This window comes from Notolepis coatsorum, assembly GCF_963971535.1.
Source record: "Notolepis coatsorum genome assembly, chromosome: 6".
Taxonomy (NCBI): domain Eukaryota; kingdom Metazoa; phylum Chordata; class Actinopteri; order Aulopiformes; family Paralepididae; genus Notolepis; species Notolepis coatsorum.
In genome coordinates this window covers 136,662,612-136,723,559 of record NC_140170.1, presented here as the reverse complement: position 1 = coordinate 136,723,559, position 60,948 = coordinate 136,662,612, and the positions used below count along the sequence as shown (strand labels likewise).

At 43.6% G+C, this 60,948-nt stretch overlaps 2 protein-coding genes across 2 annotated transcripts; one reads left to right on the top strand and one right to left on the bottom strand.

Moving 5' to 3' along the window:
* Positions 1 to 4,323: 4,323 nt before the first annotated feature.
* On the top strand, positions 4,324 to 10,869 carry LOC311231001 (RNA-binding protein 15-like). Its single transcript, XM_084317467.1, has one exon. The coding sequence runs from the start codon at positions 4,453 to 4,455 to the stop codon at positions 7,027 to 7,029; it is 2,577 nt and encodes an 858-aa protein (XP_084173593.1). The 5' UTR covers positions 4,324 to 4,452; the 3' UTR covers positions 7,030 to 10,869.
* Positions 10,870 to 44,130: 33,261 nt separating this feature from the next.
* LOC311229672 (amphoterin-induced protein 1-like) lies at positions 44,131 to 45,642 on the bottom strand (the record flags this gene model as incomplete). The annotated part of the gene is made up of 1 exon (XM_084315747.1): positions 44,131 to 45,642. The coding sequence occupies one exon, from the start codon at positions 45,640 to 45,642 to the stop codon at positions 44,131 to 44,133; it is 1,512 nt and encodes a 503-aa protein (XP_084171873.1).
* Between the last annotated feature and the right edge of the window lie 15,306 nt (positions 45,643 to 60,948).

Here is a 60,948-nt window from a genome sequence, read left to right as displayed (position 1 = left end):
GCCATGGATCAGCTTCTTACCGTCTTCTGTCCATGGTCTGTCAACATGGTTTAGACGTGGAGTTCATTGCTGGGTTAAGTACTTCTATTCTATTCACATAATATGCTTACTACATATATCTATTCTATTCACATATATGCTTACCACTTGTATCTATTGCTATGTCCGCCCATCACAATCACGCGAACTGTCTAACGCCTGTCCTGTCTCCCTGTCTCCCAGTGAGTGGCTGTCTCGGAGTGATGATCGGAGTGTTGGACGTCCCCTGATGATGACCGGGAGGATGCGACCCTCTCTGCGCCGCCCCTTTGCCTTAAATAAATCCGCTATCAGCTCTATCTTTAATCTTTCAAAACGTTCAGTTCCTATCGCATGCACTGTGTTTCACCACACATATGAGTGCATGCTTACCAACTGTTCGCCTGTTTTACTGCAACACTACTATCACCGACATCTGGCACAGCGGAACAACAACACAATCATCAAATTTTCTGACAACACAGTAGTGGTGGGCTTGATCTCTGCAAACGACGAGAGGGCCTACCTGGAAGAGGTAGAGGTTCTGGCGGGATGGTGCCAGGAGAACAGCCTCTCCCTGAACGTCAGCAAAACAAAAGAGATGATTGTGGACTTTAGGAGGTCAGGGATCAGGGACTACAGCCCCCTCAGCATCGACGGGGCACCGGTCGAGAGAGTGAACAGTTTTAAGTACCTCGGAGTCCACATATCCGAGGACTTGACATGGACCACACACATTGACAGTGTAGTGAAGAAAGCACGACACCGCCTCTACTTCCTTAGGCGCCTAAGGAGGTTCAACGTGAGTCAGAAGATCCTTACGAACTTCTACTCATGCACAATAGAAAGCATCCTGACAGGCAATATCACCTCCTGGTTCGAGAATAGCACTGCACAAGACTGTAGCAGACTACAGAGAGTGGCCCGTTCAGCCGAAGGCACAATTGGAGGTGGGCTTCCCACTCTCCAAGACATTTACAACAAGCGTTGCATGGGGAAGGCTAAGAGAATAATCAAAGACTCCAGCCACCCAAACAACTGCCTCTTTGAACTGCTGCGGTCAGGCAAGCGATACCGGAGTCTCATGGCAAGCACAGAGAGAGAGAGTAACAGTAAGAAGCATTTTGTATGAAAGTATTCTGTACTTCTGTATGACAACTATTAAAGAAACTTGAGACTCAGAAGAAGCTTCTATCCCCAGGCCATCAGGATGCTAAATGAACAATAACACTATGAACAATAACACTATGTAACACAAACCATCAAATACACTCACAGGACACACATCCACTCACTCACTCACTCACTCACTCACTCACCACTCACTCACTCACTCACTCACTCACTCACTCACTCACTCACTCACTCACTCACTCACTCACTCACTCACTCACTCACTCACTCACTCACTCACTCACTCACTCACTCACTCACTCACTCACTCACTCACTCACTCACTCACTCACTCACTCACTCACTCACTCACTCACTCACTCACTCACTCACTCACTCACTCACTCACTCACTCACTCACACACACACACACACACACACACACACACACACACACACACACACACACACACACACACACACACACACACACACACACACACACACACACACACACACACACACACACACACACACACACACACACACACACACACACACACACACACACACACACACACACACACACACACACACACACACACACACACACACACACACACACACACACACACACACACACACACACACACACACACACACACACACACACACACACACACACACACACACACACACACACACACACACACACACACACACACACACACACACACACACACACACACACACACACACACACACACACACACACACACACACACACACACACACACACACACACACACACACACACACACACACACAACTCACTGCAGCACCCACTTTACCCACTTTAGACACTCAACACACTTTATATTTATTGGTAAATTTGGTATATTTATTTCATACTTATCTATTTTTATCTAGCACAATCTCTGGAGCAAAACAGAAAGAAGCGTTTTATATAAAAGTATTCTGTATTTTTGTATGACAACTAATAAAGAAACTTGAAACTTGATCTAAGAAGGGAGATCCCTTCTTGAATGGCCCTTCTAAGGTTTCTTGAATTTTTTCCTATTGCTAGGTTTTAGTGAGTTTTTCCTTTACCTTCACGTGGGGTATGGACTGGGAGTGTTGCATTTATTTTAATTTTTTTTTGACTTTATGGTGTTTTTGTTTTGTTCTTGACTTATTGTGATGTTTCTTCTTGACTTGTTTAAAGAAGACGTGTCCGGCCCATGGGGACATTAACGTGTGTCGTCGGGCCTTACAAATAAATTTGATTTGATTTGATTAGTCCGACTATTTATATTAAGGATATTGTCTCTTCTTTGAGGGGTTGTCAGGTTCATCTCTGTGTGGATGACACTATTGTCTATTGTGTTGCTGACTCTGTACAACTAGCTATTGAAAAATGACAACTCTCATAATAATACTTTGCAGGGTGCACTTGTTCATCTTAAACTGGTACTCAATGCGAACAAAACAAAGTTCATGATGTTCTCTAGAGCCAAAGGTACTGTGTGTGATGATTTGCATATATACACTGTGAATGGGTCTAATATTGAGAGAGTTAAAGATTATAAATATCTTGGCATCTGGCTTGATGGGAAATTTACATTTAAATGACATGCATATAACCTCGCAAGTAAACTGTGACAGGTTGGCTTTTTGTACAGAAACAAAATATATTTTCCTATGCTTAGCAGAAGGAGGGTCGTTGAAGCTATTGTCTGTTTTGGATTATGGAGATAGCTGCTGCTTCCACTCTAAAGCCTTTGGACTCTGTATATAATTTTATCACTGGTGACAGTTATAGTACCCATCATTGTATCCTGTATGATAAGGTTGGGTGGTCCTCTCTGGCAGAGAGACGTGCATTGGTATCTGTTTCTGTATAAAGCCATTATTGGACTGGAATTCTGGACCCTATCATACTAGCTCTGGTGATTGGCTTGCCTTAAGGTCCCCAGAGTTTGCACTGAATTAGGAAAATCTGCTTTTAGCTTGTGCCCCTGACACATGGAATGTTCTTCAAAGCACCTTAAAACACAATACTTTAATATCCATTGGTCAGTTTAAATATATAATGGCCAACCATTTCAAGTTTCAAGTTTCTTTAATAGTTGTCATACAGAAGTACAGAAGTACATTTCACCTCAGTCAGTAATTGTTTTGAATTGTCTAATTGATTTATTTTTATTAACATTGTTCTTGTATTATGCATTGATCCTCTCAACGTCATTGTAAATGACAGAATGCTCTCAATGATCGTTTGAGATTAAATAAAGTTCTTTCATTTTTGAGATGTGGAATGTTAATGACAGAGAGAGAGAGAGAGAGAGAGAGAGAGAGTCGTTGTTATTTAGCAGTGCAAGGATGACGGTAACATTTGCATATTTGAACGAAGTAGACTTAAGACAGCCGTTTGTGTGTACTGTAGAGAGGGTATAGGGAAATGGACTGAGTATGAACCCCTGTGGAGCAGCGGAAGTAGGAAGTATTTACTGATATAATCAAAGATAGTTTTGGTTGCACGAATGAAGAAGGGCCCCCCTGCCCTCTAGTGGTAAAAGATTACCCAGTTGCTGGTTATTGGCTCTGAAAATGTTTAGAATAACTACCTCAGTCTGCAGAGATTGCCTGGCATGAAATAGGCATGAAGGAATAAAGGCCAAAGGCACAGTTGGCCTTTTTGTTGGCATCTACAATGATATGAGCATTTGTGTAATTTGAAACACTATATATTGTTCAAATTCACTGTTGTACACTCTAAGCACTGTGGAAAGTAGTAGGCTATGTGGACTATACCAATATTTTATTTTAAATCAAAATTAAATATGATAATAAATCACAATTTATATTATTGGTGAGAAATAATGTGATGTAACAAAACAAAATGTACTCTTCTTTTATTTATTCATACTCAAACATTCACTACTGTTTATGAAAAAATACAGGTCATAATATGCTGTTTATGGCCTGTTGTGTGCAAAGTAATGCAAGAATTGTACTTTATCCCTAGAGCCACACCCTTTTGGTGAATCAGTCCAGAGACCTTTCAACCTTTTCATGAGACTTCCGAGATGCATGAGTGGCATCCGTTAGAGCCAATCGTCTTTGAGGACTCACAGCCGGAAACTCTGCGCAGTGCGTACACACTACAGTACGGCACTCCAACATGGCGATTGTGTCGCTTGTCTAGAAGACAAGAGTAAAACCACACATAGCTAGATTAGTTGAAAAAAAGTACACCTTCAACGCTGTGAGTTTATTCGCATAGCTCTGTTTTTAAGACGGCAATATTTGCCTTTGGAAATGAAGGGTAAAGAGCGATCACCGGTGAAAAAACGCTCGCGGGCACCGGACGATACTCGAGACCGAGGAGGAAGCCAGTCGAGCCACCAGACCAAGAAGACGGGAGCCCTGTCGGCGATAGGCAGCAACAACGGGAATAGTTCTGTTAAAAGCGGCTCTTCGTCGAGGAGAGGTTTGTTGAGTGAAAAAAGAGACCGGGACCTAGTAGAAGGCCATAATATATCCAGTCGGACAGGGACGAACTATGACTATGGAGGTACCGCAGCTGGCTCGAGTAACAAAACGCACAGTAGTAGTAACCTCGCTGTAGACGCGACCACGGCCGCCACTCGGTCCAACTCACGCGGGGAGCCACGACGGTCGCCGCCGGGCGCTGACAGTGAGTACAAGACTCTTAAGATAAGCGAGCTGGGCTCTCAGCTGAACGACGAAGAAGTAGAAGATGGATTGTTTCACGAGTTCAAGAAATTCGGCGACGTGAGTGTCAAAATAAGTCGGGCGAACGACGGGCGAGTGGCGTTCGTGAATTTCAGAAGGCCCGACGACGCCAAAGCGGCCAAGCACGCACGCGGAAAGTTGGTGCTCTACGACCGACCTCTTAAAATCGAGGCGGTCTACGTGAACCGGCGACGGAGCCGGTCCCCCCCCCTCCCCAACTTTGCTGCAGGACACAAACATTTGCACCCTCAGAGACCCATATCACCCACCGACATAGGTTACAGAGACTACCGGTTACAACAACTAGCATTGGGTCGACTTCCCCCGCCCCCTCCACCACCCCACCTAAGAGACTTGGAAAGAGACAGAGAATTTCCCATATATGATGCCAGGAACCGAGTCCCATTCATACCAGAATGTGCTGTTTTCCGTGAAGAGGACCTCATGTCCCCTCAAGATGACCAGAGGGCGAACAGGACGTTGTTCCTTGGCAACCTTGACATCTCTGTGACAGAAAGTGATCTGAGGAGGGCGTTTGACAGGTTTGGGGTGATTACAGAGGTGGCTATAAAGCGCGCTGTGCGCGGGCAGAACTGCACGTATGGATTTCTAAAGTTTGAGAATCTTGACATGGCTCACCGTGCTAAAGTATCCATGTCGGGCAAAGTGGTGTGCCGTAACCCCATTAAAATCGGCTATGGCAGAGCCACACCCACAACCAGGCTGTGGGTGGGGGGCCTTGGACCCTGGGTCCCCCTCGCCGGCCTGGCCAGGGAGTTTGATCGCTTTGGGACCATCAGGACTATAGACTACAGGAAAGGAGATGCCTGGGCCTACATTCAGTATGAGAGCCTGGACGCTGCCCAGGCCGCATGTACTAACATGCGTGGCTTCCCTCTCGGTGGGCCTGAGAGGAGACTCAGGGTGGACTTTGCAGACACGGAGCACCGCTACCAGCAGCAGTACCTGCAGCCTCTCCCCCTGCCACACTTTGACTTGGTCCCGGAGCCTTTTGGACACCACCCGACTCCAGAGTCCCTGAGGGTGAGGGAGAGGTCTCCTCCGCTCCCTCTTCGCTTTAGAGAGAGGGAGCTTTACACGGCCGCAGAGTGGCCCAGCCTGGGTGTCCACGACAGGGTGAGAGGGGCTGGCTTTGAGCCCCTCGATCATCTGGAGAGGCGTCCCCGCGAGTCCTGGTCGATGGAACGAGAACGGGACCTGCAGAGCCGAGATCAGGGGCGCAAAAGAAGACCGTTGGACGACGGCCGACGCCTGGACCGCTCGCCTGACAGCAGCGAGTATGTTCGCCGCCGTCACGGCAACTCACTGGAGCACAGTCCTGGAGGTAGCAGCCGGGACGGGGGGCGCTACAGTGATTCGGAACGCCCACTGCGCTCTAACAGACCCTCTCCCGCTAGAGAGCACCACAACAGCCTGGACGGTGGGCCTGTGGAGAAGCGGAGGAGGACACTCAGCCCCACTGAGCCGGGCTCCGGTTTCGAGAGAGATCGCAAACGCAAAGCCAGCGACCCCAGTAGGAGCCCCGTGAGGAGGGAGGACCACGCAGAACACCCCTCCTCTTCCTCATCCAGGTCCGGCCTGCAGTCTAAGCAGGGAGCGGGGGGACAGAAGCTGTCCCAGGCCTGGCAGGGCGTTCTCCTGCTGAAGAACAGCAGCTTCCCCACATCGATGCATCTCCTGGAAGGGGACCTGGCCGTGGCTACCGGCCTGCTGGTGGACGGCAAGTCCGGAGGGCAGGTATCCCAGCTGAAGATCAGTCAGAGGCTGCGTCTGGACCAGCCCAAGCTGGATGAGGTGTCTCGTCGCATCAAGGCTGCCGGCCCCGGCGGCCACGCTGTCCTCCTGGCCGTGCCAGGAAAATCCGAGGACGGGCTCCAGGACGTCGGCAGCTCCACAGAGAGGCCTCTGAAGAACCTGGTCTCCTACCTGAAGCAGAAGGAGGCGGCCGGTGTCATCAGTCTCCCTGTGGGAGGCAGCCGTGACAAGGACCAAGCAGGAGTCCTTCATGCTTTCCCCCCATGTGATTTCTCCCAGCAGTTTTTGGATGCCTCCTCCAAAGCCTTTGCCAAGTCAGAGGAGGACTACCTAGTGATGGTCGTAGTCAGAGGACCATCATAAAAAAGAAGAAGAAGAAATGCTAATTATGAAATTGCTGTATTCACACATGCACATTGTGTTTTTGACTTTTAGTTGTAAAAACAGGGAGCTGTGTAGGTGTGGTTAAGCTTTCAGTGTCTGTCTTGCTATAAATAGAACATACTATGAGGAAATTACAAGGGTCTGATTTAAAGTTTATTAATAGCATGGTAGCCCACATTTCAGCATATTGAAGCTGTAGATATAAAAGAAAGTCCATATTTTTTGAGTTGACGCACTCAATTAAATGAATGCAGTTTACATAACTCTCTGTAAATGATCTGAGGCGTACTGTACTTAAAGAAATTACACATTTCTGTGAATTACAATGACATTGGTTGCCTTTATCAATTAAATGAAAATACAATAAATACCATTCCGTTACATCCTTTGCAAATGTAGCAAATGGCAGGGGGGTGGGGTATGAAGATATATTTGACATCCAAAAACAAGAGTACGTAGTCTACATTTTACCTGCACTCTCCTAGTTTTGGTTGGTCAGCCTCCACTGCTTTGAAATACTATGAAGCTGCTTGTACAAACAGGGCTGCAAAATAATCAAAATAATGGTATGTACAATAATTTCCCCTGATGAAAGAAATACAAATTTTTCTCACGTTTTTACCCATTTGCTTAATGATATTTTAAATCTGCACAAATATAATTTTTTGCTGACCAATTAAAAGTATAAATTCTATATTTTACTTGTTGATACAGAGTATTGGAACACCACTATATATTTTGTCAGAGGTAATTTCCTAGGCTCAGATTATATTGACCTGGCCACTTGAGAATTAATTATTAGCTACAGTACAGCATGTTCCAGTATATAAAATCGAATCCATTTCCAGAGCCATGTCTGAAGCTTACTTGACATGTATATTTCTGTATGCCTGTTTTTCACCATTATCACTAAGCATTGGCGTCACCAGTGCCAAGGCTTATTTGTGATGATAGTTAACATCACTATCAGTTTATATCATATATTGATTTGGTTCTCTATAATGTTAACACAAGATCATTGTTGTCATAGCAGTGCACCCCTTACCCAGAGTGCTATCTATCCATCCAGATAGTTTTGTTGTGATTCGCTTAGTTTTGAAGATATCTTCCATCACTCTAATACAACAGAGCTGAATGTCACTCTGCAAGTGGTGCTCAAAGCACCAACAAAATACATTTGAAAAACTAGATGCCTCTTTCCAGGAATCATGACCCGGGTACTCAAGATAATCAACAGACCTTGTTGTGAGCAGTTTCATGTATTAACTATAGAAAACATAAACACCCCCATTCATTATTATGGAGGTGTAGTTTGGTAGAAAATAGTTCCTACATGAAACTTCTCACATCAAGTTTTGGGTCATGATTTCTGAAAGATATAGCTTTTGACTTAACATTCATTTTTTATTGGTGCTTTGAGCCACAAGCCAAGTGCCATTCCGGTATTGGAGCGATGACAGATATCTCCAAAACTAAGCGAGTCACTGAAATGATCTGGATGGATAAATATTACTCCGGGTAAGGGGGAAATGTTTTTTTTTGTTTTTTGGGGGGTGAACTGCCCCTTAGGTGGAACATAGTGGTTCATTTTGGTAATTGGCAATCGCAGGTAATTTGGAAGCTATGATGAGAAGTGTATGGAGAAAAAAAAAGACATACCCAAGTACATGATTGAAGTCAATGGTTATAATGTGGTGTTCCCTCTCCAATATAAGCCTCATTTTGCTTCCTTCCTGTTCACCAGAAACCTTTCCTTTCAGGCCTAGGTGTAAAGTACTACCCTCTGATAGAAAAACACTGAATGGAAGCAAACTGCAGTTGGTTGATAGGGTGTAACCATCATGTGACCATCAAAGTGTATGTTATAGTCTGGAACTAAGAATACCTCCTTTCAGTGATTACCAACAGAAAACATTGCTTGTTCTCAAGATTCTCCAAACAGTATTTTGGCAAATAACGCAGGTTCAGTATCTTTTCAATGTGGGCCATTTCGTAACTTGTTGGTGTCATTGCCTATTGGTTCTCTATATACCATACAGGCTACATGTACTCTGTCTTGGATGGATTACTTAAAGGAACATGCCAACATTATGGGAAATGTGCTTACTGTCAGACAAGAAGATGGATACCAATTTCCTCTCTGTGCGTTCAGTATAGCACAGAGACAAAATGTATATATCTTGTCTCACTGGAGAAGATGGTAAGCACATTTCCTATAATGTTGACATGTTCCTTTTAATAAATGTAATCTGGGTTGATTACTGGTTACCCGTTTTATTTTTACTGGTGAAAAGTAACCAGTTATCACTAATTGTTGAACATTTTTAAATAATGGTTACTAAATACTAGGGTACTGCCATTTCCATGAGTTTGCCTACAGTGTTTTTGTAGTTCTGCTGAACATGTGGACATGGTGATAATTTGAAAACAGCGTTCAGTAATGCCCATATTATACTCCATACCCATGGAGTGCGACACATGCCTTCAAATGGAACTTGTGAGTTTGAGGTATCGACATGGGAAGTCGAGTTAGATGATACTTGGCGTTCAAGTGGTTAAAGTTGTGAGGACACCATTGCTAAGCAACTGGGCAATGCGTCTTGAAGCCAACAAGGTTAACGATTTGGCTAGCTAAATGCAAAGTCATAAGGACTGAGGAAAAAGATGATTGTTTGGAATATCAACATTTTCCAAAGATATATTAATTTACTAAGAAAGGCAAAAAGTCCACGGCAAAAGGAAATTCCACTTCCAATGTCAACCATATAGACTTCTCATGAACACAATCCCGTTTTGAAGGCACAATAAGCACCAAAATGTATTGAAACAAGTCAATGATGTAACTGATGTTTGAGGTTACCTAATAATCCCTCAGCATATATGACAAAAACAAACCGCAACATTATTATAATTTTCTTTTTTAAATATGTATATTTTTTATTGACTAGGTGTCCCTAACATATAATAATGTCAGACAATCTAAAAGTCCATTTGGCTACTTATCCTCTCACCCATGTGCTTAATTACTTTTCACACCTATGCACACTTTCAAAAGATCCTCATTTGATGTGTAATAGCCCTGGTAGCCATGTAGAAAAGGGATCTGATTGGACAGTGAGTTGTAAAGGGCTTTCAGTTAATTTGCTCTTTCAGAGCAGTATTTGGGAAACTGAACTAATATTATTAGTAGCCCTTTTTCCTGACTTTAACGATTTTTTAAATGAAAGTTAACCTGAAATATAATACTTTGCAATTAGATTGTGGACTTTAGTGTCCATGGCCTGTATTTATCAAGCATCTTAAAGTAAGTGCTGATCTGCGAGTGGAGTGATCCTAGATCAGTACTCCTATTCTTGCATGTTTGATAAACATGGGCCCTGGGCTGTTTCCAATGATTTTATTTTCATAATCCTGATCACATAAACTAGCGATTCCAGTTACTCCCCAACACTGCATGTACTGTGCCTGTAATCTGTAAGATATTGAAGCTCTATGTATGTGATTGACATCCCTCACAATTGAGCAGGTGAATATACAATACAAGAGTGGAAAACATCATTATACCACCATTGGACTTACATGAGAAATACCCCAGAAAGCAGCAGCCCTTCTGCAATGGCCCTTCATGCCTTTTTTCCTGAATGGACTGCTCTTGAATTGTTTTTAATGCTTTGTGATTTCAGTACTGTGTTTTTAAATGGAAAATTCTGCTTTGTGCTGTATACTCAGGATTTCTGAAGAAAAAAAATGGAAACCAACATTGCTCATGCGCCTAAGACGTAGGCCTACCTGTGCAGCTGGCGCTTAATAGATTTTGTCTCGGTTTTAATAAATTTTCTTTCGTGGGAAAAAAAACAATTGTATCTGCCTTGGAAGACAACTTTTGTGACCTTTTCTGTTTATTTCCAAGGAGTTGTTTCTAATCCTCAGACCTTTTATCGGTTTCGAAATGGAAACCCTTCTCTTCTCTGCCAGACAGGAGAGGATGACGTTTACAATCAAGGAAAAAGAGCTTCTCAATTGTGTATTTTGACACTACTGTTGATCATCTTTCATTGAAGTCCCCTTTTCGAAGATTTGCTGATGTCCCCTTTATTGATATTGAGATTTGGCATTCCTTACTAGCTTTTTATTACCTCTACTAAGGAAAATCTAGAGTTACAATGCCCCCCCTTTTAACACGGGGGGCCCATTCCTCAGTCACTTCTGGCCTTTGTGTCTGGGGTGTGGCTGAGAGCATCCCCCCCTGGAAAGGTCTCCAGTTCTGTTTCCCGGGGGAAACATCATCACACTGCTATACTGATCCAGCTGACCAGCACATCCCCCGGAAAGTTCTCCAGTTCGGTTTCCCTGGGAAACATCATCACCCTGCACTACACTGTTGCAGCTGACCACGCCAGGCTTCTTCTGTTATCACAATGGTCTTCTACAACCGACGGCCTCTCTGGAGGATCCCTCCACCCACCCTGGCTCTAACCACCTACCGATGCAGAGATTGCAGAGATTATTGCCTCAGCGTCCTCCCCAGCTTGCAAAGGAGCGGTGATGTGTTGCGTTCGTTTGTGTATTTGCCCGTTGTTTGACCTCCCTTGCGTTGGTTGGAATCGCAGAGAATTGGCGTGTTTTAGTGTGCTAGACGTTCGTATGAGCCTCATCCTATGATGAAGAGGAGTCGTGTGTCCTCAGGTTGAGACGGCGTGGTCTACCTTTATTATTTGCCATACAGTGGAAAGTAAACATTCCGGAAGAGAGAAAACATTGCATATGTCCCACGTAGGGGGACGTTTAAATGTTAATTTGATATACTTTTTAAAAGATTTTGAAATCAAAATGAAGAAGACTATCCTGCTGTCACTGATCGAGAGGCTACAGGATGCTTCCACTCAGCAGGACATCATTCCTCCTGACCTTTGACCTCTAGACAGGTGGGAGCTTCCTACACAGCTGAGCACGGTGTCCCGACTGTGCCACTTCCTGGACGACTGACACAAGGTTTCCTGAAGTCCTGTGTTAAACAGGTTTGAGCCCCCTAATTCTGCTCCTACTCAGGTAAAGTTTACAGCTGTCCTAAGTAACATGGCCTACTATGGTATGTATACAAAAAAGAAAGAAAAAACTATGAACATGCCAAGAATAACAGCACAGTCAAGGTCTTTTTTATTGATTGTTTTAGATAAGTGATAGGAATTTGTGGATTAGAAATGAATGATTCACAGTAATTATTAATATCATAGGCAGGATATGATGCATAGCTGAGAGATATCAGAAATGGAGTAGCCTAAGAGCAGGGCAAAATATCTAACACCCACAGTATATAGCTATCCCCCTTTGATTTCACCTATTAAATCTACTTCAGTCATGAAGGAGATATTTGTTCATCCTTGAGAGAATAGAGACATAGATTGTGCAAAATCGGTGCAACTTAGTGCTATAGAAGGTCTTTTATAGCTGTTTTGTACGGAGTTATTTTTATGGTCCCAAAGTTGATCCAATATTTATGAACTTGGACACTCCCTCTAAAGCCAGATACTGGGGTAGTAAGATGTTAAAGGTAGAATCTGTAACACCATCAAACTGACCTCTAGGCAAAAGAGCCTATTTCCCCTAGTGAGAACTTAAGTGGTCAATTTGATATGAAAGTACCATATATGATGTCAGTGGTGGAAGAAGTACACAGTTCCTTTACTTATGTAGGTAAAAGTAGAAATACACATAAAATAGTACTCTGATAAAAGTAAATGTCCTCCATTCAAGATTCTATTTAAGTAAAAGTTGAGAAGTATTTTATATTGAATGTACTCAAGTATCAAAAGTAAAAATATGTATTCTACATGTGTATTACAGTGCTTGGGAGCATTCAATTCTCAAACCATTGACCTCTAAAGGATATGTTAAAGTGCTTTGTGGTTGAGTTATGCTGCTCTGATTATGTATTATTGGCAGGCTTCACATTTTAAAGTACATACTCTTCATCAATGTCTGCCATGTTCTCTATATATACAATATAGTTTTTTCTTCAAAGTAAGTATCTGATGGGTTCCAATAAATGTAGTGTAGTGGATTCAAGTTCAAAGTTCCCTAAAATAAAGATACTCAAGTGAAGTACAAGTTAAGTACAAAAGTGCCTGAGTAAAAATACTTAGTTACTTTCCACTACTGATGGAACGTATTATATTTGTATGGGATATGTAACGTAAGGATACAGTAGTCCATAAAACTGTCAACTTTCATAATAGTTATGTAAAATAAAAATAAAAGGAAAGAAAGCAAGATAACACATTATGCTTATGATCGTTAAACATGATGACCATCTGACTGAAAAAAGGTCCATGAAATCAAATGGTATCCATCCGGACAGAGTGAGTTTCTCGCAGTGAGAGTGCCACATTCAAGCTCTTGAAACTATTGATTTCCTGCTTTCCGCAGCACCAGCATGATGTTCATCAGAAATCTACAAAGGAGACACATATGGCAACAACAGATAATTAGCTTAGGAGGTTTTTGTTACAGCCTGTGCTGTATTATTGCAGTGTGGATGATTAACTTTAGAGGCAAAAGGACATACACAATAGATTTTCTGCATGTGTAACATTTGGTCACATGCAGTTGCGACTACAGAAAGAGATCAATGTAGGAGCTAAGAGCCCAATAGGAACCCAATAGGCTTATTGATCATATGTCATATGCAGTATACACTTACCCAAATTAATAGGTGCAATAGCCTATTGTTATCGTTCTAATAATGAATGGACAGACCAAGTCAATACTAGCGAACTAATTAACTAATTAACTTGATGCATACAAATATTGTATCATACAATACTTAAAGAGTATGTGGATCTTTTAGAGCTGATATCTGGATATTCGTCTTGGAGCTGTACGAGTGTTCTGTTGCTGTGGTTAAAAAAAGGGTTTATTTTCTAATTTGATCTAATTTAGATCTTGAGTTTTACAGGAGCTGTGGAGGACAGAAGACTAACCCCTGGAGTAAGAAAGGAACACAAGTCGTTTTTGTCTGTGGATAAAGCACACAAAAGTATTTAATAATGGGACTGAATGACCTCTAAAGAGACGTTAAGAACTCTTATGAGTGGACAATTAAATGGCTGTTAGACACCACTGACGAATTCATCAAGCAAGATAATCTATGCCTTGGTGAGTACAATTTTGAATGTTTTCATATGCACTCATATAAATATTTTGTAGTAGGCATTACCTTAACATCCATTTGTTGTTCCTGAACACTATACAGTGATATCAAATTGTCTCAGATTTATATTTGAATAAAGGCCAGTATTTTGGGAATAATTGTTGATGTTGTGTCTTTTCTTCCTGAATCCTGATGCACCTAATCTGAGGGAGAATGTTAACTATGTTTAGTTTTATCTTGTTGTTAGCAGTGGTGGAAGAAGTGCTCAAATTAAATAAAAGTATATAGAGTATTGCTCTTATAAAAGTCAAAGTCCACCATTCAATATTCAACACAAGTTTAAGTTTAAGTGCTTGATATTAAATGTAACCAAGTAGTGAAAGCATTTGTTTAACAACATCATGTCTTGACATGTTGGTATGACGAGCACTCTATCCTAACTCAGGTTTAAAATAGTAAACGTATAAACACTACTTACCTTTGAGGTGTGTGATCGCACCCATGTCAATAGATTCTGTCACAGTGGCCACTGGTAATTGAAAAATGGTTCTAGAATACCAAGATGGAATTCTGACGATTTTTATTTGATTCATTACTTAATATTATTACTTTAAATGGTTAATTAAGTCTAGTTACTTTTCATCCCTGCTATTTAGAAATTACAATCCGCAATCCAGTGCTTGTGAATTAGAGGGAGGCCTGTTCTGGTGGTGTTCTTTTTCTCCTGTAGAGGGCAGAGCTAGTCTGTGTGTGTAGATCACAAGCCTGGCTTCTTGGATCTCATTTATCCAGAAAAATACACAAAACCTTGTACGGATTCCGGAAAGCTTCTTAAATGTACGTTATCAAACCAAGTTCCACTTAAAATGTTATTATGACGAGGTATAAACTTTTGGCATGCATATTTTGTGTTCCAAGTCAGTTGTGACATGGTATTTCATCAACTTTCAACCTTTTACACACGGAAAAGGTGATAAATAAGGCCCACCTTAGTTATTATAAAACCGTAGTAATTATATTCATTCAAGGGGAGCAACATAGGAGCACCACACCTGCTATACTACGTAGACAAACATGTCATTATCTTAATTGATAGAATTGTGATTCCCTATTATTCAAAAGGAACATTTAAATTGTATCCACTTGGTGTTAATTATTCACTATTTAAGATTTCTCACTAGACAAAGATTTTATTTTATTTCAAAAGATTAACTGTTACATCAATATTATTATATCATATTCATCTGAAGTCAGTCTCGCCAAAGGCCATTCATAGTTAAAGTCCCAATCCAGGAGTGTATCAATTATGGGGTATGTAACCATTGATTCTTAAGGACTATGACTTACTAATGGACAATTATCTTTCAGATATTCACTGTAACCTTAATGACCAGCAGGTCTATTTACAAGCAATGAAAACGAATATAAAATGGACAACGTGAAAATGTATTAAAGTCTTGTGAAGCTGTCACATATAGTTGTCAGTTCTCGAACTACAGTATGAGCAGTTAATAGTAGAGTGGAAAAATATCTTCAATTCATTGAAATAAACAAAGTCAGTAGTCTGGTGAAAAATAGGACACTATTGTCCAAATCCGGACTGAGCCTTTTAAGACTGTGCATCTGTTGATAGGCCTGTGGTGCAGTTACACTATAGAGAAAAGTAAACAGAACTTCTTGTAGAAATCAGTGTAGGAAAAGATCAATCCTCATCATTATGTCTGCTTTATGGGAATATTCTAACGCAAGCTGACCCGGGACTGATTTCTGGTCATCTATAGATTATCCAAATCTAGTGTGCTGATATACATTGAAATACTGAAATACTGGCCGCTATGAAAACCAGAGACAAAAAATGCTCTGAACTTCATAAAAGTCAGACAAAGCTTTCCAAAAGCTCAAACAGTGAACTCCAAGCCCACGTGGTTGAACAAAAAATCCAAAGAAACAGACTAAGAAATGACGTAAACACCATGATCAGAACCGCAAAAAGAAATTTCATCAACGACAAAACTGAGGGAAACAAAAACAAACCCCGCGAACTTTGGAAATTACTCAATAATCAACTAGGCTGCAGTAAAAAACTTAAAACCAGATTCTCAAACATAAACATAAAGACGGACAACACGCTCATCACAGACAAGCTGGATGTAGCCAATTACTTAAACATCTTCTTCACAAACATAGCCACAACACTGGTAAACAAACTACCCTCCCACTCAGGGCATTATGGGGTAGAACACATAGTAGCATACTACAAAAACCTAGGGGTCCACAAAGACGACTTCAAACTTGAAATGGTAACAACCGATGAGGTACTCAAAAAATTGAGCGCCCTCCAACCTAACAAGGCCACTGGCCATGACAACATCCCCTCCAAATTCCTCAGAGACGCAGCAGCCGCCATCACCCCAGTCATCACACACATAATAAACCTCTCTATAAAACAGGGGCACGTCCCCAAGGACTTCAAAATTGCGAGAGTGACCCCTCTACACAAAAAGGGCAGCAAATTAGACCCAGGCAACTACCGCCCTGTTTCTATTCTTACCTCCATCTCGAAAGTCATGGAGAAAATAGTCTACGAACAGGTCGAAAAGTACCTGGCGGAAAAAAACCTAATCTACGAATTCCAATCTGGCTTCAGAACGTCCCACTCCACTGACACATGCCTCCTCTATTTGAACGACCACATCAAACAAGAGGTGGACGCTGGCAAATACTGCGGCATGGTCATGCTGGACCTACAAAAGGCCTTCGACACTGTCAATCACTCCATTCTAATGGACAAGCTAAAAGCAATTGGTTTTGATAGCCTATCAGTGAGCTGGATGCAATCCTACCTGGAGGGGAGAGAACAGATGGTAGAGGTAAACGGTACTCTATCCCCCCCCCTCACAGTGAGCTGTGGTGTTCCACAAGGAAGCATACTAGGACCGCTACTCTTCCTAATTTATGCAAATGACATGTCGTCAGCCTGTGACTGCAACTTGTTCCTGTTTGCGGACGACTCAGCCCTGCTGGTCTCTGACAAGAACAAATTGCAGGTTGAAAAAACCCTCAGCACGGAACTAGGCAAAATCTGCATATGGCTCGCTGATAACAAACTATCATTACACATGGGCAAAACAGAGTCCATTCTCTTCGGTTCAAATAACAAACTCAGCAAGACCGACGGCTTCTCAGTTACAGTGGGTGACAATATTGTCACAAGGAAAGACGAAATTACCTACCTGGGTTCCATCCTAGAGGCAAATCTTTCCTGTGACAAAATGGCATCCAATGTAATAAAAAAAGTCAACCAACGAACTAGATTCTTGTACCGGATCTCCTCTCTGGTAAACAAGAATACCCTGAGGACTCTGGCAGGAGCACTCATTCAAGGGTACTATGACTATGCGTGCACCTCATGGTACCAAAGCACCTCAAAGGCGCTTAAAACAAAATTACAAACATCACAAAACAAACTGGTCAGACTACTACTTGACCTGAACCCCAGAACCCACCTCACCCCTGCCCACTTTGCCAACCTAGGATGGCTTAGAGTAGACGACAGAGTACAGCAACTTGCAATGGGCCTGGTCTACAAGATACACTATACGACCGGGGTGCCCATGTACATGTCAAAATACTTCCCAAAGGTCAGTGAATACCACAACCACTACACCAGAGGAAGCTCAACAAATCATGTTAAACCCAGATTCGGCTCAAACAAGGGACTAAACACGTTTCGCAATTATGCCACAACAATGTGGAACGCCCTACCCAAAGCTGTAAAGGAATGTGAATCCCTGCCCACATTCAAAACCGCCCTTAAAGAGCACCTACGGGAGGCTGCAATTCGAAACTGGCCACCGTAAATGCCCAAAACCCCCACCACCTCCTAATAGACAGTCTCCTCCCCACCGCATGTATATATTCCCTCCCCGCCGTATGTATATTCCCCTCCCACCCACCCACCCCCTCCTAATGTACAGTCCCCTCCCCATCATATGTATATACTCTGTCAGGATCTAGGGGTAACAGTACTGTATATTTGAATACCGCCTATGTCACAAATGTATCAGTACTAAATACCTATATGTCCCTATGCCATAAATGTCATGTATGTTATGTATGTCATAAATGTCTATATGAATTGAAAATGGGGGACCCTGATGGAAACAAGACAAACGTCTTTCTCAGGTCTGCATCCCCTTAACAATTGTATGTATTGAGCCGTACTGTATTGTACCCATTCTGCAATCTGTTAAATAAAGTTTTCATTCATTCATTCATTATATTTAACCCATTGTAATCCCTTCTTTTTTTGACAACTGAGACAAACCTTGGTGACTTCAAAGACACAAAGCTATTGAATTGGACAAGTCATTAGCTTTGACTTTTTCATTAATATTTGGATTATGTCAAGGCAAGCTCATGAGTTAAAGACACAAAGACTGCAGCACCTTTTGTATCAAAAATAGACAGAAGAATGCTGGGTTTTGATGTTGTAATTGGTCCCCGGGCATGGCCCCACGCCGCAGCCCATGTCTTCTCCCGGCTGCCCTTGGGGGGAAGGACGACGGGATGGGGCAAACGCAGAGAGGAACATTTCATCAGCGACGCGACCCAAAAAGAAAAAATTGCATGTGTGTGTCACTGCATGACGACATTGTCAATGTGCAATGAATAGACTTCTTCAAAGTCCAGTTTAATCTTAATCTTACAAGTATTTGTACTTTGTAGGCATGTCTATCTTTTGGCAATGAGATTGGGTTTTTTCATTGAGCACTTGTCCTTTTAATTAGGTCTTGTGTTTTATTATAAATAAATGCATACACTTACAAATATACAGTATGTTACTAAAATATAGTTCATAAAGATCCTTATCATTATGATTGGCTTCTAGCAGCACTACAATGTTTGCATTTTAATGGGGACATGATACAAGGCCAGTTTCTGCTCTTGTTTGAAATTACACCTTCATCAATACATAGATAATGTGTCATTGGTCAATTATGACACTCTAACTTACCATCTCTAGATAATAAAGTACTCTACCTCTTCTGTCTTTGAATGAACACAACACTCTAATTTACCATCTCTAAAAGTAAAGTTTGATAATGTTATTCACCTGAAAACTTAACATGGAGTTATATGGTTCCTCGTCTGAGGTACTCCATTGTATAATGGTTATTTGTTATCAGTGTGATTACCAGATGTGCTTTGGGTTGTGCTAACCTGTGGAGTGAGCAACCGAATAAACCTTCTGGTTGGATACTATAAAATGGGCATTTGACTGCACAAAATAATAGACAAGCCTATCAAACTGCTTCATTTCTCCCTTGTGGCCTAGATTGAAACTTTTCCGAAAACGCCTGAACTACGCAAAAGCAGATCAGGATCAGGCAGGTGACCTCTGCTGTACAGTATCTGAGCAGTCGACTCCATAACCAAAATGTGTTCATGCTGAGTAATGAGCCTCATGAAACGGGTTTAGAGTGATTATAAAGAAATTACGTTTGGTTGACATTAGATTGAACTCCATTAGGTAAATACTCTCTATAGGTCAGGGGTTCTCAAACTTTTTTATACCACGACCCCATTTTATTTAGGATTTATTTTGGGGACCCCACACTAATGTATCGCGTAATTTCAACATGGAATTAAGGAATATCAAAATAAAAGCACACGTTGTTGAACTTGTTCATGCATATTTATTAGAAAATGTAATTACAACACTATGTTATCAATACACATTTATAAAACGAGGCATATTTAGCCAAAATATGTTAAATAGAGTCTAGGTCAAATAAATAAAATAGAATCAGTTCATTTTGTTCCCCTTTTCTGGTTCCATTTAATTAAATGTGGTTCAATTCAATTCAGATGATTCAATTACATTTCTTATGATTGTGTGTTACTAGGTGCAGCACAAGATTGAACTCTATCTAAAACACGGCTGTATAAAAGCTCCTTGATCGCCTTACTTCAGAATACTTCAAAGTCTGAAGAGATACAATCTACTGTATACTGTTCTCCCTCCTGGCAGCTCAGACCGCCTCCTCAAGTGATATATTTGGATGAAAATATATATAGTTTTAAGGTGAAATGGGAACATGTATTTAATATACGTCGTTGATATGTATTATAGTGGGTGGTATTAAGTTGAAGTTGTGTTTTATACCTTTACAGAAGATAAGGATTTTGTGTGCTATAGTTCAAGTAACCCTGTTACATTGACCCCCGGTTGCGTTCCTCTCTGCACTAGCCAGCCAGTGATCAGAGACTATAGAATGTTGCTAAAGAAAACGGTTAAATTCATATAAAACATCCTGTATATAAATGTAATATAATCCTGAAGCTTTTTACTGTTGCCATAGTGTGAGTAACCTTGCACGGCAGCTGGCTTTGTGAGCTCAATCCCTCTTGTCAGGCTTCAAGTTATACGCTTGTGCTGGAACCATAGTGGTTCAGACCAATCAGTGTCCTTTGAGGAACTACAGGCGGCTATGGGCAATAATAATGGGTCTCATTCCCGAATATTTTCCAAAGAGTTCTCTTGGAAGACTTATCTTGGAACCGACTGAGACAGAAGACAAGTTCACTCTGAGTCCCCAACGTGTGGGGAAGATGTCTTAAGTGGCTCAAACGATCACAGCTGAGATGCATTCTGAAACATGAACGCGCATCCCTGTTCAGGTCATTTGTATACAAAACAATGCCTCCAGAGCTCCTTATAAGGCAACTAATGATGCAGCCGTGCAATAGCCCAATGCGGAAGCGCTTTGCGACCAATCAAAATGAGATTAGATTAATATATTGTCATCATATATAGTACAGCTCGTGGTGCACCTGCCGCAGCGCGCGCGCACACACACACACACACACACGCACGCGCGCGCATGTCTTTCTGTGACAAGTTCAGGTATAGTACTAGACCTGTCTGGGGTATTTCATATCCTACTATTTCATTTATTATCTTTCCTATCTCTTCCCAATAGTTTCTTATTTTCTGACATCCCCAGAATATGTGTGTGTGGTTCGCTACTTCTTGTCCACATTTTCTCCAACATGGTTTCTATGCTGGTGTGTAATTGCCCTGTATTTCTGGCATTATAAAGAATCTAATTATGTTTTTCCACCCAAACTCCCTCCATATCCTTGATCCTGTGGTTGATTGTTGTATATTACATGTGTTATACCATTCCTCCTCTGTTATCTCTATTTCTAACTCTTTCTCCCACCTTTCTTTTACATACAAGGTTGTAATTCCCTTACTGTCCATTATTGCCTGATATAGTGCTGATATAACCCTCCCCTTCCTTCCTTCATATGATTTTACCATTATCCTAATTACCCCATTCTGTTCTTTGTCTCTGTCTTGTTTTATTTCTTTGTTATAGTAATCTCTAATCTGTAAATATCTAAAGTGGTCTCTATTCTTTTTTTTTGTATCTACTTTTTCTCCCCGTTTTCTATTTTTCTCCCATCCCAATTTCGTATTATCCAATTCTACCCTCCCCTCCACTGGTCGGCTGCAATGTGGACGAAGCCTTGCATCACGTGTCCCCTCCGGTACACGAGGAGGCAGCCGTCGCATCTTTTCACCTGTACAGCGCGATCTCTCAGCGGCGAGGAGTAACGCGTGGGACTCCATGGGAGGCTCACACTGCCCCCGTTGCTTCCTGATTCTGCTGTACAGGCGCACCAACCGACCTGTAGGAGTCGCTGTCCACAACGTACGATCCCCACCCACGGCTTTCCCACCCCCTAATACTGCCAATTGTATTAGTATGAACGACCAGCCAAGCCGGAAGCAACGCAGAGAGCTGGGCTTGAACCCAGCATCTCCTGCGTTAGTGGCGAGTGCCTTGCCTAATGCGCCACTTAGACGCCCAAGTGGTCTTTATTCTCTAGTCCGAATCTTTCTTTCAATTTTTGTAGAGTCTGCATCTCCCCTCCTTCTTTCATTGTACATATTGCTGTTATACCCCCCCGTTCCCATCTTTTGAACCCATGGTCGTCTATCCCTGGTTTGAATTTGTTGTCGTGTGTCATCTCAGTATCTTGGATTCTTTTTCTAGCTTGTATTTCTTTACTATTGTGTTCCATATGTTTATAGTGAATTTGGTAATTGGGTCCAGTAGTTGTTCCTGTCTTCTGAACAGCTCCCTCCTATTAGTGCCTGCACTTCAAATCCCTCTCTTTTGGTTTCTATATCTTTCCATTTGGCTTAATAATTCACATTGCACCAGCATGCTACTGTCCTAAGCTGTGCTGCATGGTAATAACCTTCTAAACTGGGTACTGCCATTCCTCCTTTCTCCTTTGGTAGTTGTAGAGTCACATATCTGATCCTTGGTCTTTTCCCCCCCCAAATTGATCTTGATATCTGTCTATCCCATTCCCTGAACTGTTTTTGTGGTATTAATATAGGTAAAGACTGAAATAGGTATAATAACCTTGGTAATATGTTCATTCGAGAGCACTCTTACCCATTATAAGAAAATCATACCCCAAAAAAAAGCCTACCATTGGTTAATTGCCCACAAATACGGCTTTAAAAATACAGAACTTTTCAATAATAATAATTATTATTATAACTTATTGCGTGCGTTCTGTCTGAAATGGATTATATATTGTTTATAGAACTGTTATGCTCTGGCCGTGCAGGCCATTGATTGATTGAAGATTTTATTAACAGATTGCAGAATGGGTACAATACAGTACGGCTCAATACACACAATTGTTAAGGGGAAGCAGACCAGAGAAAGACTTTCGTCTTGTTTACATCAGGGTCCCCCATTTTCAATTCATAATGACATTTATGACATACACAACATACAGATATACAGATATATATCATGACATTTATGACATACATGTCATGACATGCAGATATACAGTACTGTATACGTAGCATAGAACGCATATTTAGAGATCGTCTATATCAGTGGTTCCCAAACTTCTTGTTTATGCGGACCACTAGATTGTTATCAAGAACATTTGCGGACCACCTATGCAAACAGTAAAACAAATTAAAATAAACAACTGACTTTGACCCGCGTTGTGGGCACTGCGTTTCGTTCTCAGAATGGATTTGAGAGAGATGTGCCATCCAGTCTGACTTGGAGCACGCATTGTACTATGCACACTGCCAGTCAGGCTTATATGCAGAGATATTCAGACTCTAGATCTATTTGCAGAGCCAGATGAGTGGCTGCTTAACCGTTAAGTATTTGCCAACCTACTGTGCGATTGGCTCTTGACATGTCGTTCAGTATTGACAAAGCCTACTTTGCTGGAACGATTAATTTTGCACGTACTGTATAAACTGGCGGGAGATGGCCAGAAGCGCGCAACTATTATATTAATACAGTCTATTCCACTATATAGCTATAGGTGCTGTATGATGACAATACATTTGATTCCTATCTAATATTGATTAATCGCAAATCGCTCCATCGCTTGAATACGGCTGGGGGATCCGCTCATATAATGCAGACCCAAGTTCGCACACGGCTCTCGTATTATAATGAGCCCACGAGGCGTATCTCTGTATGCAAATGACTTAAGCGAGAACGCGCATTCCCGTTTAGAATGAGTGGGATTCTTCATTCAACAGACCTGGGTAAGAACAGATTTGGACTCTTCGGGGTCATCTGGCCCATTTAGGAAATCCCTGAACATGATATTGCATTGGTTTGTGATAGATTATTAGTTACTGGGTATTTCAAAGTACCTCATATTTGGTACCATTTTGAAGCTAACAACATGGGCTTTCCAATGAATTTGTATTATTATGGTTCATATTTAGTTGCACTTGAACTTGTTGAAATTAAACTTGGAAGATAAAAATGTATTTTCAAGCACTTTCCTTGCTTATTTTAGATGTATGTGTAATGAATGGAATTGTTATGGTTTGTAAGCAACCCCAACAGCATGACACAGACAGGTAGTCCAGAGTTAGCCAAAAACGAAGGGCGTATTTATTTTCACAAAACAGAAATGTGCAACAATAATGTTAATCCATTTGAGGGGAATGTCCTTTAGCCAAGTTGGGCTCTGCGGCTCTGCAGCACTGCCCTTAGCAGAGTTGACTCTGCGGCTCTGCAGCTCTGCCTCTAGCAAGGTTGACTCTGCGGCTCTGCAGCTCTATGCTATCCCACTCGTGGGGAAAAAGAAACGGAGAATGTCATTAGTCCCAAAACGTAGAAATTATGAGGCTGAGTCCAGAAACAAAACAAATCAACAATTCTTCAGTGTCAAAGGAAACACACAAAAACAGACGAAGGCAGTGAGTCCAGGACAAAAACGAGGATATCAGTTCATAGAAAAATAGTCTTCCAAAAGACTCACCAGAAGCAAGGTTGAAGTGGAAAACGAGGCACGGGTCCACGGAGGCAGAGAGAGAAAACAGCAACAACTTCCAAGGGACGGCGGAGAAGCGAAATGTCTCGCACTGGAGGAACACGAGAGGGAACAGCAGTAGAGTTGGTGGTGACAAAACGACCCGACGCTGAATGTTCTGCAAACCGTGTATAAGAGTCCTCCCGAGGAGCTGATTGGAAACTCCTCTCAGGTGCGTGATGGTAATTGGCGCTGAGAGGCGCACAATGTTGGGCCAGCCCTCACAGGAATGTAGACAATCTTGTTGGCAATATAGAACAGCTGACAGATTAGAAATAGCATCTATTGTTAAAAAGTTATGAATTAATTAATGAAACTAGATTAGATAAAAATATATATATATTTTGTTTACATATTGTGATGGTAATTATAAAACGTTCATGTGTGTGTTAAACATTTTCTTCAAACTTACCCCATTCTCTTCATAGAGCCCTGTCTTCCTCCATACTCTCTGCCGCTCTATATACCCATCTTTCCTGGGTAGGGTGATAGCGTGAAGACCATGGCTCTCAGCTGGTGTTGTTAGCCAACGCTAGCATGGGAGCTAGCGTCCAGCAGCTAGGGCTTGTCGTCAATTCTAGGTTGATCAAATTAAATATGTTACATATACAAATATGACCCACTAATGAATACACTAAATACAGCAATGTGGCTATTTGAAAACCCTGCATTTGCGAAATAAATACGTCAATTGTGTCACACGTTAGCTCAGCAGCTAACGCATGGTAGCCCCTACTAGCCCGGGGGAAATATAAGTACACAGCGGTACTTTTGAAAACAAGCTTTTTGAGTGGAAAATATGACCAGAATCTCTGGAAAAACATCTCACAAACACTATAGACGGTCATAAATGTTAACGAATGCTATAATAAGTCCAACAAATTAGTATAAACAGTACTTACACAGTCGTTTTGAAATGCCCAGACACGCGTTGAATCCCCGGAGAAATGTATTCCTTGACTGACCGCTCTGGGAAAATATACCAAAAAACTCTGCCCACCGTCAAGGGGGCCATTCATATAGTTCCTATTAGACCTGCGGACTAATACTTGCTGTGCTGGTGGTGGTGGGGCTTCCAAATATGGTCTGAAAAAATGGTGTCCTTCCGCCAAAAAATGGCCAGACAGGGTGGATCAGCATGACTACGCGCCCTAGATCACAGCGCCGTGAGGGGCGACCTGGAAGAGGTGGCTTGATGAATGTGGTGGTGGCTTTTCTTATTGTTCTCTTAACAGACAGATAAGCAAGAATATAAGAAAAATAATAAGAGAGTATTGTTGAATGAGGCCCAATGGGTCTCATTCTCCAACATTTCCCAAAGACTTCTCTTAGGGCAACTCAGGGCCAGACAATGTGTCTACTTTTACCCTGAAAAATGGTGCTGACCAACTTGCTACTGTTTTTACAGATCTTTTTAATTGGTCTCTCAGCACACTTAGAGTCCCGGCATGCTATAAATCTGCCACAGTCATACTGTACCTGTGCCCAAGAAATCGAGCACTGCTTGTCTGAATGATTACAGGCCCGTCGCTCTGACCTCTGTCATTATGAAGGTGTTCGAGCGGCTTGTCTGTGATCATTTATCTAGTATTGTTAAATTAGACATGTATCAGTTTGCTTATCAGCCCAACAGGTCTGTAGGGGATGCTGTATCTATGTGTTTACACACCATCTTGCAGCAGCTGGAGGCCTCTGCCACTTATGTACGAATTTTGTTTATTGATTTCAGTTCAGCGTTTAACACGATTGTGCCTTTTAAACTATTTGAAAAACTTAAATTGCTAGGAATCGATGAGTCTCTGTGCTATTTTATTCTAGATTTTCTCTCAGACAGAGAACAAGTGGTTAAAATAGGTAATTTGTTCTCTAGATCCAGGACCTTGAAAACCGGGGCCCCCCAGGGCTGTGTTCTCTCTCCTCTGCTCTACTAGCTATACACTAACGACTGTGCCTCCCACTCTGATTCTGTCCGATTTTTTAAATACGCGGATGACACAACAGTAGTGGGATTAATTAAGAACGGGGATGAATCGGCCTATAGAGCTGAAGTTGATAGCGTTGCTGTATGGTGCAAGGAGAACGACCTGCATTTAAACATTAAACAGACAAAGGAAATTATAGTTGACTTCCGGCGCGGGGAGGCAGTCCACCCTCCTCTGTACATAAACGGCCAGCAGGTGGAGAGGGTAGACAGTTTTAAATTCCTCGGCATCACCATACATGTGATAATTTAAAATGGGAAGTTAACACCAGCCTCATAATTAGCAAAGCCCACCAGAGGCTCCACTCCCTGCGCCAGCTTAAAAAGTTTGGTGTGTCCAGGGAGGCGATGCTCAGCTTTTACAGAGCCACTGTGGAGAGTGTCCTTACCTTCTCAATGACTGTGTGTTACGGAAACACCACCGTCCATGATAGGGGACATCTAGAAAGAACTGTACGCACAGCGTCAAAAATCATCGGCTGTGATCTCCCTTCTGTGGCCTCCATTTATGCTACACAAATCAGGCGGAAAGGGGAGAAGGTGATCAGTGACCCCTCTCACCCTGCTTTCTACCTTTTTAACCCCCTTCCCTCTGGCAGAAGACTCCAAAGTCAGGTGCAGGACATCCCGTTTTAAAAACAGTACATATCCCGAGGCTGTCCGTGACCTGAACTCAAGTCCAAATGCACAGGCACTTTGTACCACAAGGGCTAGCACCAGCCGACAAGCACTTTAAGGCAATATGCACTTTAAACTAGGAACACTGAGCTATTTATTTTAGATACTGTAGCATTTTTTTTATTGTTTGTGTAAAACTTTTATTGTGGGGATTGTATTGCATGTATTCTTGTGTTTTTATATTGTATGTTTTTATACTGTATGTACTGTATGTGTTGGCACCAAGACAAATCCCAATCAACCATGTGTTGAAATGGCAATAAAGTTTTCTATTCTATCTTGGGACCGACGACAAGATCACTCTGATTCCCCAATGCGTGGGGGAAGCTGTCTTAAGTGGCCCAAACAATCCCAGTTGGGATGCCGGTGATGAGGAATGTCACTATGAATGCGCGTTCCCGTCTAGGTAATTTGCATACAAGACACGCCTCCGAGAGCTCCTTATAAGCCAGGCTCTGTGCCGTGTGCAAATGAAATTGCAAAAAGTCGAGAGTTTAGACACACCTGTCCAGCTCATTAAATGCAACTGATGCGATGCAGCCGTGTAAAAATTGTGGTGGAAGCACTTTGCGACAGATCAAAATGAGATTAGATTAATGTATTGTCATCATATATACAGGCTACTACAGCTCGTGGCCACCTGCCGCAGCGTGCGCGTGCACGCACACACGCGCGCGCTCGCAGTACTGTAGTCTACGTGCGTAATGAATGAACGCAGTAGGCTTATATTATTAGAATGACTTGTTTTATTAGGAAATCATCACAGATACTGTGCTGCCTACAGTCCACCAGTCTGCTGCCCGACTCTGGCGGCCTTAATATGTGTACTGTACTTACTGTACGTATAGGGCAGAGCATATATATAGTATCTACTAAATCCTAATTAAACAAGTAATTAGAATAATATAAGCCTACTGTTCATTCATTAGACACGTAGGCTACATAGTGTATTCCAATATCTGTTTTATTGATTAATGATATATTGGAAAGAATGCAGGTTATAGCTATATAAAACAAATGTCTGTCCCATTGTACCAATCAATGGGATATATTGCATGTTGGCTATAACCTAGTCTCTCGTCCACCCTCATCCACGACAGTCTAGCATGCATTCCCTCCACCAGTTGAGAGAGTGAACAGTTTCAAGTACCTCGGAGCCCACATATCCGAGGACTTGACATGGACCACACACATTGACAGTGTTGTGAAGAAGGCACGACAACGCCTCTACTTCCTCAGGCGCCTAAGGAAGTTCCAAGTCAGTCAGAAGATCCTTAGGAACTTCTACTCATGTACAATAGAGAGCATCCTGACCGGCAACATCACCTCCTGGTTTGGGAATAGCACTGCACAAGACCGTAGCAGACTACAAAGAGTGACACGTTCAGCCGAACGCACAATTAGAGGGGGGCTTCCCACCCTCCAGAACATTTACAACAAGCGGTGCAAGGGGAAGGCTAAGAGAATTATTAAGGACTCGAGCCACCCGAACAACTGCCTCTTTGAACTGCTGCCGTCAGGCAAGCGATACCGGAGTCTTATGGCGAGCACAGAAAGACTCAGAAGGAGCTTCTATCCCCAGGCCATCAGGCTGCTAAACGAACAATAATCGCTAAACGAACAATAATCACTATGCAACAACCATCAAATGCACACAGCACACACACCCACACGCACACACACACACACTCACTCAAACAAACAACACACTGCAGCACCCACTCTCCACACTTTAGATCACACAAACACACTTACACTTTATATTTATTGATAAAGGATTTGCACTACAACTCGTACACCTACTGTGAATTGTACCTAAACTGCACCTCGTCCATTTATGCCTTGCACTATATAGTATTGTATATTAGTACACTGCACAGTATTGTATATTGTATGGTAACTACGTCTACGAACATTGTACATATGTCTAAACTGAACACTGTGACCTCTTTTTTTTCTTCTAATTTTTACTATGTTTTTATTTCATACTTATCTTGTCATGCACAGTCTCTGGAGCGCAACAGTAAGAAGCATTTTGTACAAAAGTATTCTGTACTTCTGTATGACAACTATTAAAGAAACTTGAAACTTGAAACTTGAACACTATTCCTTATAGAGCAGTGAAGAGTGAGCCGGGCAGCTCTATTTTGAGTGAGCTGGAGTTTACTAAGCTCTTGGTTTGATGTGCTAGAGCTAGACCAAATTGCTGGGCAGTAGTCAAGATGGGACAAGACTAAAGATTGTACTACCATTTTAATTGTTGTATTCGTTAGGAGGCAAGCATTTCTTCTAATTATGGAGATGTTTCTACTCATCCTGGTAACCATGTTATTAAATGGGTGCCATGGGTTAAATTCATTATATACCATAGGTTGCCGGCTCTATTTGTCTATGGAGAAGTACCCCTTCTTTGCATGGCTATAACTTTTTAAATTCTATTGCTACATTGCCATTATTATGGCCCATTCAAAGTCCTATATGTATTGTTCATTGTGTAGCAACGTTAAACTTTTTCATTCACATATTCATAGTAAAGTATGGTCTAATGTATAAGTATGTTTTCATCTCTTTCTGCAGCTTTCTCCAGAACGTGATCTATAGCCCCAAATGCATTATATTGATGATGAAATACAGTTTGATGGCAATCGGGGCGATATAAAACATTTCAATTGGACGTACTTCTAGAATGATCTACGTATGATCTGATGATGACCGGATGGGCGGGGGATCGTTTATAATTCCGTGGGCAGCGTTATATCATTCATCTAGTGTGGGTCATATGTTCATCATAACAGTTTATATGGAACACGTTCAAAAATAACGTTGAATCTTACCGGATCTTCCTCGCGCCGTTGGACGATCAGCGTGGTGTAGACCGTTTTCGATTATGGGATGTTTATCCTGATGAACCATTTCCAGCTTGTATAATACTATATACGTCCAAATCATGTTGTTTATCGAGTTATTGGCAATGGATCGCTATATAATGTGACGAGCCAGAGTGCCGGCAGCCAAACCGAGTGCCCGGAAGTAATATGGCCGACCAGCACAACCTCCACAGCACTTCCTGTTTGGCGATTGCGCCGATCGGCCACCAGATGGCGCTCCTGAACCGCCAGAGAGCTCAGTGGGTCCTCCTGGTGGATCTCAGGCCAGCGGAGGGGAAATATGAATCCGATCACAGATTTTTAAAATATTGATATTAAAGACGCTGTACAGCGTCCTTCGGCAACTTGAGCATGGCCGGGAATGACGCTGTAAAGCGTTTCCCGGCAGTTAAAGTGTTAATCTGAGTAGACCATAATAGTGCCTCGTCAATGGCGGCTAGGTGGCGCAGCGGTCTAAGCCCTCGTTACCAACGTGTGAGACACCGGTATCGAATCCGGCTGTCAGCGTTGCCTCCGGCTTGGGCCGGCCGTCATACTGACTCAATTGGCAGAGTCAGCGGGAGGGGAGTCGATGGGTGGTAATCTGGTCGTTGTAAACAGTGACTCCTACAGGTCGGTCAGGGCGCCTGCACAGCAAGGACAGGAGATGTCGAGGGTAGTGTGAGCCTCCCACACGTTACACCTCGCCAATGAGAGTCCGTGCTGGCAGGTGAAAAGAAGTGGCTGGCTGACTCCGCATGTATCGGAGGGGACATGCGATAGATTCTTCAACCCTCCCTACGACCGACCAGTGGGGGGCACATGCGAGCAACGATCAAGACAGGGGAGGGGTGAATTGGCATGACTAAATTGGGATGGGAGAAAAACAGAAAAAGAAGGAGAAAAAGTGGATACAAAATAAATAGTGCCTTGTCAATAGTTACACCCAACAATTTGGCCTCCTTCACTTGTTCAATACCAGCGTCTTGTAATGAGAGACTCAGTCTATGAGTGAAAATATCCCAGGATCATTTCATTTGAGTCTGTTTTCAGTTATCCAATTCGAAATCATAAATAATTCACTCTGAAGTATCTTATTAACTTGTTCTGTGCTCTCAGTGGATGCATATATAGTTGTATCATCAGCATAAATCGCCATACCTGCACTTTACATAAGGCATATCGTTTACAAATATAGAGTGAAGGAGGGGTCCAAGACAACTTCCTTGGGGAATATTTGACATGGAACCATTTAATATAACACATTGTTGTCTATTAGACAAGTAGCTTCTCATCCAGTCCATGGCAGTGTCTTCAAACCCATATGTGTATCATTTCAATAATAATAGGTCATCATGATCTATGATGTCGAAAGCTGCACTGAAATCCAAGAGCACTGTACCCACAACTAACTTCCTATCGATCAGTTGTAGCTAGCTATCTGTAAGAGATGTTAAGCAGTTCCTGTAGAGTGTAGAGTATCCTACTTATGCATGCTGGAAATCAGAATTAATGTTGTTTTCGTTGAAATACTTGAATCTGCTTGAAAACAATTCGTTCCAATAACTTACCTATTACTGGTAAAATACTAATGGGCCTACTGTTTGAACCTGTAAATGGCTCTTTACAGTTCTTTGGTAGTGGAGTATACTTTTGCTATTTTCCAAGGCTGAGGAAAGACCCTCTCTTCAAAACATAAATTAAATATATGGGATAGTGGCTTAGCCACAAATTTAGCAGACATTTGTAGCAGTTTTCCATTCAGATTATCAACACCACAAGGTTTATATGGTTTAAGTGCTAGGAGGAGCTTTTCAATATCATTTGGACTTGTGCTCCTGAATTTAAATCGGCATTTCTTGTCATACATAATATGTTTTTTAATTACAGAGTCTGACAGCTTACCACTCATTGTTGGCAACATTTGATTTCTAATTGTGTTTACCTTGGAAACAAAGTAGTTGTTGAAATGGGTTGCAATGTCAAAAACAGGTGCCACCAACACACTCCTTACAGGAATGGCTGTTGTAAAACTTCACAAGACACTTATATACTAACCTAAATAAAAATGACCAAGTGCTGTCTGAAAATGAATGAAATCAAATTAAAACATTACTTTTTGGAAATCATAAAACTATAATAACCCTGGTCTGGTCTTATTCATTTGACCATCTCCATTTTTAATCTGGGTTCTGCATCTCCATAAAAGGTAACATATTATGGATTGATTGGCATCAGAACCCCCCCCCCCCCTCTGTACTTTTCTCTTTGACACCGGGTCCTCTGACCAGTGTGTCCTTCTCTTAACTGTACCAGTGGTGCCTGCTGTAAGTATAGTGATAGTGGTTCATCATCTCCTGGGTAGTGTGATGTAACAAACAGTGCTTATTGGTGAATCTTAATAAAACGTGACATCGATTTTCACATGTATATGAACTCAAAGTGTACTACAAAAAGTAGTAATATGTCAAGATCTGACTCCTGGATATAGATAGGCCTATGATCCAGCTGCATGCCTCAAAACATCCCAAAACATACAGTTTGAACATATTCACCACATCTATACAACATAATAAGGGGTGCAATAGTTCTCTCTATGTGACCTAATTCTTATGTAGAACATTGAATTGGACCTTCCCCCTTCTTGCCTCTTTCTTTCCTGTGCTGCTCTCTCTCTCTCTCTCTCTCTCTCAGACACACACACACACAGACACACACACACACACTGATCAAACTATTATTAGAAGTATTAGATGTGTCATTCTCTCACATTAAATTGACACATTACTTTTATACAGTAAACATGATGATTGTTAATCCTTTTTTGGGGGGGGGGGGGGGGGGGGGGGGGGGGGGGAGTGAATGACAAGGCAATTGAAAATGCTATATCCTCATCCAATTTCCATCATAAATAATAGATCACCTGAGCAAGTGGGGCTTTTCCATGTCTGATGGTAAAGAGGTCCTGAATGGGTCAATGGGTAAAGCGTCGCACTAAAGATCTGCCAGGGTGATGCTAAAAACATATTCACTCATGTGAGCAGAGGCATGTGATGAGAGACAGAGTTCACCAAGTAGCATTTAATCCCCACTGGATCTCCCCCATATCTGGAGGCCCTCTCCTCTCTTCTGCCAGCCCCATATAAGAGACCTCTGTGGGCTAAACATTTATGCAATCCCATAGTGGTACTGCAAGGCACTTCGGATAAAAGCGTTGCGCCTAATGGAAAGTTTGTATGTGAAACAATGCTTATTTTCTACTCTCAAAGTAAAAAGAAAAAAGCAACCATGTCCTCAGTACTGTGTGGAGGACAGTATGACAATTCTGGGAGGAACAGAGCCCTCATGCAACACTGGAGTCAAACTGGGTCCCTTTATCCAGAGCTAGGCCTCTTGGGCGATCATCACAGTAGATAGGTAGGTGGAGGGTGATGAGGACGTGTATGTCCAAAGTCTAACACGCGAACATAAAGAGATAGAACACACACAGATATCCAGGACAGGAGTTTGATCTCAATTTCACCAATTTATGATGGCCATGTCAACTAATATGCTTAACATTTGCTAAACAACCATGCTAATGTTTTCATTCAAGCATGGAGGGAAAATGGAGGTCAGGTAGATCTAATTTATATACAGGTGTTGGCAGGTGATTGGCTAAAAGGGTCACATTCATTCAGTTTATTATAACCTATTTTTCCTTACATACTGACAATGTCAACAAACAGGCTACAACTCACGTGCCTCCAAATTTGAAATGCATTTAGCTGGAACCTTTCAAACTGAAGTCCTCCTTTAGTTCAGCAGGGGTAATTATTTTAGAGTGTTTAACAGACAATCTCCATTCTTTCCATGTACTCCTGTTAATTGCAGTATTAGGGTGTAACAGTACACAAAAACCACGGTACGGTACGTACCTCGGTTTTGAAGTCAAGGTTCGGTACGGGTTTTCGGTACAGTGGGGGAAAGTTAGGCTTTCCATGTTCCACTCAGGGGTGATGTAGTGTGCAGTAACTAATTGTACTTGTAGGGCTGTCAACGAATATTCTATATTGAAATTAATAATCGACTTGTAAAATAAATAGACAAATAATAATAATTATATTAGATTGTGAAAAAAACAGCCCCCGGTGGGCGGTCGTTAGCAGGCGCCCCCAAAATTGGCCATTTTAGCTTTCGTTTTTGAGGACTGCATACTTATTTTGCAAACCAAAATACTATACTTTATACTTTTAGTGGTAATGAAATAGAGTAACATAGGTCTCAACTTGAGTTGTAGAAAAACGTGTTACTCAAGTTTTTCTGTAGTAGTTAGTAGTCCAGAAGTAGTATTTCCCCAGAAATTCGTATGGCTTAATCCATAGCCTGAAGTCTTATGTAGTTTCATAAAGATCCGTTCAGAAATCAGTGATTAGGAGTGATTTAGGTAAACTGTGTACAAAAGAAAAGCTCTGTTTTCTCATAGACTTCAATTAATTCTGCGGTTTTTCTCTCCCTGTTTTAGCTCGTGACTTTTCACCTAGATCCCTGATTCGTACATCCCCAGGTCGGGTATCATTGGAAAGCCACACTCATTGGCTATCATTTTTGAGATTGCCAAATGATTGACGGAACTAGAGCCCCAAGAGTCGGGAGTAGTATTTGCGCAATACCGTGTACTTTGCGCAAGCCTCAAATATCGGCATGTAACTCGAGAACCGCTGAACAGATTTTGCCACCTGAAAGAGCTATCGACAGGCAACAAATGAGGCTTTAATTCGATATATATATATTGTATTACAAAATATGCACATCCGAGCCACTAGTGCCGGTGGGCAAATCGTCCTCAAGAGGGCCCTTGCAAGGTAAGAGGGTTTACCGTTGTGTTCGTTCGGTACACTACACAGTACACTACACAGCCGTTCGGTACGGTACGGTACACACTAAAACGGTTCGGTACGGATACATGTACGGTACCTTTACACCCCTAAGCACAGGGACGTGCACAGGACTTTAGAGGGGCAGGTGCTCAAAGGCTGAAATGGGCACTATACTGTGTGTGTGTTAGAACCGAGCGCTCAAAGCGCGCAAGCCCGATTTTTGGGGGCCCTTTTTGGGCGAGGGGGCTTTTTGCTTTTTGGGGGGGGTTTGGTGATCAAATATTTAATATTGAATGATAATAATCAGTGCAGGAGCTCACTTATCCTTGAAAGACACTTTTATCACTGACTTAAAAGGCCCATACAAATGTTCAGGGGGGGGGGAATAAGTGCTTACCCTACAGACCCCAAGAAGTGCTGTATATTCTGTATTGTTTAATATAAATGCATTTTTTATTCCAATCCCGATTTGTATTTGAGATTCCCAAATCCCATCGGACTTGACTTCTTCGTGTCCCTCAGACAGTGAGTGTAATACCAGCATTCAACTGTATGCGCCACAGCGGTTTCTATCATCATCATCACCACCCACGCTATGCATAAAATATATAGGTCCACGGAGAGGCACGCTGAGGAGGCCGTGCAAACTGCAATGGAATACGGAGCATCTCTCTATCTTTACCTAATATTTTGATTCTATCCTGACATTTTTCAGTTGGAAGAGCAGTCTATATGCACAGCGGTAAAATCTTTTTTCTTTAATTTAAATGGCACTTTTTTATGAGGCTCAAAAGGGCAGGTGCTCGAGCACCCCTTGGGCTCTATGTGTGCACATGCCTGCCTAAGCATTACCACCAATGGAAACACATTGCTCTGGCTCAGCCAGGCACTCATGTACCCTTCTCATGGAGCCTAGCAAATATATCAACAACAGACTGAGCCTACACAGAGGTTTGGTGATGTTGTTTCAGTGTTACATTAAAATGTGATTATTACATATTATTATTATAGATTATTGTTATTATTAGATTATTATTATGGCAGATTATTATTATTACAGATTATTGTTATTATTATTATAGATTATTATTATTATTACTACAGACTGGATCAGAAACAACACCATGGCTTTGTCTGTTGTAGTAACGTGGAACTCGTGCCTGATATTATCTTCAACATAAATGGCTACAGCTGCCTCAGTTTAGATGTCATCAAGGTTTGTCACACGTAATCTAAATGTGTAGAGGGGGGGGGGGTGCACAGTGTGAAATGACATTTCACTCAATGAAAATGTGTTTATTTTATATGTCACATAAAATGAGACCCAATGCCAATGAGTCTTGGGTTAAAAAAAAAACAATTCATAGTATAATTTATCTTTTAGTAAACATTTAAAACGGGTCCCACAGACCACAGACTTTTAGTATTAATGGAAGATGTATCATTGATGGAAACATGAATTGAACGTGAAATGTGCAGTGCAGGCTACTTTGGATACCTCAATGTTGACAGTAACTGACGCCATGTTAATGAAGGGATTTAGGCTACCAGAACATGATACTGTACCTATCCCCTGCTCCCTGTCTCATTGTCCTTCCTCTTCTCTGTTGGGTCGAGCTGCAGAAAAGAGCTTGAAGCCGGGAAGCTGGATCCTGGCTCAGGTCTTCATGAAGCAGTTCTGTCATTGATGTAGGAAACACTGTGTAAAAGGCCCACAATTCTATTTTAGTCATATATTTTAGTCCACATCTATAATTTAGTCTTTTACCTCAGCATCTTATCCAGAGTGACACTGTCTCACCAAGCTGAAAGAACCTGGGGTACTCGAAGACCTGTCTAGTTCTCTTTACATCAAGAGTCTGTTGCACATTTTTACATGACAACAAGTTATGCTAGGAAAGAGTAATTAATGTTAATAGTATTATTTTTTGGCTTAAATAACCTAATAAACATTTACTGTATTAAACAGAAGTATGACAAATTGCAATACAGGCTATTTATGGAGTCCCCCTCAAATTGTTTGTCTGTGTACTGTTATCCGTCCTTCTTCTGCTTGGTTTTGTTGTTTCCATTTGATTTTGCAACATGCATGCATGCTGTATGTAGAAAGCAAACAACATGCAATTCCAATAAAAAGTTACTTTAAAAAGAAATTCAATGAAAATAAAAGGATTTCTAATATATATTTATGTTTTCCGAGTATTGTATACTAGTATCCAATATTCGGTCCAACTTTCAGTTTTTAGTTTGAAGGCCACTAGATGGCAGGATTCTCTGAGTGGAAGGGGGGGGGGGGGTAGGGATGAGTCATCCTCCTCAGAATTCAGTCTACATTCACCTGCCAATCACTGCTTGTCAACATGGCACTGGCTCCATTAATGCCATCTGTGTTGGGAATGTTCTGTGTTCTCTGAGTTCCTTTAGACCCGTCCAATGGGTTCTAATTATAAGCTGTGACACTGACAGAACATACATGATGACGATGTGTCAGTTCCCTCTTTTGAGGCCATTCCATTCAAGCTGGGAATGTTGCTCATTTATCTGTCTTGCATAATATGAACAAATATGGACATTCTTAGATCAAAACACAATCAATACAATATATTTTTTTTTATTTTAAGATTTCCCAAATCTGAATCCAATGCAACGTCTGCTGGTTTGCATTTGACACTTGGTTGAATCAAACTGAGTTCACTTGTCTCTCTTGGACGTTTTAGATTTTTAGACTATTGAATCTTTAAAAATGTTGCTTTTGTACTGTACTACTGTACATGGAACCCCAAAAACTGCTAATGCATTCTCACCTCTGAAGAACTGCATGTGTGGGGGACTGTGTACATGTACAGTATGTGTAACTAGGAGGGAAATGCAACTGCCTTGTGTAAAATATGGCTACCAGTGATGTCATCAGGGACATTGAATCCTTGTGTTGTATTAATTACAGCTATAAGGTAGCAGTCCCTATAAGACATGGTATTGCTATTTTTTCATCTACATAATTTCATTGAGCTGTAATTAACACAACACGGATTCAATGCCCTGATGACAATCACTGGTGGCCATATTCAAACTCATTTACTCTTATTTTGCATGTGTGCACAAAATAAAAATAAATGAAAGGAAAATAATATGACATACCTATATGATATTGCATGTGTTGTGGGTAACCCTAGTAACAACAGATAACAGTGTCCATTTTACAATGGTGTACTGTAAGCTCTATTTTTCATAACGCTGAATAAGGCATATTGCAGAAATGTGTTGGTTGCTACCGATAAAGTATTTAAGAACATCCATCGGCCTCTAAGAGTAGCTGAAATGTTCTTCCATACTAGTTGTTTCCAGTTCATGTATCTTGATTTAAAGGCAAAGTTGCCATTGTTTTTCTCTTTTTTTCCACACTAAGGTTTTGATTATTTGAAAAGGACACACATTGTAGTGGAATAAACACTAAAACACTTACTCCACACATTTTACTGAAATAAACACGTAATTTAGTGGTTGAGTCTACAACGTCCACATTGCCAGACCATGTTGAATAAGGACTGTGTGTCGACTCTCAATTACATGCTTATATTCCATGAAATTGTGTGTGTGGTATGAGTCTACAGTTTCCTCACTTCAAATAATGTAAATGTTAGTTGGTGCATCTTTAAATCTGGTAACACGACACAGCAGGCTGAGTTACTGAATCAGGGACCTCCTCATGGGCTTATTAAATCATTCATCCAAAGGAACACTCTGCTGTGGGCAGAAGGTGAGGTTACATGCTCCATCCTACGTCAGAAGGACAGACAGATTTCTGCAGAGGTGGAAAAGTAACTAATTACAGTTACTCCAATTACTGTAATTAAAAAAATTCCTTTTAGTTTTTTCTTTTAAGTTGACTCTTGTCAGTTTGGACAGTCATTCTGGACTAACTGATACTAGCGTTGTTGATTAAAAAGGGACCGACCTGCAGAACCTAGGAGTCCTAGTGAGTAGGGATGGGTACCGAATTCGGTACTTTTGAGGTACCGAACCGAAACACGTCGGTACTACCGAGTATCGAATCAAGTGAGAAACCAAAAAAAAAAAAAAAAAAAAAAATTAATTAATTTTTTTTTTTACTTTTTTCTTTTCATGTCAACGTTCACACGCACAATATATGCTTACCTAGGATTTGACTTGATTCAACAACAAAGCAGTCGGAGCAATGACAAGCCGAAAACTGTCGAAATTGAAGTTATTTGAAGTTTGGATTTTTTTCTTTTACGACTGAGGTAGGTAAATTAAATTTCTTGAGACTAAAGTACCGAAAAAAGGTACCGTTGGGTACCGGTATCGATTCACAGGTACCGGTACCGGTATCGGTTCAAATGTGAAAGGTACCCATCCCTACTAGTGAGTGACATTTATGAAGACCACACCAAAAGGTCAATAGCAGACCACACTCCGATCAATAGCATCTGCAAAACACACACAATATCAGTAGAATGGGTGGCTGATAATTACAGTGTACAATAGTGTATACAGTATGTACCAAACTGCAGTGACACTGATATGTATTGTGTTGCCAACATGACATGTTATGGCTGTCATGTCCAGGACAATAACAGGTTGAGAAAAGGATGTGATGGTTGGTGTTTCCTGATACATGCTGACATAGTGCCAACCGCAAGCTACCCAAACAAGGCTGAGAAGACAATCACATCAAACGCTACATAAAGAAAGCAGGCAAGGGTGAAATAAACAAAACTGAGTTAATCGGTTCCAGTTCAGTGAGCTGTGCGCTCTAGCATTTCACCCTAAAGGAGCTGGCGTTGTGTCATTAGGATAATATAGAAACAGAAGCCTATGGAGTCGCATGCCACGTGGCCCGCCTGAAACCTGATCTCAGAGCTGTGTACGAACATGAGCCTGACCGTGGGCAATCACTCTCGAATGCCTGGTTTCCTAAACTATGGTTTGGGACCCAAAATAGGTTGGCGGGCCTTCTTCTGGTGGGTCCCCACATGACAACAGCAGTAATATGTTTGTGATATGTTTCATATCACATATCTGGGTCCCACAACAAGAAAAAGAAAATCTAATTTGGGTCCCTGACTTTAAATGTTTTAGACACCTCTAGACAGCTTTTACCATATCATAAAAACCTGTGAGCACATTGTATCTCCAAATTACTATGTTTTTCAGGAATTAAGAAAAACAATCACATTTTCAGATTGATAAGTTCTACATTAGGTTCCAATGGGTTTCATGGTCCTTGGGGTCATGAAAGTGGCTCACAACCTTGAACTTTTAATTAAGTAAAAACATGGATAATTACTAAAATTACAGTATAGATACAAGCCCCTCCCCCCTCCCAGCAGTGACATCACTCACACTTTATAATGTTTTTTTTTGTTTCCTTTTTATAGTTCATGACATGGGAACACGGTTACAATACTGCTACACATGCAGACGACAAGAGGACAGTTAGTACAGTATATATATATATATAATCACAGAACTGAACATCATGGAAATATACGTTTGTGACTAAACAACACAGACAGACCTTCTCAACAACACTAACGGCAACTACAAGTGCGCAAGCCTATTGGGGGGAAAAGCTATCAACAATCATCAGTTTAAACTAATTCATTATTTGGTAGGAGGTTTGACCTTCAGGGAGGAAAAAGGGAGCTTAAATAGAGACAGAGTTTAGTTACAGTTGACAGAGACAGTTATTGATCATCATAAACACACTCTACAGACATCAGGCAAATGTCCGGGATGTCTCCAATAGCATTATTTCAATATCTAAATTCAACTATATACTATCAACTGTCCGGTTTGATTCAACTGGTTTATCTTGATAATTCAATACCATGAAACAAGAGGACAAAATTAATCTTCCTTGGTTACCAAAGTGGTATTGGTCTATTTGTCTGCGTGACAGCCTAACCTGTGTCTGAGCACTCAGGTCATTACAGGAGAGAAGGTGATGTCATCTCCCAGCAATGTTTCTCTTCAACGGCAGCGAGAACCTCCATTACAAGTTCTTTAATTACATTGACAAGTAGTTTCGGGTTGAAAGAAAACACTCAAGTAGAGGAGCTGTTGCTTAACAGAAACGTCCAAGAGAAATACACATGTTCACCATACAGTAGGCATTTCAGCCTTGAGACTGTACTATGATAACAATCAGTCTCTGAGTGTTTACTAATGTCCTAAGCAACAAATCTAAGCAATTAATGCCTAAAGATCTCTCGTTTTCTATCCTGAGCCGCTGTTGGCTTGGCTGCCTCCAAATATTCTATGTGTTCATAGAACGTTATATATATAATACAGACCCGAATAGCTGCTAAGGCCTAACAAAATTAATAGTTGGTTTCAGGTTGGTTGTCAGTTTGGCCATGGGTAGGTAGGGAATTTATTTTATTTTATTTTTTTATTTTATTCTTTCCCATGGCGACTATGGATAGGGAATTTCTTTATTTAATTAAAATGTTCACAACAACATGGATGCATGTACTCTGCCAGCATGTTTAATATCCATAATACTAAATGTTTGACTAAGATTTCTATGAAACTTTATTCTTAAAAAAAAAAAAAAAAAAAAAAAAAAAAAATCTGTTTTTTTTTGTTTTTTTTTATTATAATAATTTTTTTTTAAAACTCATAAAATATATTGGGTCGCACCTAAATCGGCAGGGTCGGTCGGCAACCTGAAACCAACTATTATTTTTGTTAGGCCTAAGTGACATGTTCTATTCTTAGTCTGGTGAACCAGGCTTCAAAGCAGCAAGATGTATATTTGAACAAGTCACATCCAATACAACTCCAGTATAGTTTATACTGGATGCTTCTGCATTTATATAAAAAAAAATTAGGAAACAAAAATACAACTATTGCTACTGGGATTTGAAGTCAATTTCCCACCTCAAACAGAATGCATATGTTATTCCTATGATCTAAAATGGTTAAAAAACAACTTGCAAAACTAGAAAATAGGGAGAACTAGGGCTTTAACCTGTGATGTCAGACAGATCCTTAGAGATTGAATTTGCCGATTCGTAGAATGTTTTACATCCAAACGAGTTTCAGTTCATAGTAGTGCTGTAACAGCTCAGATCCAGGTAACATTTTCTCCTTTAAGGGTGCTTTCATCTGCTACATCTGCCTTGTTTAATGTGGTTGAATCAACCCCTGCAGTGTTTACCCCCTTGGTGACAGGAAATTCCCCCCTCCTTAAACATTTTTTTTTATATTATATTTCATTTATGGTGAATTCTTTTGGTTTTATTGTCTTAAAAATAGCCAAATAATGTCATCATACTCAACAAATGTATTACATACTGCTTACATAACTGAGTGGAAATTACAAGATTCTATTTGTTCACATAATCATGTTGATTAGGATTAAAAGATGTGTCCACTAAAAACACTGTAGAAAAACTAACAATTTGAAGACGTACTTGCTACATTAGCTAGTGATAATTATGGTAGTTGACGTTTAAAAAAGATGGCTATTCTTATTTTCTAAAATGTCATGCGAAACCTGTGTCACATGTTGTCAGTCCCTTTTATTAAAGGCTCAGACATACATTTCCAGATTCAGTCTAATAAATCACTAATGTGTAAACAAGACCACACTGTAATCCCTGATTGGGCCTTTAACTATTTTACATTATTCTGCTCTCAGGTTTCTTAAAGATCCCCTCTGCATGTTTTTACCACTTTAAACATGTTGTATATTGAATAACAATTAGTTTGGTGTGGCTTTTCCACCAAAAATGTTCAATAAACTACTGAAAATGTCTTGAAAATGCAAGGCTCTATGAACTCCCCACCCCCCTTCTCCCCTCACGTCTCACGTCTTCCCTCATGTCTTCCCTCCTCATGTCTTCCCTCCTCACGTCTTCCCCCCTCATGTCTCCCGTCACATCTTCCCTCACGTCTTCCCCCCTCACTTCTTCCCACACGTCTCCCCTCACGTCTTCCCCCCTCATGTCTCCCCTCATGTCTTCCCCCTGAGCGATAGCGACCATGATAGGTGTCACACCACCGACTCAGATTTGAAGGTAGTACAGAGAAGCCCCCCCCCTCCCCTTTAGTGGAAGAATGTGAAAAGGGCACTCTGATGAAGTTCTGCACAAATAACAATCTGTAGAGTCAAAGTCATGGAGTTAACTATAGAAAAAACATGTTTTTGAGTGGAGGGGACCTTTAACAAAAATTTAGCTTTTACATTTTACATGATGGTGTAGTTTGTGTCACTCAAGCAAACTCGATTTAATGCAATGGACTTGCCAGTAGAGTATGCAACAGTCTCAATGCAGTATGTTTGTTAAAAAAGGTCCCCTCTTATGTTTGGACAAATACCATATCTATCATTGTGTCACACCATACGATATATGGAGAATAAAGTGATGTATTTTATTATTATTCTGTAAATAAGTCAGTAATCATTCAATGAGATTTGTTTCCCAGACTATATAATAGCCTGCCCCTTCAATTTGTAACAGCCATTTCCAAGTACATATTAGAGGCCAGATTTTAAACATGTTTTATACTACTTAGAACACATTCTTTCAATGAAGAACAAAAACACAACATGATAAAATATTATCAGATCAAAAACTGAAGATGTATGTATCCCTAATTTCATATACTGTATGTGTATTAAAAAATACCATGCATATGAATTTTTGCAGTGTACCATCATTTAAAAAGTATTCTACATATTTGGTGGGTTGACACAAGGTGACAAAAATTGTGGCAAGTATATATTCATAAGACTTTCTTTCTTAATGACTTAGTCCAGTGTTTTCTCTTTTACTAGAAAGACGATAACTTTTGAATATTTCTCACAACAATCACACCATATGACCTTTAGAATTATGTAAATTTATCATTAAGTTACTTAAAATATCAATGAATAGAAGCAAAACAACCATGTCATGCCAACCACATCCTCCTCATTTGGTAACCAGTTCTTGTGTTGAATAAAATAAAGCTAATTGTCACTATTCAAATAAACATTCACATGTCCATTGAATGGCCGTAACTTCCCTCATCAAATGCATAATATAAAGTTCTATGAAGCAGTGGCCTCACTGTCACACTATCATCTTGATCTGCAGGCTCACTGTCACACTACCATCTTGATCTGCAGGCTCACTGTCACACCACCATCGGCGTATCGGAGCACACGGAGCTGACAGACTCTGCGTCGGACTTCCTCCTCCTCCGTCCGTCTCCCTGCCACTCCTCCTCCTCCTCCTCCCCTATCGGTTTCAGCCTTCCATTCTGCTCCATCTGGTCCTTGGGTTCCAGGAAGGCCACATGCCTGTTGAACAGAGCCCTGGCACCCCCCCCTGCTGCCCCTTCTCGCCCTGCCTCCTCCGGTATGTGAGAGACGCTGACGGTGGAGGAGTGAAGGCTGTCCCCAGGGCTGCCCTTGTTCACACCCCGCCCAGGACAGCAGAGGCAGTGGCAGGGCGTGAGGTAGAGGTAAACGAAGATCATGATCACACTGGCCACGCATCCCGCAAGGGTGGTGTAGGCCGTCTTCATGCCCTCCAGCCCACCACCCATAGTGAAGTTGTACACGATCACAGTCACATACAGGGTCTCGTTGAGGATCTCGCCCGTGGCATAGCAGGTGTAGACCCCCGAGTCCTCTGCCTTGAGGGGCCCGATCTGGAGGCTGTAGTCATGACGAATCACAGCGCTGTGATTGGCGGAGGGCACCTGGATGTTACCGGGCAGCACCCATCTCTTCTGCATGTGTCTCTGCCTGGTGTCGCAGTCCAGCACCAGGTGCTGGTTCAGAAAGGCCTCCTTGTCCATGATGTTAACCTCGCTGCAGTTCAGATGGATCCTGGTCAGATCCAGTATGATGGCCTTTTCCTTCTGTGACCCTGGCAATAGACAGGTGTGGTCATTTCTGAAGTCGGTAGCAGAGGTGAGCTGCTGGAGGTGCCAGCGTGCCAGCGTGCCATACAGCTCACAGCTACAGGGCAGAGGGTTACTGTGGAAGAAGAGGCTGTTCTTGATCCAGGCGGGCAAACCCTGGAGCTCCTGGAGGGGCATATTTTTTATCCGGTTGGAGGAGACATCCAGGAGGGCGAGGGTTTCCAGACGGCTCCTCTCCTTGACCAGCTCCATGGGGAAGCGGGAAATCTGATTATGGCTTAGGTAGAGCCTCTGCAGTTTAAGGAGGCCAGAGAAGGCAGTGCGGTCTATCTGTGAGATGTGGTTGTTGTAAAGCAGCAACACTTCCAGATGCTCTAAAGGCTCAAATATAAATTCCTCCAAAATTCTGAGGCCATTTGAGGATAGGTCCAAGTGGCGCACCCTCGTCACATAGACAAAGGCCTCAGAGGAGAGGAAAGTGAGACCATTGTTGCTGAGCAGGAGGCTGTGCAGTCTGCTGAGTTTGACAGTGGTCCAGTCGGCATGCAGCCGCGTAATGGAGTTGAAGCTGAGGTCCAGCACTGCCGTGTAACGTGGGAGAGCCAGGGGTACGTTGGTCAGGTTCACCTTGGAGCAGCTGATGATGTTGCTGGCGCAGACGCATGTCTTGTGGCAGTTGAGGGGGCTCGCCATGAACTGCCCATTGACGCCAATTGTGGGCAACAGTAGGACCAGAGGTAGAATATTTAGGAACAACCTTCTATAAGCTACTCCCATGGTGTAGTGAGAAATACAGAGCTGCCCTCCCATCCTACTGAAGCAGGGGAACAATGTTGTAGAGGCGGTTATAATGTTGTCCTCATGGTCTTCACGACTACAGGGACATATTCCACAATGAATGAGTGAATTGATAGTCAAAACAGAAGATTATATGTCAATAAACTTATTGTGAAATAGTTTATCATGCAGGCAGGAATTCTTTGACAAAGCACACATTTTGTATTAACCCTTTCAGGTGTACAAGCTCAGCATGTGGGATTAGAATTTTGAGAACGGAACATTCTAATAATGATGACAATGGCTACTGGCCACTGAAATTTTAGAATTGTATATATAATTCTGAGAGAAAAAAAACATTCCAAAACCGTACACTTGAAAGGGTTAAGCAATACAGGTGCACTGCACCAGCCAAGCTAGGTCAAAAAGTTCGGTTAGGCCTACATAGTAAAAAATTAAAGATTGACCAAAATGGGCCCACGTGAATTATTTCATGGTTTTTTCCCTGTTGTAATAAAAACAACTACCGTATTCTGTTTTTGAATAGCTTAGTTTGCAGGATTCGTCCCATCCCGTTATAGCACCATATTATCTTGAATATTCTAACACAAGTAGCCCAGCTAAGACCGCAGGTGCCATTACCTCTCGGTTCTTCTTTAGGACGCAGAGCAAAGGGTTTCGTCCATAAACACGAGCCTTCGAGAGGATCCGTCACCGGACATCATCCTCCCCTCCCGCAACAACGAATAGCAGCCCGTTTGCACAGTCCGGTCCGGTCTGTGATTCACAGTCTATTATGCAGCGGCGAGTCTTCTACTCTTCTTCACGACTGTCGCAAGGTCTGCGTTCCTACCGCGGAAAAGAAGAAGACACAACCTGATTGATATCGTTCAGTGACCAGTAGACCCGGAGGTGTGTCACACTCGTATGCACATGCTCGCTCTCTCTCTCTCTCCTCATCTCGCTCGCTCTCTCTCTCTCTCTCTCTCTCTCTCTCTCTCTCTCTCTCATCATCTCTCCTCTCTCTCTCCCCCCATAACACACACTAAACAAGGTCGTCTCTGCAATTATTATGCGGAGCATGAACAACCGTTCGCAACACGTATCTAAGCACATTCAGTGTTACAGGTCAACCTTGGAGGAATGATACATGTTTCTAGATCTGGGGGAAGCAGTTATACATCTCAGTCTTCACACAGAGGCTTGAGGACATCCATGCACACACCACACGTACTGTACACGCATACAGTACATTCGCGCGCGACACACACGCACACACACGCACACATTTGTGCGTTGTAATGGAGTGTAAGGCAGCAAGGCTATTGAGTCAGTGATTCTCAAACCTTTCCGTGTTAACTGTCAAGGACCTCCAAATAGACACCTAATAGGACCCCCCATTTGAAAATATTCTGTTCCAGAGATCTGGACCAGGGAAAAACCGAAGTCTAAAAAAGTATTGTGCAATTAGAATGTTACTGCAACTGGAAAGCACAGTGGGATAAAAAAGCATGACCTCTAGTGTGACCTAAAGAAGATATTTCAAAATTACTCTATACGACTGACACTTTCACAATGCTAGTGACTCAGGTGAATTTAAAGGCATAGTTCTGATTTTTGGAACACGAGCCCAATTTCAAAGATGATGATGTTGATGAGTAGAGTAGAGTCCTATAGGCACAATCCATGCTGTTCCTCACTCCAGCCGCAAAGCCAATGGGCTCGAGCTCCTTTCTGTACAATAGGGGTGGGAAAAAAATCCATAAAGCAATATATCGCAAGATTTTGCTTTCCGATATTATATCCATAATGCCATTAAAAATGTTTTATAAATAAAAACAGATAAAAAAGATGATGTATATATATTTTTATTGCAGATGGTAAGAAAGTTTTCCATTGGGGACATAATTAATTGTAATAATTATCAAGTTGCACTCAGTGTGTGTTAAAGAGGCAGCAGTTTGTTGTATTGTTTCGTGTACAATTTGTGATGCACACTAAATAATCTGATACACTTTCATGTCAATTGTGTGAATAAATACACCATTCCAGCTTTTTACCTTTTTATGGGTAATTTTTCTTCTTCAGTTACATGTTGTATTATAATATTGTGATGTATTGTAGATGACATTTCTTGCAATATATAGATTATTGCAGATATCGTCCTATAGTTACTATATTGTCCCACCCCTACTGTACAATTCGACTGAAGCAAACTGAAATTTTGTGTGCACCGTGGAGCCGATTTCGGTTGACTTCAGTCAGCTTGTACAGACAGACAGGACCCTGACAAGCAGCTATTATGAGGAGTGGCACATGACTTGTGCTGAGAAAGGACTACATCACAACAACACAAAAAATATCTGCACCAAGAGGATTGTAAACCAAAGCCTGAAGGTTGATTGTGGATTTTATCTGATGTTCATTAGATGATTGAATTGCTGTATCTTTACATGAAAGGGAACCCCAGAAAGAGGTTTAGCTTATCTCGCGCTCCACTGAAGGGCGTATCAGTGAAGGACGGCTCAAAAAACGCTCTTGCTGGTTGCCTGTCGTTGTCTCTCTATAAGTGCAGAGGCCTCTTCATCTGATTTCGCCTTATTGCTCTGTCAGGTGCAGGAGATGGGGTTAAAAGGGCAGGGTAAATTACGACCGTGAGCCGGTCATACCACAGCTGGTCTTGAGGCAGAGGATGTGATGTGGATGCAGTAGTGTGTGTGTGTGTGTGTGTGTGTGAAGGATCAATATGAAGCGATTGCACTTATAGTGTGGTGCATACAGATACATCGCATGTCTTGTAAACTGGATGTACTTAAGCGATTTGAACAGCGCAATAGTCATACTGAGATTGGGTTCAGTTTGAACACAGAACCTCTAGCTATACCTATAGCTACATTTGCTAATAGACATTCATTTTCACCTTTTATTTTTTAACCCTTACCATGTAAATTGAATGACATTCTTATTTACACCATGCGGCTAAGATGAGTGGTTGCAGGGGGGAAATAGTCACACAAACACAAGCACACTTTACTGCCCGGTTACAGAGCAGTTTGCGTGAAAGGATGGAAAGGATTGCCATTTTATCGGTAGGTCTGTATATCACTCTGCCGACAGATTTATCACTGGGGACAGATATTATGTGTCCTGTATGATAAGGTAGGTTGGCCTTCACTTTCTGACAAGCGCAGGAATCATTGGTATTTATTTATCTTTAAAGTTCTTATTGGTAAGCTACCTCCTTATATATCTCAATGTTGTTAGAATGGAATTTTGGAACCTGTTTGACCCTGATGTGGAATAATTTGTGTGTGTGTGATAGTAAGAAAGGCAGGGAGGGAGGGTGAAATAGTGTGTTTGTGCATGTGTGTGTTAGAAAGAGAGAAAGAGAGAAGCATGTTGATAAATCTACAACTTGTGACTGTTAACGATTTTGTTGTTCATTTAAATTTGTATTGTGTTATGTGATTTTCTTTAGTTTATATGTTGTTTCTTGATTGTTTCTGTAAATGCTTCCTACGAGTTAAAATAAAGGTTTGAAATGAAAAAAAAGTATTCAACATGATTTGTAAAGAATTGGCAATTAGGGATGGGTTGCTTCCACCTAATGCTATTTTCTTGTCTCCATTTGTTGTACACGAAACCAAATACTTACTATGAGGGACGCAATGCAAAGTAGCTGCCATCAATGCAGAGGGTATCTGTGACTTCAAGTGAGAGCAAAGGATTTACAATGAGCACTGTAGCTAAGGGGCTACACAACCCTGACTGTATTTAAATGCTAGATTAAACCACTACCAAAGATATTAATTGGCCAGACATTAAAGGTACACAAAATGGCGGACACTCCATTAACTGAGAGGGGACAGTGATACCAAGTTCAATAATCACTTTAATAGTAAGACTCCAGTCACCCGAACAACTGCCTCTTTGAACTGCTGCGGTCAGGCAAGCGATACCGGAGTCTCAAGGCGAGCACAGAAAGACTCAGAAGAAGCTTCTATCCCCAGGCCATCAGGCTGCTAAACGAACAATGAATGAACACTACACAACAACAACCACCAAACGCACATAGCACACACATCCACACGCACACACTCACTTAAACAAACACACTGTAGCACCCACTCCACACACTTTATAGCACACACCCACTTTAAACAAACACACTGTAGCACCCACTGCCCACACTTTATATTTATTGATGAAGGATTGCACTACAACTCGTACACCTTACTGTAAATTGTACCTAAATTGTACCTCATCCCATTTCTGCTTTGCACTAGATAGTACTGTACATTAGTACACTGCATAGTATTGTATATTATATGGTAACTCAGAACATTGTACATATGTCTATACCGAACACTGTGACCTCATTTTCTTCTTCTAAATTACATGCTATACTATGTTATTTGATACTATCTTGTCTAGCACAGTCTCTGGAGCGTAACAGTAAGAAGCATTTTGTATGAAAGTATTCTGTACTTCTGTATGACAACTATTAAAGAAACTTGAAACTTGAAACTTGAGTAACGGCAAACATACATATTATAAAGCGCAGATCTCCTATTACTAATAGAATGTCAATGCAACAATGTCAAAGGTAATGATAGTCCTGAACTACTAGTACTCGACCGTTGATGCTCCGAATGGAGTGAGAAGGAGTGAACAGCACGGGGAAAGCAAGATGGCGGATGGAGACGATATTCTCTGGAGCTCCTACTCCAGAGAGCTGCAGACAAACATGGGATAATCCTGTCGTCGCTGGTGAGGAGGTTCTCGTACGGACCTGGTTCCTGTATTCCAAGCGCCCGATGGCAGGATTAATAGCTAATATTCCAAACGCCCGTTGGCATGGTCGCTAGCTAGTTAGCCCTTGTATGCTAAGGCTAACCCGCATGTAGTCCGTAATAGGTAGTTGAATCCAGAACGCCGCTGGGTTCAGCTAGAAGTCTCTCAACGTTACTTCACTTCGCTCGAACAGGTCACTCTACTTTGCCAATAGTGGCTCGACAATATTATGGTGGTATCTAATTAGCTGTACAGCTCTCTATCAAGATACGTTGCTTGCCGTCTGTTTACTGCTGCACCAAACGTTTCTTCTCTCTCACACTCTCTGCCCGGGCATGTCCTAAAAACCCTGCGCATGCGCTCACGCTGTCTACAGGTGCATGCGCGCGCGCCTACAGCGTTAAGAATGGAACATATGCCAAGAGGCGAATGATAAATACTGTTAGGTAATAGACGACGGGAGAATATATATCTTATATATATAAACAATATATAAGGTATACAAAATAATAAACGCAGACTTTATGTGTTAATCTGGACCTTCAGAACAGCCGCCCCCTAATTAGTCGGAACCTAATTAGCAAATAAAATTTGGGGCACAGATTAATATCAAGGGTCAAGTCAATTTCTCCATAATGGGCTATGGGGAGTTGGAAGTAATCTATAAAGTCGATGGGTTATCGTCGTCGTCAGGAGAGTCAGGGAACGCAGGAAGCTCTATCAACTTAGCTACTGGTCTGGTATAAGTCCGCCCTTGGACGATGACCTCTGCCGCTCTGACCTTCCCATCCGAACCATTGATTACTCGGCTCACACGGCCGGCTGGCCACGTAGCTCGGGGTAGTGACTGGTCTATGATCATCACGACGGTCCCCACGGTCAGGTTGTCCCTGTCTTTCACCCATTTCTGGCGGGCTTGAAGGGAGGGTAAGTAGTGTAGGAGGAAGCGGGCCCAAAACTGGTCGGCCAGTACTTGGCTGTGTCTCCACATTCTCCGTCCGCTCATCTCGTCCTGTCTGTACACAGTCTGAGGAAGGGCTGGGTCCAGCCGCCCCATCAAGAGGTAGTTTGGGGTGATGGGATCGACGTCAGCTATGTCGCTTGAAACGTAACCGAGGGGCTTGGAGTTCAGAACTCCCTCAATCTCGGTGAGGACCGTAGCCAGGACTTCATCGCCCACTGTCTGGGCTCCAAGTACAGTGTACATAGCGGCCTTTATTGATCGGACCTCTCTCTCCCACGTTCCCCCGAAATGGGGAGCATTCGGTGGATTGAACTGGAAGGTGACCTGCGCCGGAGCAAGGCGGGTCTTGAGTTCTTCACCCATGTTCAGGAAGCTCGCTCTCAGTTCCGTGTCTCCTCCTCGGAAATTTGTCCCTTGGTCTGACAATAGCACTGAGGGGGTCCCTCTCCTCGCTTGGAACCTCCGGAATGACATGAGGAACGAGTCTGTACTCATCGACTGGAGGAGCTCAATGTGAACAGCTCTGGTGGTCATGCATTTATACACGATGCCCCACCTCTTCTCTGTTCCTCTTCCTCTCTTGACATTGAATGGGCCGAAGCAGTCCACGCCCGTGGAATGGAAGGCCCGCTCGCCGACTCGGAGGCGGCAGGGAGGCAGGTCTGCCATCTTGGGGATAATAGGCTGTGCCCTCCACTTGCGACAGGTCGGGCAAGTTCGTTGGAATCGGCGTACAGCTTCTCTCCCTTGGAGTATCCAGAAGCGCCATCGGATCTCCGCAAAGACTTGCTCGGTCCCCGCGTGGCACACCACCTCGTCGTATTTCTGAATGATCAGGTCGGTTACTCTGTGTCGGCTGCTTAGGACGATGGGATGCTTAACATCCTCGGCCAAGTCCGGGGCCCGTCTCAACCGACCACCCACCCTGATGAGGCCCTGGGCGTCGATTTCTGGGGCTAAGGTGAGGAGTCGACTGTCTGAGGGGACTGGCTTTGCCCTTATCAAACACTCAATTTCCTCTGGGAAAGAGTCTCTCTGCGCCCTCTGCAGCACAAGAAGTTCCGCTTCCTTGTAGGCAGATGCACTGAGGTCTGTGGTGGGGGGGAGCTCCGGGTGGTGCCATAAGAATGTCCTTTTTTGGGCACTCTCCAGAGTTTGACAGTTGTCTAGGTCTGGGCCCGTTGGAGCCGTGGCTTGACTCAGCCCGCAGAACATGGACTTTTTTATTTCTGACTCGTCTTGGTTCGCATCCCGCAGTGTGGAGCCTCCGGGAGCCTGAGGAATTCTGGGCCATCACTGTATGAGTTAGGACGGGTGAGGTCGGCTAGGGACATCCCCCGTGTGATGACATCCGCTGGGTTCTGCTTGGTGTCAACATATCTCCAACATTCCGCTCCTACCAGGTCTTGGATTTCCGATACTCGGACTCCTACGAACACTTTGTACCGACAGGAGGCCGACTGGATCCAGGTGATCACGGTCATGGAGTCTGACCATAGGATGATCTCACGCACCGGTATGGTGAGTTCATTTTGCACCATTTTGGCAAGTTGTGCGCCTACCAGGGCTGCACAGAGCTCCAGTCGCGGAATCGACTGCTGCTTGCGGGGAGCAATCCTCGAGCGGGCCAGGACAAAGGCTACGTGGACTTCTCCTCCCTCTTCTCGAGCCCTCAGGTAGGCCACTGATCCGTACGCCACTTCCGAGGCGTCGCTGAAGACATGCAGGTCGATCTGACAAGTCTCCAAGCACACGTTAGGAGGGAAGTAGCTCCGCGGGATGGCAACCTCGCGGAGTAAGACAAGTTCATCCTCCCACTCTCTCCATGTGGTGGCTAGGTGCTCGGGTATGGGGTCATCCCAGCCCTGCTCCTTGGCCCACAGTTCTCTCACCAGCATCTTCGCCCGGGTGGTGTAGGGGAGAATGCACCCCATAGGGTCGTACTGGCTGGCGAGTGTTCGGTACACACTCCGCCGAGTGGTCAGTCTAGTCGTGGACGTCTCCTGGTCCGTCCTCAGAGGTGTGTGTCGGTAGTGAAGCGAGTCCGTCTTAAAGCGCCAGACGAGACCCAGCGCCATCTCTTGTGCTTCGCCTGGGGTGTGCGCCATCCAGGTCTCGCTGCTAGCGGCCTTAGTCTCTGGAGGGAGGTGCCGGAGGACTTGAGGGTCGCTACTGGCCCACTGTCGGAGGTCGAATCCACCTGTGGCTAACGAAGCCCGTAGCTTCATCAGGATGCTCTCTGCCTCTTCTTGCGTGGATACGCTCTGTAGACAGTTGTCCACGTCGAATCTTCGTTCAACACTGTGTGGGACATCATCGTCAGCTCCGGGGTCTTTGGCCACGTGCTTCTGTAACGCGAACGTGGCGCAGCACGGGCTGCAGGTGGTGCCGAAGGGGAGTACCTCCCATTGGTATATCGAGGGTTGTTCGTCGTCGAGCCTCTCCCTCCACAGAAACCTCAGTAAAGGCTTGTCTTCCTCCATCAGTTGAACTTGTAAGAACATCCCCTTGATGTCGCCGCTGATGGCCACTTTGTCCTGACGAAAGCGTATCAGGACGCAGAGGAGGGAGGGTCCAAGTGTAGGACCGGGCAGGAGTAGGCTATTCAGATTCTGCTGTCTAATCTGATGACTGCAATTGAACACAATGCGGTTTTTTCCGTTGTGGGTGACCTTGTGGTGGGGCACGTACCAGGACTCTGTCGTCCCTTCTGCCTCGTGGTCATCGATTTTCTTTATGTGGCCGGCCGTTACCAGCTTCTCGATCTCGGCGCGATAGATCGTTGCTTGTGGGGGGTTCTTGGCGAGGCGCCGCTCAGTGCTCTGTAGGTAGTGGTGCGTCGCTCCCTTAGGCACGTGCAGAGTGGGCATCCCTTCTCGCATCAAGAGTGGGGTCGCGTATCTTAGTACTCCGTCGACCTCGACCCTAGTAGTCTTCTGCTCTAGTAGAGCGATGGCATACTTGTCCTCCTTGGACCGAACCATCTTGCGTTCGTTCTTGAATGGCAGCGCATCTAGTGTCCATAACCTCTCAGCGTGCTGTAGGAGAGTGGGGTCTGTGTCGCTCGCCTTGGTGTAAAGGCAGCGTGTGGACGTTGGTCGGCTGGAAGGCCCGGAGAGGGGGCCCTGGAGCGTCCACCCCAGACGGGTCTTAACCGCGGCTGGGCATCCTCTGGGTCCGATGTGGACCACATCAGTAGGGACAATGAGGTCCGCGTGGTCGGACCCAATGAGTAGGGTGGGTGTGGCGCCGCTGATAGGCGGTATGGGCAATTGGCGTAGGTGGTTGTACTTTTCCCTCAGCTGTGGGATGGGGTAATCGTAGCGTGACAAACCTATGTCGTAGCTCGTGAACGCCTTGCTGATGGCGTACCGCTTCTCAGGCTGGTCGATCGCTGCAATGGTGAACGAGACGTTGATTGTCTTTAAGTCTCGACGAATGGTACGGAGGGTCATGGTCTCCTCTGGACCCCGCAGGTCCAACTGGGTCGCGGCGTAGGCGAGGAGAAGTGTGTTCTCCGACCCGTCGTCGAGGACGGCGTAGGTGTCGAGTACCTTGTCCCCGTGACTGAGGAGTACTCGTACCACCTTGAGGAGCACTCTGGAGCTCCCACTCTTCGCGGGGTCGATGTAGAGTACTTCTGCTCTCGAGTTACTTAGTGGAGCTGGGTTTCGCTTGTTGCTCTCGTGCAGTGCTTTGAGGTGAGCGCCGTCACACTTGCCACACTTCTTCTTAAGGCGGCATTCGGCTGGCATGTGGCCGCGCGCGCAGCGGAAGCAGCGGCGGTTGGCCTTAATCCACTGACTCACTTCGGCGGTGGTCAGTTTCTTGAATGCGTCGCACTGTGACAGTGTTCGCTGTCGCAGTATTGACATGCAATCTTCCATTTCCCCTTGGCGGGGGGGTTGTGACTCTTCTGCCGTGACACCGACTCGGCCTGGTGCATCACTGTGATGGGCCTGCTTTGGTCTTTAGCCCTCCTCGGTCCCTCTTTAAAGTTCGAGCCACCCCATGCGAAGGTGTCCATCCTTAGGCTGCTAACCTCCCTGGCTAGAAAGTCCGCAAGATCCAGCAGTGACTGTTCTGGGGCATTCGGGTCACGGTAGTTTCTTTGCCGCCGAAAACGTTCTTGGCGGAATGGGGGGAGCTTCTCTAATATGCGCTCCACGTTGGAGTTGGCGTACAGCTCGTACATCCCCTTCTCTCGTTGGGACCCGAGCATCCCTACTAGGGACTGTACTTTGATGGATAGGTCATCCAGGGCTCGGTTGTCTTTAGCCGGGGGGAGGCGTTCGATCTCACGTATCTCCTGAATGACATAATCCTACGTACGTCCGTAATGTCCGTCGAGGGCAGCCAGGGCGTCAGAATAGGGAGTTTGTGAATTGGAGTATGCCAGCGCAATGTTGTGTGCTCTAGTTACCTTGAGATGCTTAAGGAGAATGGCGTACTTGTATGGCTCGTCCTGTACTCCTGACATGATTGTCTCTAGGAACATACGCAGCTCGGTATACTGCGCTCGGTCTTCTCTTGTGAAGTCTGGGAATATGGGGGTCCCAATGTAGGGTGCCATAGAGGGCTGTGACACTGACACACGTTGGGGGAGGGGCGTTCTCGGCGAGTCTCCCGGTACGTTGGGGCGTTGGTTCGTGCTGGGCGGGTACCAGGGGCTGGGTTGCCAGGCGCTAGTCCTCAGTGCCGTCTGGTGCTCGAACTCCCCACTGGGGCGTGTTGGGGGTTCATGACGCAGCGTGTCGTGACTGAGACCTGGGCTGCGCTGTGCCTCCTGGTCTGAGATGGAGTAGTGCGGGTGGGCCCTCTGCCCTCCCTCATCCTCAGTCAGGCCCTGTAGTCGCTCGGCTAGCTGCTCTGCAACGCAGGCAGGTTCTTCCCCTAGGCGGGGTCCCATGTAGCTTCGTCGGGTCGGGGAGGGTGCCCTCGACCCTTGGCGTGATGATCTCCGGGAGCTCCGGGTGGAAGAATGGGGAGCCACATTCCGGAGTGCCTGCGCCATCATTTGTGCCTGTAGGCGGTCTCGCTCCATGTTTTCTTCAGCCTGGAGGCGCCTCTCTTCCAGTCTGAGATGTTCGCGCTCACTCTCTCGTTGCGCCTGGAGGCGGTCCCTTTCAGCCTGGATGCGCCTCTCTTCCACTCTGAGATGTTCATGCTCACTCTCGCATTGCGCCTGGAGGCGGTCCCTTTCAGCCGAGGCGGTTATCGTGGCGATCAGGACTTGAGCTAGCCTCCTATCGGCCCCGCTTGGGGATGCCGCTGATGACCTTGATTCGGAGCTGCCTGGGCTGGGCGGCGACCTGGTCTTCTCACGCGCTCCGAGGTCCATCTCTGGGGCGCAGTACTCTGTGGGTCTAGTCAAGTCATGCCTCGCTTGTCCCCCCCGGTAAGCTAAGTTAGTTTCACTTAAACTAGCTTGGGTCTCTACATCTAGGGTTGACTCCTCTGTAAGGTTGGGCATGCTTGAGCTACCAATGTTATCCCTGCTTAGCATCCTCTTGGATAAGCTATGAGGTAAATCTACAGCGTAGCCCTCCAAGTAGGGAGGGGGCTGACGCTGGCGCCTAGGGCGCTCTAATGGGGGAGATCTGGTTGGGGAGTGTCCGCCGCTGGCCATATTATCACTGATATTATCACTGATACCCTCCGGCTCGAAGGACCAATTGTAGCTTAGGGGCTACACAACCCTGACTGTATTTAAATGCTAGATTAAACCACTACCAAAGATATTAATTGGCCAGACATTAAAGGTACACAAAATGGCGGACACTCCATTAACTGAGAGGGGACAGTGATACCAAGTTCAATAATCACTTTAATAGTAACGGCAAACATACATATTATAAAGCGCAGATCTCCTATTACTAATAGAATGTCAATGCAACAATGTCAAAGGTAATGATAGTCCTGAACTACTAGTACTCGACCGTTGATGCTCCGAATGGAGTGAGAAGGAGTGAACAGCACAGGGAAAGCTAGATGGCGGATGGAGACGATATTCTCTGGAGCTCCTACTCCAGAGAGCTGCAGACAAACATGGGATAATCCTGTCGTCTCTGGTGAGATACTTTATTAATCCCCTTGGGGAAATTCAGGGTATCTCACAGCTCACATAGTATACAGACATTGACCGTTCCCATACAGTTATTGCACGTTATGTCTGCATCATGAATTAAAAATAAGTACATGATAAAATTCAATTAAATCATACCCATCAATATTAAATATGAGCGTGATTAGATAAAAGCAGGTGTATAAAAAACAGGTGTAAAAACAGGTGTAAAAACAGGTGTAAAAACAGGTAAAAACAGGTGTGTGTGGGTCAGAGGTCAGGTCCCCCGCACTATAATACGCTGTTGTACATCTGATGGCTGTGGGGACAAAGGACCTCCTGTGCCGCTCAGTCCGTGAGTGCAGGGAGATGAGCCGTCCGCTGCGACTGCTGCTCTGCCCCACCAGGGTGTGGTGGAGAGGGTGGTTGGTATTGCCCATGATGGCCAGCAGCTTGCTCTGAGTGCGGCTCTCCACCACGGTCCCCAGTGGGTCCAGTCTCCTCCCTACCACTGAGCCAGCCTTCTTGACCAGCTTATCCAGCCATCTGGTATCCCTGGCCGTGGTATTACCACTAGGGATGTCCCGATCGCCTTTTTTTGCTTCCGATCCGATCCCGATCATGTGATTTTAAATATCTATCGATCCGATCGTTTCTGATCCGATCTTTCACATTAGTAATCAATTTTGACGCATTTTTGTCAGAAACTGGCAGAGCGAGACAAGCCCATCTGTTGCCTATAGTCCGGGGCGCGAGAGCGGAGGCTTTTGTTATTACATTCACCCTGAGAAATGTGCTTCTGCTTCATATGAGAAATATTAAAAGTTTCAATATATGTTTGCACATTAGTATACATTCAGTGTTCGACTTACGTAATGGTCCATTCTGGTCTGAAACGCCGACGATAATCCTCAGTCACGTTATCCTCCAGGTGAAAAGTTAATCTGAAAACTTCGCCTCCAGCCTGTCCTCCTTGCAAACATTGCAACTGGCTTGACTTTCTATTTTAAAATGCTTAGTTCCAAACCTCTGACATTAAGTCTAGCTGCTCAAGTCAGTGGATATTAACCGTGTTTTGGGAGCGACGTGTTGTACTGTTGTTGTGATCGAGCGTGTAGCGTGTAGCGTGTAGCGTCTAAATTAAAGGGGTGTTTGTTGCAACGGTGAAAATTAAAGGGGAATGTGTTTGTTGTGGACAATTATTCTGCTCTGTGTGACAATAAATACATTAATGATGATATATTATATGTAATTTAAAACCAAAACTAAGGCCTCCGTATGAGTTTAAGACGTGGACATGGTCATGTTTGTTGAATACAATTTTTCTTTTTTTGACTGCCGATTTTTATTATTATTTTTTCCCGATCCCCGATGCTCTGAAAAGCACGTGATCGACGCCGATCCCGATCACGTGATCGGATCGGGACATCCCTAATTACCACCCCAACAGACAGCGGCGTAGAGGAGCACACTTGACACCACTGCCTGATAAAACATAAACAACATTTCCCCACACACATTAAAAGACCTGAGCCTCCTAAGGAAGAACAGCCTGCTCTGTCCTTTCTTGTAAAGCGCTTCCGCGTTAGCAGCCCAGGCCAGCTTATCGTCCAGGTGCACGCCTAATTATTTGTATGTCTGCACCGTCGCAATGTTGTTTCCTCGTATGCTGACTGGTTGCAGAGGTGGTTTCGACCTGCGGAAATCCAGTACCATCTCCTTGGTCTTTTTTGCGTTCAGGAGAAGGCCGTTCCGTTCGCTCCAGTCGCTGAAGGCTCCCACCTGGTCCCTGTACTCTCCCTCCTGTCCCTTCCTCACACACGCCACAATCGCTGTGTCGTCAGAGTATTTTTGGACGTGGCAAGACTCAGAGTTGTAGTTGAAGTCTGCCGTGTAGAGGGTGAACAGGAACGGAGCGAGAACAGTCCCCTGTGGAGCCCCAGTGCTGCTGACCACTGTCTCCGAGACACAGTTGCCCATTCTGACAAACTGTGGTCGGTCTGTCAGGTAATCTGTGATCCAGGAAGTGAAGGAGGGATCCACCCCCATCTTCTTGAGCTTGTCTTTAAGTATGGGAGGTTGAATAGTATTAAAAGCGCTCGAAAAATCAAAAAACATAATCCTCACATAACTCCCCGGCTCATCCAGGTAGGAGTAGGCCCGATGGAGCATGTAGAGGACCGCGTCGTCCACCCCGATGCTCTCCCGATACCCAAACTGCAGGGGGTCAAGGGCGTGTTCAGTCTGTGGCCTCAGATGGTGTAGAAGCAGCCTCTCCAGTGTCTTCATGATGTGTGACGTGAGGGCCACCGGTCTGTAGTCGTTGAGCTCGGCCGGGCGCCCAGCTTTGGGTACCGGCACAAGACATGATGTTTTCCACAGGACCGGCACCCTCATGTCCCGCAGGCTCATATTGAAGAGCTTCTGGAGCGGCTCAGCCAGTTGGTCTGCACAGAGCTTCAGCAGCCTCGAACATATGCCATCCGGGCCAGCCGCCTTTCCTGGACGCAGTTTCCTAAGTTCCACCCTCACCTCATCTACTGTGAGGGACAAGGGGGGGGGGGGGCTGGGTGACACAGGGGGGGGGGGGGGGGCAGGTGACAGGGGGGGGGGACTAGGTCACTGGGGGGGGGCTAGGTGACAGGGGGTGGGGCCAGGGAGCGGAACTGCAGAGTTGTGGTTGCAGCAGTGGGGAGGAGATGGTGAAGGGGGAGGAGCTGCAGCTGGAGAGGTGGGAGGGGGTGTTGGTGTGGCCTGGTCAACAGGGGCAGAGCGAGCCCTGGCTGCCGTGTCAAACCGGTTATAGAATTGGTTAAACTCGTTGGCCTTGTCCACATCACCTTCTGCCTGGCAGTTTACCTGCTTATAGCCGGTGATGGTTTTCATTCCCCTCCACACCTCTCTGGTGTTGTTGTGCTGCAGCTTCCTCTCCACCTTCCTCTTATAGTCCTCCTTGGCCTGCTTCAGACTCCTCTTTAATTCCTGTTGCACCTGCTTGCGCCTCTCTATGTCATCCTTCCTGAATGCCGCCTTTTTCTCATTAACAAGCCTCTTAAGGTCAGCGGTGATCCAGGGCTTGTTGTTTGAAAAACAGTGCACAGTCCTTGCTGGTACAATCATGTCCCTGCAGAAGGTCAGGTAACTGGTGATACAGTCAGCCTTCCTGTCAGTGTCCAAGGTCCCCATATTCCCGTCTGTGTCCTGCAATACATCCCAGTCTGTACACTCATAGCAGGCTCTCAGGGACTCACTGGCCTCTGGTGTCCATTTTCTAAATGTCCGAGTGGTTACAGGTTGCCTCTGCACACAGGGTTTGTAGCAGGGCTGAAGGTGAACCAAATTGTGATCTGATCTGCCAATTGGTGGGAGTGCTGTGGCAGTATATGCTCCCCTGGCATTTGCATACATTAGATCTAGTGTGTTGTTCTCTCTTGTGGGGCAGTTAACATATTGTACAAAGCCAGTTAGATGGGAGGCAAGGCTG

Coding starts and splice junctions, on each gene's coding strand:
- LOC311231001 (XM_084317467.1), top strand. CDS start 4,453: ATGAAGGGTAAAGAGCGATCACCGGTGAAAAAACGCTCGCGGGCACCG.